This window comes from Andrographis paniculata, unplaced genomic scaffold (genome assembly GCF_009805555.1).
Source record: "Andrographis paniculata isolate CXL003 unplaced genomic scaffold, ASM980555v1 Contig11END, whole genome shotgun sequence".
Classification (NCBI taxonomy): domain Eukaryota; kingdom Viridiplantae; phylum Streptophyta; class Magnoliopsida; order Lamiales; family Acanthaceae; genus Andrographis; species Andrographis paniculata.
In genome coordinates this window covers 1,171,277-1,243,365 of record NW_026137391.1, presented here as the reverse complement: position 1 = coordinate 1,243,365, position 72,089 = coordinate 1,171,277, and the positions used below count along the sequence as shown (strand labels likewise).

Below are 72,089 nucleotides of genomic sequence, written 5' to 3'. Positions count from 1 at the left end.
AAATTTTTTCGTTAAAACGGTCCTCCGGTGCTGAACTCGCCATGCTGGCACGCCGTTGCTGACGCGGCTGACATGTCATCGCCACGTAGATGTCACGTCAGCGACATGTGGATTTCTTTTTACAAAATATCTTGGTAAATTATTTTTTTAGTCCTATATATGACCTCATTTTATTATTTTTGGTACTTTAAATAGATTTTGTTTGAAAATAGTCCTGCAAGTAAACTTTTTTCGCTAAAATGGTCCTTCGACGTGACATCTACGTAGCGATGAAATGTCAGCCACGTCAGCAACAGCGGGCCAACGTGGCGAGTCCAGCACCGGAGGACCATTTTAACGAAAAATTTTTACTTACAGAACTATTGTCAAACATAATCCACTTAAAATACTAAAATAATAAAAGAGTTAGATACAACATAACAATACAGTTTAGCCCCGCTCTCTCTCTCTCTCTCTCTCTCTCTCTCTCTCTCTCTCTCTCTCTCTCTCTATATATATATATATATATATATGTATGTACATATTTGTGCCACCTACAAGTTGGGCTGTCTTGGATCATGGTTTAGAGTGTAATAAATTAAACAAGGCAGATTCCACAACTGTTAAGGCATGTGCACATATCATATCATCAAAATTATCCCTTCTCACATCTCCAAACCATATCATATCATATCATAATACTAATTATTATTATTATTATTATTATTATTATTATTATTATTATTATTATTATTATTATTATTATTATCATTATTTATTAATTAATTAATTAATTAAAGGGTGTGCTTAAACTCTAAATTAAAACCAAATTAATTAATTATACACTCCTTTCATCCTACATCAATCTATATATTTTGTCATTTTTTTCTACATGCTAATACTAAAATATTAATTAATTTTTATATAAATTACAAATATATTATCAACATTTAATATAAAACTTAAATACAAGTGAAATTTTTATATTTCAATATATATCAAAATTTTCTTACACACTTAAACTTGTCAATAAAATATAATTTTTATTTAATATTTTTTTTAAAAAAAAAAAAACATAAATGTATACATTGATGTTGAATAGAGAATATATTTTGTAATGTAGGATATCCAAAATACAATATACAAATTCCCGTATTTAATAAGTATAGATTTCATTGCATTACAAAAAATATTTCATTATATTAATATTTACACTATATTTATCAAATACTCCATCGGCCCTAGATAATTTGGCCATATTATTATAGATACGAGAATTTAAATAGATATAATTAGTAAGTAATTAACACATATATCAGTAAAAATAATTAAAAATTAAGATAAGTATATAGTTTAATTAAAATTAAAAAAATTAGAAATTATACATTTTAAAATGTGATTAAAGTAATACGATTATATTTTCAAAAACAAAATAATAAATTATGTAACAGACATTAAAATAGAAAATAGACACAAATTATAAAGGAGGGAATAAATATAAAATATTAAAATACTAGTATTATTTATAAAAGAAATAAAAATAAAAATAAAGTAAGAAAGAAAATCACATGGAGAGACAAAGAAATGAAAGCCCATGTCCGAAGAGGCCCCAAAATTTAATGTATGATAAAAATCTGACAATCCCATTTTTACACGGATTAGGCATCTTCTTCCACATGCTTCAGATCCCATTTCTTTTTACACTTTTTTACTTTTTTTTTTTTTTATTTAATAAATTATTAATAGCATTATAATTATTATTTTTTTTAAAAAAATTGACTATCACCAAGACGTAAGGAATCAATTAATCCTATCTGTCCTGAGGATTCCATAATTAATTCTGGAGATGATTTAATTTAATTTAATTTATAATTTATGAATGCTGAAAAAGGTTGTTTCTTGCAATGAAACAGTGCACCAATAATTATGGACCTGTAATTTAATGGCGCCTCTGGTCGTCTTCTTCTTGACACCAAAGTTGTTGCTTTCTTTGACTCTGTCTCAGATTTTTGTGAGCTTCCGACATTGACAGACATGGGCAAAACTAGCAGATGGATAAGAAATTTCTTGACAGGGACGACGAAGAAGGATAGTAATAAGGACAAGGACAGGTCCGAGAAAGATCACTTTAAGGACGTCAGAGTCGCCGTCCAAACCCTAAATTCCGCCGCCGACGCCCGGCCGGCGACTCCGGTGGCGCTGCCGCAGCCGACCACGCCTAAGGAGAAGCGCCGGTGGAGCTTCCGCCGCTCCTCCGCGACGGCGGGGAATAATTCCGACGATCAGCACTTCACGGAAGGGGAGTCTAAGAAGCACGCAATGGCGGTGGCTGCTGCCACCGCCGCCGCCGCCGATGCGGCGGCGGCGGCAGCTAAGGCGGCTGCCGCTGTTGCTCAGCTCACGGCGGCGGCTGAGGCCGCCGCCGCCGTCAAAATTCAGTCCGTTTTCCGGGCGTATTTGGTATGAAAATTGGGGAATGAAATTAGGGTTCTGATTTTGATTTCATGTCAATTTGGGGGTAAAATTAGGGTTTCTGGTTTTGATTTCATGTCAAATTGGGGATGAAATTAGGGTTTCTGATTTTGATTTTCAGGCGAGGAAGGCATTGAATGCGTTGAAAGGATTGGTGAAATTACAGGCGTTGGTAAGAGGTCATCTTGTACGGAAACAGGCGACGGCGACGCTGCGGTGTATGCAGGCGCTCGTGACCGTCCAAGCCCGGGCACGTGCGCAGCGCCTCCGCCTCACGGCGGAGGAACCAAAACCCGCCGCCGACCACCGCCACTTCCACCACCGGAAATCTCTCCAAGAAAATCCCCACCACGAATTCACTCCCCCAACCCGCCGCCGGCCGGATTCCGACAGAGCCCTCGAAGACAACATAAAAATCGTCGAAATGGACGTCGCCGGCGCCGCCGCGTACAGCTACAAGCCTGCGACAAAAGCCCGAAACAGCAGCTATTCAAACACCGACCACCACCGGATCTCCGCCCAGCCGTCGCCGGCGGCGTCAGCGATCACCGACATGAGCCCGCGGGCCTGCAGCAACCACTTCGAAGAGTATTCCTCGTTCGGGACAGCTCAGAGCAGCCCGCAGTGCTACTCGGGGCTATCCAAACCCGACCCGACACGGACCCAGTATCCGTACCCGAGATCCGAGTACGGGGGCGGGGAATCGCTGTCCCTATACAACGAGTATCCGTTCTACCCGAATTACATGGCGAATACGGAGTCGTCGCGGGCCAAAGTCCGTTCCCACAGCGCCCCCAAGCAGCGGCCGGCGGAGGCGCCGCCGCCGCCGCCGTCGGCGTTCGAGCGGCAGGCGAGCCGCCGGCGGGCGTCGCTGGAAGGGAGGAACGTTCCGCGGGCGGTGAGGATGCAGAGGTCGGCGTCGAATGTGGGGCCGGGGGGTCAAAATAATAATAATAATAATAATAATAATAGTAATTATAATTATAATTATTATAATTATAGTAATTATAATAATAATAATAATTATCCTTGGTCGGTAAAGCTGGATAGATCGGCGATGTCGCTAAAGGACAGCGAGTGTGGATCGACAAGCACGGTTCTTACAAACGCCAATTACTGCAGATCTCTTGTGGGATTTGAGGTAAGGATATGCATACGCCTATTATTTTATTTTATTTATTTTTATTTTTCGAAACTATTTCTAAAAATATTTATTCAGTAAATACATACAATTCAAATAATAATAATAATAATAATAATAATAATAATAATAATAGAGAAGCTATATATAATAATAAAATTATGAATTCAAATACACAAGATACCATTTTCTAAGAATTTCACATAACTAAAAATAATAATTTGAGTGTATTTTAAAAATATATTTTAAAATGACACAATTTTCTAAAATATTAATGGAAAAATAATATATATCTACCGATAAAAGTTCTATACGTTGTCTATAATTATGTAATAATTTTTTTAATTATTTTTTAAATTTATGTATAATTTATTTATAGGAAAGAATTTTGTCTATTTACAATTTTAATATTCATATTTTAACAAATAACAATAAATTCACTATTATTTCTTCTCTTTATCACTTTTATATTAATTTTTAATAAAATTTCTATAGTGCCTCTATTTTATTTTTTATCTATTAATTTTTATATTAAAATGTCATATTTTTTAATTTTTAATACCAAAATGGCATAATTAATTTGAATGGAATGAATTTTCTTTTTTTTTTAATTATAAATACTTAACAAACTGACCGTTAAAATAATAATTTATCTAGATGTCAAATTATATACTTTTTTTTTTCTTTTTTAAATTCACTCTATTATTATATTTAGCATAGTCAATAAATTAATATTTAATCACTAATTTTATAACATTCCATTTTTACTTTTAAAAATTACTACCTAAATTTCCAAAAATGTTTTTAATTATATTTTTAATCTCATTTTCTATATAATTATTTTATTATAATAGTACTGAATCGAAAAGGAATATATCCAATATAATATAATATAATATTAAATGTGTGCTTGGTTAATATATATTTTATAGAAAAATATATATATTTCAGAATAAATCATAAATTTTTAGAGTAAAAAAAAAAAAAATCCGAAATCGAACATAACATAAATTTGTTTATGGTTTTTAAATACAGGTGAATGGAAGCAGGTACTGACTGAATGTGGGTGAAGGACGAATAATTTGAGTCCCTTTTACATTAAGCCAATCCTATTCATTTGTAATAATCCATCTGTCTATTTTTCTTGTTTTTATTACATGATTTAAATCTCGATGTTGTGTGACAATGTCTTTTGTTAATCTTGGTTTGATGTTTGTGATTTGTTTTGTCGAACTCCTGTAAGAATGTTGTTAACTGTAATATTTGTTCATATCTCTATTTCAAGAAACCTTTTCTTTTTTCTCTAAATCGATCTTCACTTCGTCTCTTCAATTACACGTCCTAATCTGAACTCCTGTAAGAATGTTGTTAACTGTAATATTTGTTCATATCTCTATTTCAAGAAACCTTTTCTTTTTTCTCTAAATCGATCTTCACTTCGTCTCTTCAATTACACGTCCTAATCTAGTTGTCATTACAGCCGCAAAGCGATCATTACATTATCGAACAATCTTCTATATTGTCTTTCCAAGCTTCTTCGACGTTAGTGCTTCTTACACGACCCTAAACCCTAAAAACACACAGAAAACTAAGGATCGAAAGTCCTCTCTTATATTTCATCGAATAAATAAGAATTAATATATTTATACAATATATAGAAATAATAATATATGACCATATACCAAAATATTGTCGGGAGTTTAGATGCTGATCAATACATATAATAGTCCATACAAAACAAACAACAATTGATGCATTAGAACATACCACAAATGAATAGTATGAACTGATAAAACATAATAATAGTCCATACAATAACTGTAGATTATGTGCTGACCGACAACAATGCTAATTAGAACGGATAAACATATATCATATCGATGACCAACATAAATTTATATACTTTGTTATAAGATAACATGAATATAGTTATAATCCTACCCCGTCTGGCTCTAAAGTTCTCATGTACTTTTTTGTAGTCCAAATTAAAAAAAAATTACAAAAATCCTTCCATCAGTCTTATAATACCGATAGAAGAACATTTATACAAAAAATTATATAAATATAGACCCTCGTACAATATATATGAAATGACAACACATGGTAATAATCTACACATTACATACCGAGTAATTCCAATCACACGCCGAGAAGTAATTGATCATATGCCGACTAGGATTACTCGGCCCTGTCGGCATTTCAAACGCTCAAAATTAGAATCATTCCAACATAGCTTTACCAATAGGCTCCAATGAATTAGATACTAATAGTCGAAACCAAAGAATCAGGAAATTGATACATTCCATACATAAATAGAAAATTTCAAAATCAATCAAACCACACAGCAAATCATAGCATAGTTTAAGGGCAGATCGAAATTGGTATTCCAATTATGCTTACCATCCAACAAAACAAATTTCAAGCGCGCTATGACGGCTAGTACAAGCATTTTTCCATTGGATTGAATCTTTACCTAGTCCGAGGAAAAAAGCACCTTAATTTGGACAAACTGTTGGACTTGCGAATCGATGTCCAATGTTGAGAACTAGGTCGGCGCCACCTCACAACAATGTCTGCTCCATGGCTTATATTAAGTCCTCTTCACAAAATCTTCATCTAGAGAATCGGATGTGGCTCGTGCATATAAATTACGCCTTTTTGAAGATACGAGGAATTATTTCATGCACGTCAATGTCTAGAGCGACAGGATCCCTGCAAGAAAAGCCAATAAGAAAGATTTTAGTCAACAGTAAATATTGCTAGTTTCTATAGGAAATACGGTAATAACATTTTCAAAGTCGTTTATCAAAATTTCGAAGATTTAGAAGTGTCTGAGCCCTTCAAAATTTGTTGATACACTTTAGTGAGGTATTATAAACCTATAATGCAACACATTACATTCCAAATAAAATACATATGTTTTCACATAATTTTGACACGATTCATCAACACTAACTTTTTCAAAAAAGGTCACATCAATAATTTTGGGCTGCCAAGTGTGCACTTTTTCTATTGTGGATGCATATGCATGTATGTGTATGCATGTGTGTGTGTACATATAAATAAATGTTATATGAATAAAGAGGGAGACCTGCACAAAGTTCGGCCCTTCTCGTTAGAACTGGGAATAAACCAAATTTTACGCAGAAGTGGTGATTCAAATTGGAAAAAGAAACCATCATTTTGTCCATGCTTCCATTTTCTTGATCCTTGGCCCTTCCACACCTGCATTTACATAGAAATAAATCCATTGCACAATTTTTCAGAAAGACGATTTTGAAGGGTTTAATGAAGTTAACGAAAGAGAAGATTCAGGGAAACTAGGCTCTTTTTCTTTAAGGTCTGATTTTGCCACGGCACTTTTCACCAAAATTTTCCCTCTAAAAAACGATCAAATCAAATATTTTCTTTTTCATGTAATATATTACATTAAAAAAAAAAAAATCAAAATTTCATTCAAAAGATTACAAAGAATACCTATTTATATCTCAGCAGGCATTATTTCAAGTTAATTTTTTTACTATCCAAGGAACACAAAAATTTGATCACATAACACTCCTACAAATTAAAAATTTAGTTCTAAATGGTCAGTGCATAGTACAAATTCTTCGAATAAGATTACTCTCCAAATTCTATTTAGTGTTTGCATTTTCTATTTATTCGCTTCACCCCATCCTAACAATCATAATTGATTTCAATAAGTGACTAAAGATCTGTTTTTATCTCGTCCAAGTCCCATTCCATACATCAACCATCAAAAGTTCTGGATCGGTTTGCGCAGCTAGATGACCTTCAATTTGTTCAAATCGCTCAGTTTATAGAATAAACATCCTCATAGAGACAGCAGATCTAATTGCGACAAAATTGCTAACATCAAGAAGCCAGAAATAGGTGAAACTTGGAAGAAATTTTGAGATAATGGAAGTAAGAATTACCTGAGGGTACGATATTATACTTTTGGGAGCGGCTAAACATGCAGCTTGAGAGAAAGACTCTTCGGCGTACTGCCTGAGGAAGGAGAAACAACTGCTGTGCGTATGCGGTGATTCAAATGCCTGACAAAATAGGTCAAATTATACCCCTATTCATCACAATGGAAAATAGTTTTGCGCAAAAGGTTTTGTACCTTATCTATATTAACAATTGGCAAAAGGTTTTGTACCTTATCTATATTAACAATTGGAGCGTATTTTTCTGTATCTGTGTTCTCTTTATCAAGCAAGTAATAAGCTCTAGGTTCGACAGTAGATTTTTCATGCCATGTTTTTACAGCATTCTCCATTGTTTCAACAAGGAAAGAGAAAATCTCCTTCCAACAATCTTCAGCTTCATAGGCCGCAGACTGCAGACAGAGAAATAAGATTATATTTTGAAATCTATGAGAGAATTTGAGCATTGAAAAAGAATCTTAAGACAGCACAGTTTAGAAGCCAAATTCTGAAGAAAATGGATATTCAAAGATAATCTCAATTGTCGGAAAAAAAAATAATAAAAAGATTAGAGAAAATAATCAAAAGCAGCAATAGCAGAAAAGGTTTGGTATACAACTAACGAAATATGCACTTACTAGTTCTGTTTTTGTGGAATCTAAATGTTTGGACATATCAACATTCGATCGCTTATCCTCCACTTCTTGAGCCCGTTTCTTGTCTTTCGCCAATTGTATGATCCGTTTTATTTTTTTGGACACCTCAGAACTCTGCGAATTATACTTCAATGCAACCTGGAAGGCATCTAATGCCTATGCAACAAATCAAAAAAACTAATGGTTAATTTCTACAATTTTTTTTTTCAAATCTAAAAAATCACTTACATCTTCATATCTTTCCATAGCCTCTAAAACACACCCTTTCCTAAAATATCCCTGCAAAATAAACCAGCAGTAGTTTGGTATGTAATCGAGCAAAGAATGAAGGTCAAGAAAAAGAAACAAAAATTTCATTAATCAATAAACCGGGTACCTTTTCCCAATCTGGTTTTAGACTGATTGTAGTCTCTGCATCAGCAAGTGCTTTGTTCAGTTTTACCAAATGCAGAAATGCTGCGGCACGATTGCTAGTAAAAGACGTACCAACAGTATTAACTATTAACAGTTCAGTATTTGAGATATACGTATAATGGATATTAAGAAAGAGGTACATACAAATAATGCGAAGAGAAAATGGACATATAGGAAAACAAAAAACCTTACAAACATGAAGGCGAGGATATCCAAACATTTTCAAAGACATTGTTCATATATTATCATCTACCAAAATCTTCATTTACTAAACACCTACTATTGTTGCACAAAAAGTCACTAGTATGCCATAAAGAATGTCAATTTGATACATAAAGTTCTTGTTAATTGATATCATACTTCTTTTCAAACAACTTCACAATGTGCTTTAACATTTTTGACTACCATTCTGAGCAAACTAAACCTCGAAATGTTAGAAAGTATTACGGCTACTCATTAAGGCATAAAGATAGTCTTTCCTCCACGATTGTATACAAAATTTCTAACCTTTTGAGACTACGAATGTGTGTGTTCAACCAAACGATTAGTTCCAGACAATAAATCAATGAAATTTTGTTCAAAGAAACATACACAACCCAATCATAAAAGCAAATAATTTGGTTTGTGTTATTGAATTAGTTTTCGTACTATTGATTCGACATTCTATCTCCACTAAAAACAATGTCTTCCTAAAGAAAAACACATTCAAGAAGCGCTTTCCATTCAAAATATATTATCCAACCTATTTTCAATTCAAAAAAGTTTCAAATCCAAATCATAAAAAACGCCCCCAAAACCAAAACCCTTAACCTAGTTCAACTTCAAAGATACTTATTACAAACTGTATGCATAGCTAAAATCTCTGTCGAAACAAAATAAACGACAAACTACAATGAGAAGAATTAAAAACATAAACTGAGTGCTTGCTATGGAGTTGTGAAGAGAAGATCGGGATCATCAAAATCCCAACCAGAACAACACTGAGCATTACCTGTAAAGAGCAGGATTAGAAGGATCTTTCTTAATGGCCTGAGTATACAAAGCTGCAGCTTTGAGATAATTCCCAGTTTTGAAAAACTCATTCCCCTGATCTTTCAGCGAAGCCTCCGCCGCCGCCTTCTCTCCGGTTTCCCCCATTTTTCGTCAAGTCTAACCTTAATACTCAGTATGAAACAACAACGCTGTTCTCCAATTTGATCTGAGTTTCTTGTTAGGGTTTCTGAGATTCTTCCCCAATCTTCGTCTTCCTCTGCTGGTTTAAGTTTAAATCCGCACGAAGAAGAAAAGGAATTATTTAATAATGGGCCTGAAGCTAAAATTGGGCCTTTGGTTTGGCCCAATAATTTATACTTAATAATGAGCCTGGACCTTATTATTGGGCCTGGATCTCAAATTGGGCTTTTTGACCGGTCCAATTCTGGCTATCTTAATGGAGACGACGAACTAGGGTTTTGGTTAAGCAAAAATATCTTAGAACGAGGAGCGTTTCTCAGAGTCGCCGTCTCTGCATCCTCCAAGCTCTACTGCTCCGCCGCCATGGCCGTCGGGTACTAACGTCCTCCCAAATCCGTATACTTTTCTATTATATGCATTTTTTTTATTATTTATTTCGGGTGCAAATTGAAGACCTAGATTATGTCGGATACTTAATATGGATGATTTTCGATTTGATGCAGGAAGAACAAGAGAATTTCCAAGGGGAAGAAGGGAGGAAAGAAGAAAGCGTGAGCTGTTTTTTTTGTGCAATTTTTCTTAAAATTAACCTTATTTTTCAAATGTTCGTAACTGCGCTACACTTTTTTTTTTTTTTTTTCACATTTCTGGATCTGGTTTTTGCAGGGTTGATCCATTTGCCAAGAAGGATTGGTATGATGTAAAAGCTCCTTCGATTTTCAACACTAGAAATGTCGGCAAGACGCTTGTTACTCGTACACAGGGTACAAAGGTAATTAATTTATTCAGTAACAGTAATAAAATGTGTTTATTTAATTTTTTCTTCAGTTTTATTAATCCTTCGTAGTATTTTAATATTATTTTTCTACTTTGAATCCTACAAATAATTTTCTTTTTAGCTACTGTTGGATATGCTTTCAGTTTTTCTTCATTTAATTGAACAGAAGGTATTTCTGAATGGATAGAAATTTGGTTGCATTTTTATGCCACTCTTGTTTTGGATTTAATTTTGTTTAATGGTAAATAAATTTTAAAGTGATTTTCTTAATATGAAAATGAAATAGTTTTGAGATGCATGAATATGGATGTGATGGTTTAAGGGTCAAAATTATTTTACTTTAGATGGCATTGCAAATTTTTTTTTTTTTTTTTTTTGTTTAGTATTTCAAATCAAAATCAAAACTATTGACCCTATACAGATTCTATTAAAAAGCTACTTTTTTTTTCTCACAAAATATCACATTGAAAAATTGTAGTTGATAGACAGTGCATTTTTTATTTTTTTGGATGTCTATGTAAAAAGAGTCCAAATATGTAATTGATATGGATTGTTTGCATTGTTTATTTCGAAACTACTCATGTTTAATTCCAACATTGTCTCTAAAGTAACAATTTTATTCACCAGATTGCTTCAGAAGGGCTCAAGCATCGTGTGTTTGAGGTTTCCCTTGCTGATCTTCAAGGTGATGAGGATCACGCCTTCAGAAAGATTCGATTGAGAGCCGAGGACATCCAGGGAAAAAATGTTCTGACAAACTTCTGGGTACGAAACTACAAGTATAGTTTTTATAATCTTTGGCGATTTTACTTGTTGGAAGTGAGTTTATAAATTTTATTTATTATAAAGGTAATATAGAGTAAATAAAAGTTGCAAGATATTTTAGACATCCCAAAGTAGAAATAGTAGCAAAAGATTTTTGGGCTCTGTTTAGATAGAAGTATTGAAAATTTTGGAGTTTTGAAAAATATTGGGAAATGGAAAAAATTGAATATTTGATATTGTGATGTTCTATGAAAAGAAAAAGGTATTTGATATGATTTTTATTTTTTTAAAATTACTGTTGATAATAGTGCCAAAAGTTTCAAATAGAACTAGTGGGATAGAGGGCGTAATATTTTTGGCGGCTTTGTACTACATTTGCTTGAGTGACGAACTATTCTCTTGAAATTTCAGGGTATGGATTTCACTACTGATAAATTGAGATCACTAGTAAAAAAATGGCAATCGTTGATCGAAGCTCATGTTGATGTCAAGACAACCGATGGCTATACTTTAAGGATGTTCTGTATTGCCTTCACTAAGAAGCGCGTCAACCAGCAGAAGAGGACATGTTATGCTCAGTCGAGCCAGATTCGTCAAGTAAATACTTTTCTTAAATGTCTTGTTTGGTTTTGTATGAGATACAAGTGAAATGCCATTACCATTTCAGTATAAAAACCCCTTGTTTTTAATCGAATTTATTCAATATTTTTCTCCCTATTAATAAGTGTTTTATTACGTTTGTTTAGATCCGGAGGAAGATGAGAGAGATCATGATTAACCAAGCACAATCTTGCGATCTCAAGGATTTGGTTCAGAAGTTTATCCCCGAATCAATTGGAAAAGATATTGAGAAGGCTACTTCGAGCATCTATCCTTTGCAGAATGTGTTTATTAGGAAGGTCAAGATCTTGAAAGCTCCGAAATTTGACCTCGGAAGATTGATGGAGGTAAGACCTACGATCTGTTACATTCTTTAATTTTTTGATAAATGTGGGGTGTGTTTGTTTTGTGTTTTGGTTTGAAAAAAAAAAATTTAATGTGAGGTACAGAGAATTGTGTAGATAATATAAAAATAATTAGTACGTGTAGTATATTAATTTTTTTAAGGAAATGTGTTGGAATTCTTTTTTAAAAGAAACAAACCCATAGCCGACATGTATAAATATTTTATCCACTCTATATGATATGATTAAAATAGTGTTATTTTAATGGATATTATAATCACAAGATAAAATAATTTAATTATTATTAGATGGATTATTATTATTATTATTATTGCCTTGATTTGTATACTATAATTAATGTTAATTTAGCTATTAGCGAATGGTCATTTATCGTAAACAATTACATTGGATAGTTTAACTTTAATGCTAACATGCCCTCTAAAGAAATGTTCGTTATGAGTGATTAAGACACTTTTTTGTTCTCGTTAGTCGGGATAAATTATAATCCTATTCAACAAAAGATTAAACCATCTAAAAGAAGTCATTATAAGTTTTTTTGTGCTAATTTTGTTAATGACTCGAGTTATAAGTGAAATATAATGCTCGTTTCTTTGTCCGGTAGGTTCATGGTGATTACAGTGAAGATGTCGGGGTGAAGTTGGACCGGCCGGTCGAAGAGCCCGTAGAGCCTACTGAAGTCATCGGCGCCTAGTTCAATTTCTCCATATGGTTCTTGACATTTTTGGGAAAAACTCAGCTGCAGGTATTTTTGTTGGAGTGTTTTAGCATTGAGATTTTGATATAATCAATGAATTTGTTACTGAGGCTACATTTTGTTGCAATCTGTGTTTCTTGGATTTTATTTTAAATTCTATGCTTGTTTCTAAATTATAATATTAAATACATTTCTAGTTAGATATGTAGGAATTTGATGGTGTTTTTTTTTTAAAAAAGTTAATTTTGATGAATGGTTTAAAATTTCTAAAAAGTAATCCTTCCGTCCCAGATAATTTGTCCCTATTTTTTATCCCACATAATTTGTTCTTTTCTTTTTTTGAAAATTAATTATACACTTTTATTTTAAAATTTAAAATTTAAATTTTTTAATTTTAATTAAACTATTTAGTTATCTTAATCTTAATCTATAATTATTTTTACTAAATAATAATTGTTTTTCCTAATACATTTCTTAATTATTTATTAATTATAAATTTTCGTGTCCACGGTAATACACTCATATTACATGGGACAGAGGCAGTATATAGTAAGAGTGTAATATGTCATGTAAGTGTGAATTTGTTTTATAAATATTATTAAAAAGTATAATATATATTACTCCTTCAGTCTTAAACACCTGCAATATTTTCAAATTTAGAAATTTCAAATTTAAAAATAATTAATAATATTTATGTACATATATTAATATATATTTTACTTTTTTAACTTTTGTATTAATTATACAATTTTCATGCCTAAACAGTAAACACATCTAAAAACGCAAAAGTGAATAAATTATATATATATATATATATATACACATTTAAAAAGAGAAAGCAGACCATTGCGTGCATATATATTTAAATATGACCATTTGGTCTTTTTTATTTCAATGAAAAAACTCTTTTGAATAAAATCTAAATCGTAAAAATTGAATAAAAATTATACAGTATATATATAAAGGATACTATGTCAAACATTTTTTTTTCTAAAATAATAATAAAATAAAATAAATGGATTTAAATCAAAATATTAAAAAAAAAAAAAAAATCGATCAAAGCGTCTTATTATTGCAGAAATTATACCGAAGTAAAAACAAACTATAAAGCCTTCTTACACAGTCACAGACATCTGCCATCAATAATAAAAATAAAAATAAAATCAGTAGCTCTACCCAATTCAATACAACCATTTCCCGGCTCGGACTCTGCCCGCTCCGGCTGCCCGTCCCCAGCCTAAAACAACGATTTACCTACTCGGACTCTGCCCGCACCGGCTGCCCTTCGCCGGCCTAAAACAACAATTTTACCGGCTCGGACTCTGCCCGCTCCGGCTGCCCGTCCCCGGCCTAAAACAACGATTTACCCGCTCGGACTCTGCCCGCTCCGGCTGCCCGTCGCCGCCGTCGACGGCCTAAAACAACCGCAAAACGGATCCTTCTTCTTCCTCCTCCGGCCGCCATCGTAAATAAAATCCCTCAGAACAATCGTCCGGTTCCGGAACAATCTATTCCGGAACCGATTCTTCTTCTCCTCCTCCGCCTTCACCATCACATACTGTATCTTCTGCACCTCCAGCTGCAGCCGCCCGATTCTCTCCGACGCTTTCCGCGCCTGCTCCGTCACTTTCCGCCGCCGTTTCCGCGCCGCTTCTTTCACCTGAACCGCCGCCTTCTCCTCCGGCGACGGACACTCCTCAATCGTCCTCGAAAGCTCGACGTTCAATTCGACGAGATACGCCACCGTCTCCTCCGCTTCTAGAAGCTGCTCCTCGACCGTCTCGAAATCAACGTTTTTCGCCTTTCGACTCTTTTTATTCGCCTCCGTCTTCTTCCTCAGGTCGTCGACCGTTATCCGAATATTCTCGAGCTTCTGCGCGTCCGAATTAAGCCTCTCGATGATCCTCCGAGCGTTTGTTTCGCGGTTTCGGGACGCCGTTCGTGTTAAAACCTCGAGCTTGTCGACGCCGAGTTCTTTCTCGACGTCAGAATCCGTCGACGGTGGGTCCGATTTCCGGTTGCCATTGTCGAATTGATCGTACACAATGTCCTTGTCCGTCATTTTGTACGAGCGTCGCAGCGATTCGCCGATTGTTAAATCCGGCGGCGTGGCTTGCCATAGCTCGAGCATTTTGTCGTCGACTCGGACGGAGCCTCGACGTCGCATCCCGTTTTGCGAGCCGTCGGAAGCTTGATCGAGCGGGATGTCTTTCGTTGTCGTCGTGTTACGAAGCTCGGTGGATTTCGTTTTGATTTTCTGCAGCTTTGGCGTCTCCGACGCGTCGTTCCCGTGCCCTTTTCGTCGATTATTCTCGGGTTTGTCTCTCCCTAAGCATCGCAACGGTTTTAATCGTTCGATCTCGCCGCCTCCCGATTCTTGCTTGCTGCTTGAATTCGCTCGTCGGTGCCCGACTGATCTGTTCATCTCTTGCATCGATTTCCCAACAGCTTTAATTCGCATCTGCAGCTTCTGCAAGCTAACGATCGATTCATCTTCAATCGCATCGACAACCTCGAACATCTGTAAAAATCGAACATTTACGTAAGAATTCGATACGATTTTGGCGAGAAATCGGAGAGTTTTACCTCAGTCTCGTCTTTCCGGGACGCTTTAATCTTCGTCTGATGCTCGATTAGTATTACATCGTCCCGTAACGCCGATACAATCGGAGCGTATGCATACAGCTGCGATTTCAATCTCCCGACTTCAGTCTCCATCGACAAAATCTTCTCGTTCTTCGCTTCGATCACCGTTGTCTTCGAATCACTTTCATTCCGAAGCCTCCAGCATAGCTCGGCGAGCTCCCGCACCGTATTTTCGAAGAAAACGTCGCAGACCGACGTGATCTGAAGCCCAAAATAAAATTCCGATGCTTCTTCCTCCCATAGCTTGAATTCACGGCTCTCGTGCACAACTTTTTCTTCCAATTCTTCGCGAAGCTGTCCGATTTCCGACTCCAAGTTTTCTTTCACATTCAGAAGCCTCTCGATTTCCTTCAACTGGATAGAACGGTCTTTGGACAGCTGCGAAACCTCATCTTTTAGATCGTTCACCGATTTGCATAACTTTAGGTTCAAATTATCCGAAGCTTCGAGCTTGATTTCGGCGACGAGAAGCTTTCCTTCGGCTTCGAGCAAACTCTCCTTCCCATTACGTATCTCATTCTTCATTACAACATTATATTCTCGAACACTTTCGATCTCCCGTTCCAATCGATCGGCATTGTCTTTAAGAAGTAAATTCTCGGCTTTTTGCACCTCCAGCTTCTCAGCGATGCAACGATTCATCTCATGTTGTCTGTTCAAATCGATCAGAAGTGAATTAATTTCGTCGAGCTTCTCGTCTCCGAAGCTTCGAAAAGCCTCCGATTGCACAGTCGTCGCTAGAAACTCCATGAGAGCGGCGTCGGTACATCGATTCGCCTGATCTTTATCGTCGCTTAAATCGGAAATTCTCTTCCGTAAGTTCGCGTTTTGCTGATTCGCTTCTGCTAACGCTTCCTCTAACAATTTGTACGATCTTTGCAAAGTTGCTTGCTTCGTCGCAAGCTCCAACATTTTTTCCTTCTCGTTTCTCGCCACGGCAAGTTTCTCGACGAGGTTTTTCAGCTCTTTTTCGAAGTATAAGTTCATCGATTCGATTTCGATTCCCTTCGACTCCAATTGCTCTAGTAAAGTTAGAAGAACCGAGTTCTCGACCAAGAGCAGCTGCTTATCATCATCGTGCTTCGAAATCGAACATTTCAGGTCATGAATACTCTCGAGAATCCGATGCACAAATCTCTGCTCGTCGTCGATCCTGTTATCAAAAACGCAATCTTGACCCGCTCCGATCGCCCTGAAAATCTGGTACATCGCCAGTCGCGTTCTTTCGATTTCGTCCAACAAGATCTCAGCTTCGACCTGCTGCTCGAGACTTTCGCTCTCCAGCTCGTTGATAAGCTTCTCCGCCAATTTCGACGCCTCGACGTGTTTCTGACATTCGATTATGAGAGACGAGTTCTTCTCCTCCATCTCCTCCATGATTTTCTGCAACACCGATAACTCAAACTGCGCTTTTATCGATCTATCGACTTCCTCGTCGTACTCTTTCTTCTTCCATTTACTCTCTTCTCTCAGAATGTGTAGCTGACTTTCGAGCCCAATTAATCGCGTACGACTGTCAAGCTCGGAGTTCGCTCGCTCTTTCTTCTCGACGCCTAACAAAACCTCGAGCTCTTTAACTTGATCGTGCACAGCTTCCTTCTCCTTCACAAGATCGGCGTACTTTTCTTCCAATCCCGAGTACTTTTTCTCAAGAACTTCGACTCTCCTCTCGACATTCTCCAATTTCATCGCTAAAACTCCTCGTTCGCTCAAAAGATACGATCTTTCATCCTTAAGCAAGTCGCAGATATCTTGTAATCCCTTCGCTTTCTCCTTTAAACCTTCGAGTTCGATTTTCACCGATGATAGGGAATTCTCGAGAACAGCATTTTTCTCCAACAGCTTGTGCATATTCTCCGTCATCGCCTGTAACTGCGACAGAAGACAAGCTTTCTCCGTAACGAGCGATCGACAAGATTCTTGTAATGAATTCACTGTTTCTCGCGAGCTCGTCAATTCCTTATTCATGTCGACCTTCTTGTCCAGATTTTTTTGCAGGCTCTCTACCTTCTTCGATAGAATTTCTTTCTCGTTGAAGCCCTGCTCGTACATTTCTCGCAGCGTCGAGTTATCTTCTTGCAGGTTCTTTATCGAAGTCCTCAAATGCTCGGGATTCAGACCCGTAGCTTCTATTTGATCGAGTATCGCTCGATGCCGCATATTCAACCCCTTGATTTCTTCTTTCAGACACAAGATTTCCTGCTGAAGGGAACCACTCAGATCGATGTGGCGCGCGACTTCCTTTTCAAGTCTCTCCTTAATGTCCCATAAGCTCACGATTTCATTTTCGCGCTGAATTTCTTCCTCCGTAACATTCTTTGGCGTTTCTTCCTCCAATTCCTTTAGCATTTCAAGAACTCGTTGGAGCTCCTGCGCAAGAACTCGTTGTTCTTCTTGCGATCGAGAGTGCAAACTCTGTACCGTCTGAAGCATCGCCTCGACTTGCTCGTGACGTAAGTGTTCGTCTTCTAAACTCGTCTGAAGGCTCTCCAACTCGTGCTGCTTCTCTGAGAGCTCTTTATCTTTCGCGGCAATCTTTCTCGCTAGATTATCAGCCTCGGCTCGTAGGGACTGATTTGACGTCTCCAAAAGATTGCACTTCTCTTCCGCGTTCTTCAGCTTCAAATTCCCGAGCAAAACATCGTTGTTAAGTCGCCTGACGTCCCTTTTCGCACTCGATAAATCTTCCTCGAGCTTCGATATTTTCTCCAAGCAGTATTTGTACTGGAGTTCCGATGCTTCTTTCTCCCTGTTACGATCTCCAAGAGACTTTTTAAGGTCGAAGATTTCCTTCTCGGAACTTTTCACTCGGCTCTTAAGCAGCGTCGCCTCATTTTCCATAGTCGAGATTAAAATCTCGAGAGCCGATATTTTCTCAAGACACTGATTGTAGTTATGAACCACCGCGTCCCTTTCGCCTTTTAGCCTTGAAAGCTCGTCCTTCACAATTTGAGCTTCGATTTCTGCTTTCGTCGCTCTAATGTTAAAGTCATCGGTGTCTTCTTCAAGTTCGGCTATCTTCTCCAAATACTCCTTCTCTTTAACTTCTCCTGCGATCTTCTCGGCCTCCAACTGTACGAGTGATTCCTTCAACATCTGGAGTTCTATTTCAGCTCGGCTCGATTTTTCACTGAGACTCTTCGATTCCCTCTGCATCTTCTCGAGTTCTTTCTCAAGTTTACACAGATCCGCCACACATTGTTGATACTGATGAAACGCGCCTTCCTTCTCGGCTTGCATCTCAGCTAACGCTTTTGTTAAACTTTGAACTTCGTCTTCGGCTTTTCCCGCTCTTTCAGCCTCGTCACGAATCTTGTCTTTAAAGTTCTGGTTTTCGTTCGACAAATGCAGCACTTCATTGTCTTCTTTCTCCTTCTCTGAATCTTCTTTCTGAGGTGTGATTTTATCCAACTCAGATTCGGAAATCCCCAGCAAATTGTCGTCTCCTTGGAACAATGAGCGCACGGGAAACTTCATTTCTGGCGTGTTCATTCGCAGGTCTTTGTCCGGTGTCCATACTTTCGAAGGCGAATCGTCGACGAGCTCGACCGGTATGTGGTCGGGAAACACTTTTGCTATTGTTCGATGAGCGTGATGGAGCTCTCCCATGGCATGATTATACCTTTCAGCCAATGCACGGTACGCCCGGTAGAACTCCTCGACCAGTTTCATTAGCTCCGGGCGTTTCTTGTAATACATTTCAGCCCTTCTTGCAAACGAATCTGCGTCTTCCTCGATCAGCTTGATCATCGATTTAACTTTCGCGTCCATATCTGATAAACCAACCGAATAAAATTATAAGAAGCGAGAAGACGAATTTGTAATCTGTAAAAAACAAGTATTTACCGGTAAGATTTTCTTGGAGCCATTTTGAGTTCTTCGGGCTGATATGGCTATCCCACCACCAAGAATACATGTTCCTCGTCTCAGAATTCGAAAGGGCCGCCATCTAAAAATCGAAAATGCAACCCCGGCGCGCTTTTTTTTTTTTTATCGTGGAAACCACAGAATCGACAAAATGGATTGCTGTTACCGGGGGTATGTCGAACCTGCAGCCAATTATTTGGTATCCATACTCAATGAAAATTGTTCGATAAAGAATCCAAACAAACGGCATTAAGCAATTCTTGACAGAAATGTCGAAACTATCATTTTGAAAGGAGAAGAAGAATGCATTGTGAGACGACTATTTGTTTGATCTTCTGTTTGTTTATTTCCTATGAATCAGTTTCTGCAATAAGCTCGACAATTGACAACGCTGCAATGATAACTACATTTCAACAAAAACACCATAAATCCATACCTCGGATAATCTTCCGGATCAAGGGATATAAACTTGCCTTCTTTATCAAGAACCAGACAGAAATGCAGAGTGTCAACTTCAATTAATGGCTTCTAAGCTAATATACTGACGAAAATCTGCGCCGAAGAAGTATAAATTTCATTATCCAGCTATGAATTGTGCATCGAAAAGGACATAATCGACGAAAGAAATCGAAACAAAAACAATCTCCTGATGCTATAAGATCATCCAGAAATTTATAATCTTCCAAACAACAGAAATGCCTTCAAACATTCTGAGAAAAATCAAAATCTAAAATCAAAAGATTCAGCTGAATCCATCATCATCTATGAGCAGGCAAACCAAACAAGAACATCAAACAGCACCAAATTAGCAATTTAATTATAAAAAAAAAAAAAAAAAAATCATATTCAGACATTCGTCTCAGGAATCAACTGTGGTTAAAATTTCAGAGCATCCATAGTCGCAAAAATCAGTAAATCATTGAGCAAAAAGTTTCTCAAAGAGATAGCAAATAATTAACTCAGAGACAAATCGTCGAACACCTTTCAGGCAAAATGAAATCTGGAGATAAAAAATCGAACCCTATCAGAACAATCAACACACATTTCATCCACGAAGCAAAAATCATCGAAGGTAACTCAAACCGACACTTTTTAACAGCTAAAAAATGAACCAAAATCATTCACAAATCAGAGATTAAAAAAAATAATATTAAAAATTGAAAGGCCGTATGAGATCAAAACTCACAAAGTAAAAAATCACAGTAAGTTAACCAGCAGGTGCTCGCCGTGGAACAAAACACACCAAGCAGCTAAAAAATCTTCAGCTTCACCCCATTTTTCCTTCTCTCGAGCTCTCTCCCTCTAGTTTCTCTCTCTAGCCATTGATAGGTCACTGAATTATGTATGTATGTAGTCAGGCTTGGTTGGTGATGGTATAGCAAGCTGTGAAAAGTACCCAAAGCTGCCACAGCTCTCTTTCTCTCTCCTCTTCTCTCTCTCTCTCTCTCTACAATCAGTCAGTCGCTATACAGATACATAGATCTATACATACAGAATACATACAGAATGCTTTTGTCGTTATACATATAGGCTAAATGTGAATTTGGATTTAAAAATTTGGAAATAAACGTTACACAATAATCATTGATTAGGGAGATTCTGACAACGGCCATTTTTTTTCGCACTGTGGAATTTGATGTTCTTCGCCATTGCTTTATTGGGTATCGAAACTCTTTACCACTCATTGCTAAAATAAAATAAAAATAAAAATCATTTCTTTGATTGATGAATAAATTTGCAATCTTGGGTCATAAAAATGATGGGTTAATGTAAATTGTATTATACTTAATGCAAAATCAGCAGATTATTGAAATTATTGGAATTTGCAATTGAAAATTCGATTTTACCCTTGAATAGTGTGGATGTTATTTGGTTGTAAATTAATTATTGAAATTCGATTTTATTATTTTAATAATGTTATATATACTCTCTCTCCGTCTCATTGGAATTGAACTATTTAATTAAAGACACCGTATTTAAAGTGAGGATATTTAATTAATTAATAATAATTAGTTATGATATTATTATATTATTTGTTTTGTTTAATTAATAATATTTATACTTTTAAAGACACCGTATTTAAAGTGAGGATATTTAATTAATTAATAATAATTAGTTATGATATTATTATATTATTTGTTTTGTTTAATTAATAATATTTATACTTTTAAAGTAAATTTAATATATATATATATGTATAACATTATTTAAATAGTTGATTCTTTAGGTACAACTGGAACATCAAATAGTACAAGTATGTGGAACAGCAAGTTTTATTATTATTATTATTATTATTAACTACTCAAATACTACAAATATACACAATTTAATTTACTTGAATTATTATTATTATTATTATTATTTTTTAAATAAGTGGCGATGTAATTAAAGTATTATAAAAGTGTGTATATATATATATTTGTCATTTTAAATAAAAATTTAATAAATTTGTTCCATATCTTAAAATCTTGATGAATAATATTCCTTTCGTCTCATATACCATGTCCATGTTGCCATTTCTGTCGGTCCTACGTACCATGTCACTTTCCTTTTTTGGAAAATGATTATACATTTTAATCTCATTTTAAACTTTTATATTTTATTTTTTTTTAAATTTTAATTAAACTAATTAATTATCTTAATTTTAATTTATAATTATTTATATTATATGATAATTATTTTTACTAATACATTTTTAATTATCTACTAATTACTCCCTTCCTAAAATACGATGTCTACAGTGTAGCAGACGGTACGTGGCGGAGGGAGTACAACAAAACATTAAAAACACAATGCATCATTTACCATATCTTTTTGAAGATTTTTTTTAAAAAAATAAATAAATAAATAAATTAGTATTTGATGTTATATTTTCTAAATAAATAAATATTTAATTTGTCAAAAGAACGTATAAAAAATTAAAAAAAAAAAAATATGTGAAGCTAAATAGCTTTGACATTTTTCTTTGACACTTTATATTTTAAATTTTGACATTATTTATTTTTTTAAAAAATATTGCATCAAATAATATTTTTTTCTCACAGAATCATCAAATACTCCCTCCGTCCCAGATACCATGTCCACGTTGTCGTTTCTGTCTGTCCCACGTACCATGTCACTTTTCTTTTTTGGAAAATGATTACACACTTTAATCTCATTTTAAACTTTTTAATTTTTAATTTTTTTAATTTTAATTAAACTAATTAGTTATTTTAATCTTAATTTATAATTATTTATATTATAGGATAATTATTTTTACTAATACATTCTTAATTATCTACTAATACTAATGACACCTCTTCTAAAATACCGTGTCTACAATGTAGCAGACACGGTATCTGGGACGGAGGGAGTATTAATTTTTTTGATTATTCTCACGTTTTCAAAACTAACGGATATATTTTTCCAATACGAGCACATGTTGTGATCTTCAAATGGGCGTGTGTGTAATTAATTGTGCAAGATTTTACAAAAGTCCAATTTCTTCTAGATCATTAAATATTGTAACGTGACATTTATTCAATATAGACACTACTAGCACTTATAGGAAAATTAAATTTTTGGGTTGGGTTTCTTAGGTGTCACATTAATTAATTGAAATTATTTAATTATATATATATATATATATGTATAGGGTGTACATTTTTCCAACTCATATAAATGGTTCCCAATTAATAGGTGAAAATAATTTAATTTAATGATTATGGATGATGTATGATAGTCGGAAAAGGATTTGCACCATAGATATTGGGACAGGTGACTATTGACTTGTCCCATTAATTTTAAATGTTACTATTATTTTATTTCCATTAAGCTTTTGGAACTGCTTTTATTTGTTTGGGTAAAAAAAAAAAAATTGTGACAAATTAATTGTTGTAACATATTAATTTTGGATACGATAATGTAGCAAATCATTCTAACATAGAGCATAGGCACACACACAAATTTAATAATCAACTGGCGGCAAAAATAAGCACGGTTCGAAACCACGAAAAAACTGTACTTGGACATTAAAAAATAGGCCTGAAAATTTTCGGATCGTATCTGACCCGGCTTGCTAATAAATCGGGTCTGGGCCGACCTGGATTAATATTTATATTTTAATAAATTTATATATATAGATATTAATTTTTGAAATAAAAACAAATTAAAACCTGACTTGATGGTAAAGTTCTTTCATTGCACGTATATTTTGTTCTAAATTAATTCAAATGTCCGGTTTCAAACAATATTATGTTTTTAAAATAATATTTCAAATAAAAAGTATATATTGAATGCAAAATACAATATTAAATGTTACAGAAATTTCAGAAAATCAAGATGAGACAACAAAGACAAAAGAACACAAGAATTTGGTAACTCAGTTCGATCACAATGATCTACGTCTGGGGCGCTGTCAAGTCAGAAATTTTACTATAAAGTACGCAGCACATGTTAAAAGTGAAAATACATAGATATTTATAGCCAAAGTCATTGACAATAATATCCAAATCATATCTCTAAAATGTAAAATATAATATCTAAATCATATCCCTAGATTTTAGGATATAATCAGGCTTCATATTCCAACATTAAAATTATTAAAAAATACAATATATCTTATTATATAATACATATTTTACACATTCATAAAAATATAACAGTTCAATATTACCAACAAACTTATTCATACCTAAATAAAAAATACTTCAAGCAGAAAACACAAAACAAATACACCCAAAATTTGATAGTATTGTGAAAACATATTTAAAAATGTGCTCATTGATGTGTTTTACTAGTATTTTTTTTTATTTTAGTTTTAATTTTCCTTTTGAATAATAACTTATGATGTTTAATTAAAATTTATTTATTTATTTATTTATAAAGAAAAAATTAATAATTTATTTCTTTTTTTTTTTTTCAAAAAATTTATTAGTTATAATTACTCATCTCAACCACCACCTACTACACATCCAAAAGGCAAAAGGAGGTAATAAATTAGAATTAAAATAAAAATTAATGAACTACTTTTTATTGCAATATAATGTTTATTTTTATGATTAAAGAAATTAAATAATTAAATTTGATAAAAATTGTGAGACTAATAAATGATGCACACCACTATGTGAGTAATACATGCAAGTTACTACACATCATGCCCTTCACATGCATCCTACAAATAAAGGTGACCACAAAGTATGGCCTTATAATATATATATATATATATATATATTAGATATATGAAAGATAAAAAGAAATTTATTCTCCCTCCGTCTCATAAGTAAATATCAATTTACTTTTTATACGTAATTTTAGAAATATTAGTATTATATTGTGATATATGTCTCATAAGTAAATATCAATTTACTTTGTATACGTAGTTTTAGAAATATTAGTATTATATTGGGATATAGTAGGAATAAAGTAGAAATGATTAAAATAACCTTATTAGTATGTGTAATATAAATGTAATGACATTTGTGTAATATATTGTAAGTTGTAAGGGTATTTGTAATGTTATGTAGATAGTACAGTTACTAAAAAAAAGAAATAGATACTTTGTTATACGACGGACTGAAATGAAAAAATGCATACTTTGTTATGGGACCGAGGGAGTATAATTTTTTGGTAGAATAGTAAACGATCCGAACTACGTGAACTTTTTCACGTGTTTTAGATTTATATTTAAATTTGATATTATCCATAGATTAGATTATTTAGATTTGAGTCTATCGAGTCTTATATATAAGCTTTTTATTTTGATGATCAATAAAAAAAATTTATTATTTTCTCTTAAAAATTCTAACATCATGTTTGAGCTCGGCTCCTTAAGAACTCAAATTTTGTTCGTATTTGTTCGTTAAGACATATGAGTTGAAATTTTTTTTTGAAAATCAGTTCGTTAAATAATTTTTTTTGTTCGTATTTGATTCGACTCGGCTCGTTAAATAATTATTTATTAATAAAGATAAATTATACAAATTTATAATTTTTTTAAATATAAAATTATTTTTATAATGATTGTTTGCAAACAACCTCGACTTCATTCGTGAGCACGAGTCATAAATATATTTGTGTTCAGCTATTAGCTTAAGCAAACTGAATGGAGCTGAACTCAACAACAATTCTTTTGTTTTACAACTCTATTTTTTAAAAATAAAATAAAATAGGAAACTAACAATCTATTTTATTTTTTATATTATACTTAAAAATTAATTTTACATTTAAAAAATTATACTCACTCCGTCCACTTACAAAGTTTACATTTACTTTTGGCGCGGTGTTTAAGAAAAAATAGTATTTTAATTATAGTGAGTAGTTAAAAGTAGTGTAATGATATTTTTGCCCTTACTTTTTTTGTTTAAAAGTAATGATGTGATGTAAAGTAAAGGTATTTGTGGAAAACAGTATGGTATTTAATGAAATGTTAACTTTGTAATTGGACGTCCCAAAATAGAAATATGTAAACATTGTAAGTTGACGAAAGAAATATTAAATTATTATTCAAATTCAAAATTTTACGGTTTAAAGTCCCAGATATTTTTAGACTATGATTATTTATTTATTGAACCAACATCTACACTATTTAAAATTCTACTACATTTAACAAAACACTTTTGTAAGGAAAAAAAAAAAAACTGTAGAGAAATTAAAATAATTAAGGAATATGACCATTTCATTAAGTAGAATAAGTGTAAAATGATCGTATATATTATTCAATAAAAATAGCATATTCTATCAAAAAAAAATCAAATTAATAAAAATTATTATTACTAATTAACAATATTGATTACAATTATTTTTAGTATATATATAATTTTTTTATTAGTATTTTAGAAATTGTTCACTATGTTCTTCCATATTATTTTTGAATTGCGATTTTCAAAATAATAATAATAATAATAAAAATAAAAAATTTTATATAAAAATCAAAAAATTATATATTCAATTTAAAATAATAGTATATTTATATTTTTGACATAATTTCTTATGCCACCAAAAATTATTTTATATAAAAATATAAGATGTACGACTCGAATTCCCATAGGAACCTAGACTCAACAGTCATGATGTTATACATATAGGGTATGTTTTTTTTTCCAAAAATTTTAAATTTTTATTATTTGGATTTTGCGTTTTTAAAGAAAAAAATACAATTTTTTTTTTCACAAAATATCTCATCATATATTATTTTAATATCAAATTTAAACCAAAATTTTGTCAAATACATAAAAAAAAAACACACCCATAATTTTTGTATGTATAGACATACTATGTGTGGACTGTGGAGATAGAAAATATGTGGGGTTTAGTATCCCACGGATTATTGAGAATTAAAAAAAATATATAAAAAATTGAGTAAAATAATTTTTATTATTTTATAAAATAAAATAGTATATATATTTAAAAAAAGAAAGAAATATGAGTAGAAAAAATTATTAAGAAGGTGAAAAATACTCCCTCCGTCCCAAACATCCTGCAATATTTTTTTTTTGGTATATCTCAAACACCTTGCAATATTTCCAAAATAGAAAATAATTAATTATACTTAATCTCTACCTAAACTTTATCCCCTCACATCATCCAAATAAAAAAATAAAATATATATTTCTCTCTCCATCACACTACCTAATTTCTAAATTATCCTACTTAATACTTCCCACCTAAAAATCCGTGCCAAAAGGAAAAGTTCCATCTTATTTGGGACGGAAGAAGTATATAATAACAAACCAACACACTTTCCTTCATCATTCAGTAGTATATAGTAAAATGCAATGATGGGTCTTTTTATTTATTTAATTTTATATGAGCAAAAGTGGAGAAGAGCAACACATATCTTCTAAAAGGCCATAATTGATTCACTATAAATAGGGCACCATGCATCATTACACTCATGCCAACACTTTAAAATATTCTAAATATTTTAAATACTATAATTAAAAAAGATAAGTAATAATAATATGTAATTTTAAACTTTAAATATGGTATTTTGAGTAACACTTAAAAAATAAAAAATAAAAAATAAAAAAAATAAAACCATTTGCCTATCATTAATATGTATATTTTATTGTTTTGTAATTGTCTATAACTAATAGTAAATCTATTTTATTTTATTTTGACGATGTGTGAATTCGCAAACGTTATATTTATTTTACACGGTATAAAATTATAATTTTACGGTCATAAATTTACAACATCAGAAGTAGTATTTCATTATAAATTGTATTGTGCAAAAACAAGATTAACAAATACAATTAAGGAACACCCTTTGAATCTTGTGAAGGGGAAAAAGAATGATAGTAAGTGTGAATAATAAGGGGTGGAGGTTGCAAGAATAATAATAATAATGAGTTTAAAGGGTGGTTATAATTAAATTAAGCGTAAAATATTTTTTTACTTCCCCGATCCATTTTATTATTTTAGAATTTTAAATGAACAATGTATGAAAATAGTTTCGTAAGAAAAATTTTTCGTTAAAATGGTCCTCCAGTGCCAGACTCGCTACGCTGATCCGCCATTGCTGGCGTGGCGCTGATGCGGCTGACATGTCATCGCCACGTAGATGTCACGGCAACGACACATAGAATTTTTTTTTTTATTTTACAAAATATCTTGGTAAACTATTTTTTAGTCTCGTATATAAGTGGACTCTGTTTCAAAATAATCCTGCAAGTAAATTTTTTTTGCTAAAATGGTCCTCCGACGTGACATCTACGTGGCGATGACATGTCAGCCGCATCAGCGCCACGTCAGCAATGGCTGTCAGTGTGGCAAGTCCGGCACCGGATGACCATTTTAGCAAAAAAAATTTCTTACGGAATCATTTTCAAACATAGTTCATTTAAAATTCTAAAATGATAAAGGGGTCAGATACGGAACTAAAAAACAATTTACCCTTAAATTCATTAAATAAATTATTTGATAAAATCTTAGGTTTGGAAGTCGAGTACGAAGTTTTTGCATAGTAAAATTTTGAATTAGAATAATTATTTGATATAATATAAATATGTGCAAATATAATATTTTGAATATAAAATTTATTTTTAATTTAATATAAAATTAAATAATTAATTTAATATATTTTTTTTTAAAAAAAAATAATAATAATAATAAATAATAAATTTTTTGATTTAAAACTCACAAAATAAACCCAGTATTAAAATCACAAGCCAGGTGCAAATTAAAATAGGGATATGTGATTAATTAATATTATAGGTTGCTTTAAGTTTGCACAATGCAAATGTGACCAAATCTTTGAGTGAATAATAAACAAAAACCCTTTCAAATCAGAGGGCGGTGCCCAACTATTGCTTCAAAAAAACACACACGTGTTTTGATTTGTTTTATTTTATTTTTATTTTTATTTTTTTTAAAAAAATAAAATTAATTAGTAATAAAAGTAATTTGTTGGAATTGTATTTTTGAGTAAATTTGAGATATATCTTTACTAATTTATATATATATAATTAAATAACAGATATTAAGGGGGTGTTTGACAAATAGCTTTTTGAATAGCTTTTAGCTTATTGGACAGTTTTTAGCTGTTTGACCGGTTAAAAAGCTAATTTAAGTGTTTGGTAAATTAGCTTTTTGGAATAATTTTTTGGACCCAAAAAGCTAATTTCTGAAAAACTAACTTAGTCAGCGTTTTGAAATAGCTTTTTCTATAAAAATTTTTTTATTCTTTATATGCCCTTAAAAATTTATTATGTATTTTACACATTTTGATTATTTATTAATTATATTATAATATTTTATTATATTATAATTTTACTTTTATAAATTTAAAATAATTAATTTTTATATATAAATTATTTTAATTGTAAAATATATAAATTTATTAAAATCAATATAAAATAAAAAATATAAATATTAATAATTTATTTTTATATTAAAATTACATTATATAAATTTTATGTTAAAAATAAATTAAATAAATTAAATTTATTGAAAATTATAAATATAATGAACTAATTGATAACTAACATAATAAATATATACATGAAAAATTTATTATTTTATATTTTACATCATTTTCAATAGAAAAAACTATTTATATATTTTAATAAAAATATATTATTTTTAAAATATAACTATAATAAAAATAAATATTTTTATAACAATTTTACAATTTTCAATAACTAGTAACAAAAAAATTCAAACATTCTAAAATCAAAACACATAATTGAATATATTAGAAAAAAAAAATAAAATAGAAATGTCCTTGATTGTCATTTTACTTATAAACATCTAATATCAAACAGTTGTTTTACCAAACATTTTAATACAAACAGCTAATCGAATCAGCTAGTCAAACCAGCTAATTGAATCAACTAACAGCTAACTGCTATAGTAAATTGCCAAACACGCCCTTAATCTACAATTTATTTATGATATATTATCAAAGATGAATCCGAGTGCGTAAAAAATGGCAGTATGTTCTTTTTTTGATTTTTTTTGAAAAAAAATACACATTTTTTTTTAAAAAAATTAATATATTACACAACTCTCATCATTTTTATATTATATACATAATTCTTTATATTTCATATAGAAAAATAGCCCTTCAAACTATTTCACTAAACCAGATTTGATTTTAAACACAAATCCGACACGAACCATAACTATATAAAATATTGTACTACACAAATCTCAGTCTAATATATATAATTTTGTCATTCTCACATCAATTTATATATTTACATTAATATCAAAATATTATTATAAATATACCATTATACATAAATTGTAAATAATAAATTTATCAAAACTTCTTATACACTTTTATCTTAAATAAAATATTAAATATTATTTGTTAATTGCTACAAAAAATAAATAAATAAAGACATAGTTTTGAATAGAATTGAGTGAGTAAATTATTACTATCTTATAGAGATTTTGTTCACAAATAGATTAATACATCACTTTTATTAATATTATGATGAATTATGCAATAAATATACAGTTTGCGCAATATTTTTTTTGAAATATAAATTTAAATACTTATTTATTATATTATGTTAAAATTTATTTTCATATTAAAAATATTATATCAATATATATTTATATCACAAACCTTACCACTAAACACTTACGAAAATAGTAAACATTAGTATTTAATATAATACTTTGTAAAAAAATAAATAAATATTTATTGTGATATATATAAATACTATGTATAAATTGAGAGAGAGGGAGAGTATTTAATATGTTTGAGGGTGTGTGAAAGAAAAAAAAAAAATGTATTTCTTGCCACCATAGTCATTTTTAAGAAAAATCTAATTTATAAGTTGAAAATCCATAATAGCATAAAATGTGTGACTTAAATTTCACTAATCATCTCACATTTGTATACTTTTGAAGTTTTAATTTTTTAATTTTTTTTAAAAAAAACTTAAATAGTAATTTAAATATAATATTTTATAAAAATATATTTCCTCCGTCCACAAACTAATGTCCTACTTTTCTATTTGGGACATTCAACAACTATTGTCATATTTCATTTTTTAAACACAAATTTTACATTTTTATCCTTCATTCATTTATTACTTTTAATCTCTACCATACAATTAAGGGCAAATTTGTCAATTTATAACAAAAAAAATAATTACCTAAAAAACCGTGCAAATATATTTTAGGACAATAGAAATTGGACGGAGAGAATATTATTTTATAAAAGAACTTAAGCTAAACTCTAAAAGAAAAGAAGTTTTAATTTTTATTATTTTTAAAAAAAAAAACGTAAATAGTAATTTAAATATAATATTTTATAAAAGAACTTAAGCTAAACTCTAAAAGAAAAGAACCATTAATATGATATATGTTTGTTTATGGTAACATCAAATCTAAGTGTGAAAAGGAAAGGAATAAATGGATGTATATTTGTCATAAGGTTCTTTGTCCTAAAGCAAAATATTAGTACTTTATACAACCTTGATGTTTGCATTTCAGCTGTTTCTTGCTACATTAATACTATTAGCTTTATTTATTTATTTATTTAATTATAAATATTATTTATTATTGTTGTTGTCGTCGTCGTTGTTGTTATTTAATAATTTATTTTAGTTGGGTATCACCGATCTACAGTAAAATGTCATTCTTTCTCTCTCACTTCAATGATAGAGAAAGGAGTAGGGGTGAACATTCGGATTCTCGATTCGAATTTTGCCAAATCTGAACCGATCCGAAAATCCAAAATTTTTGAAAAAAATCAATCTGAATCGAACCTAAATAATCGAAATTCGAAATCCGAAAATCCAAAATTCGAACTAAAGAATCCGAACCAAACCGAAAGATCCGAAATTCTAAATATTTTTAATTTGTAAATTTCTTTTATATTTTATTATTATTATTTTATAATATTAAAGATATATATATATAATATATTAAAGTAAATATATTAAAATATAATTAATAATTTTGAGTTTTTTTATATTAAAATATAATTTTTTCTAATAAAATATTAAATATATATAGTAAAAAAATATATTAAAATATTATATTTCAGATTTCGGATTGGTTCGGATTTTAAGTATTTCGATCCGATCCGAAAATTCAAAATTTGTCAGATATTCAATCCAAATCAATCCGAAAATCCGAACCAAATTTTAAATTTCGATTTGGTTTGAAAGACCTTCTAATCTTAGGGATTGATTAATACTCGAAAATGGTCGAAGTAGTTGAATAGGAGGATCAGCACTTACCAATGAAGCCCTATTGATTAGTATTACACAGAAGAAATCCCAATTTGAGATAGAATCGATTTTTTGTTCTTGGCCTGTGAAGATGTGTTGTTAGGTGCTCCATTTTCTATTCGAATAATGATTTCAAAATGGGCAGTTTGGACCCGAATACGCCGGACCTTTGGGAATTCTTCAATATGCGACTCGTTTCGATTATGAGCTGAGATCCTGGCTTTCGTACTTTGTTGGGTCTCCGAGATCCAAAATTCACTATTTCATATATCGAAAAATTGACTCTTTATCAATCCTACACAAACATATCAAGATAAATGAAAAGTTATCCGATTTTTGGATTTCGAATATTTTGTTCACCCCAAGAAAGAAGTATTTGTTTGTATTATTTTACATGAATTTTTTTTATAATACTAAAATTTTTATTTTAGATTGAAAAATAATAAAAACACTATCCAAAAAAACAAAACACAAGAAACTATATATTGGTGAAACACCAATTTTGTATGTCATTGTGAATATGATTTTTGAGGATGTATATTATAAGGAAGTTAGGTATCCACCTTTCATTTTATTTATTTATTTTTTTTCTTAAATGTCTTTATCACTTTATTTATTTATTTTTTTTAGAGAGAGAGATAGAGTGAGAGAGAGAGAGAATTAAAGAAGATGACATTAAAATATATGTTGTACAATGACTTTAAGATGAGATCTAATTATCTAATTTGGACAATTGTCAAAAGTTAGATGATTAGAGTGTTTATAAAGTAATCGAGTTTAGTCAATTAATTGCTTTATTTACCTTACATTTTGCACAAATACAAACTTCATTTAATTTATATTTATCACCAAATTTAAGTTAGTTGTAACATACATGTATTTTTGTATATATAGGGGTAAGATACATTCTTCAAAGTATAATGAGTTGTTACTTGTATTATGTATTTATTTTGCTACGTGTGTTTTTTTAGAGTTGGCAAAAACTGACCCGACACTATACAACCTGATACGACCCGACACGAAATAATTGGGTTTGGTTCAAGATTTCAACTCGATTATGTATACGGGTTGACATGTACCCGACACGATAATAAATAGGTCGGGTTAGGGCTGAGACTCTCAACTCGAACCCGATACGACAACCCAATTATTATATATTAATATTGATTAATATATTTATTATATATGTAAAATAATAATAATTTATTAATTTTCTCATACATTAATTTAAACTAAGTTCAATTTTAAATAATTCAACCTAATTTACGCTCAAACCAATAAAAACTAACATAACACGACAATACAACAAAAAATTTGACTTAATTATGTATACGGGTCAACGCGAGTCAACCTGAACCTGACACGATAATAAACGGGTCAACACGAACCCGACAAGATAATAAACGAATTGGGTTAGGATTGAGTAATTTAACCCGTTTAAAGTATTCAATCCGACACGAACCCGACTCAAATCGACCGATTGCAGGCTCTAGTGTTTTTAGGTAATTTATTTAAAAGTAATATAGTGGTTGATTACACAATATTTTAAATGAAAATAAATATTTGATATAGTAATATTTTTTCAAAAGACAAATGAACCCAAAATTATTGTATGGTTTAAGTGTGTGCTAACCAAAATAATAACAAAAATTTTGTGTTCACCCAACACTATTTTGTTGCCACAGTTTTTTATGAATATTAGTAAAAAATATAATATACACATACATAAATATATATTATATTTTTCATAAAAAATCAATAAATTAATAAAAATTCAAATTATAACACTAAGTTAACAAAATAAATTTTTTATAGATATTTTGGTTAATAGACTAATATTAATTTATGCAATTAACAAATGCTGAAAATAAAAGTACATACTAATATAATTTTGTTTGAGTTAAATGTAATATCACCTAACCCTAAACCCTAATATGATCTCATCTAAGAGCTTTTAACAATTTATTTGGTTTGAGTTTATTAAAATATTTTGAATTTATATACAATAGTTTGATGTAATAATTTTTTAAAAATAAGTATATATATATTTTTCAAAAAATGAACATAAATTAATTAGAAATAATAAAAATTGTAAGCAAACACAACAAACTCACACATCATACAAAAAAAAATTGTATTTACATGTTTGATTTGTTTAATTTATATTTTTCAAATATATTTTCATATTAATCATTAAAAAATTTCATATACAATACATGTTTTCTAATTAATATATTAAATAAAAAATTAAAATTTTCAAAATAATTTTAAAATATAGGAGTAATAAACACAACCATTATTATTGAAATAAAACAAAACAAAATAAATAAAATAAAATCTATTATATATCAAACTTTAGTTGACTAGATATCTTATTTATTTTCATTCAAACTTAATCATTAAATTATTGGTTAAAATATGTCATATTTTGTTTCTTGTCCTAATTACTTGATGGGCATTTCCAATATCCCTCAAAAACTTTATCGTAGCTGACAAGTTTTAACATTTTTGTCAATTGAGTTTACGTATAAAGTAATTGTATATGTAATAATATATTTGTAATTTAAGTAAAAATTTAAAAGTATTTTAATACTAATGTACGATTACTAAATAGAAAAGAAATACTTTAAAATAAAGAGGACGAAAATAATAAAAAAATACTTTGAATTTGAATGAAATAATAAAAAATACTTTTTCTAGTCCACAATTTCTCGTGGTTACGAAACTCAATGTAAATTTCCCTTTTATTTTAAAAATTGCATGGTGCCCCTAATACTTTAAAAATTATTGCATGAAACCCTTTTTATGGTCTCGAAACTCAGCGTAAATCCCCATTTTATTTTAAAAATTGCATAGCGTCTCCTTATACTTTAAAAAACGTTGCATGAAACCCCATTATGCAAAAAATATAGACAGAAAATTATCTTTCTCATGCAATTTTTAAAATATAAACAGATTCTGCGTTGAATTTCGAAACCACCTAGAAATTATGAGCAATTTTACCAATTTAAAATTTTAATATATATTCATAATCTACTTTTGATATAAAAGTTTAGACCTAAAACAAATCCATTAATAGTTATTGAAATATTTTAGATATTTAGATTTTAAATTAAAATTTGAGTCAACCAACATGCTTTCCTTTTTCATTTTTTTTATTAGATAAGTCGGTCATTTATTTGATCTAACATGGTATCAGAGTTTTAGATCTTGAATTTGAGTTTTACTATTCCTCATTTTTCGTTGTTCATGACCAAGTTTCGTTTAATAGAATTTATCCCCTTGCGTTAATTGACTTTCGTTTATAAATAAATAAATGATATCTATCTCTATTAGTTTAATTAAAATTTTAGGTTAGACGGTTATTTACGTCTTCTATCAACAATAATAAAATCGTCTCAATTGTCATCCCTACGACATTACATTATAAGCTTGTAGCTTTTCTTCCTACATATAGTTTGCTTTGTTTCTTTTATCTTGTTTTGGTTCATGCAACAAGTATGCTTCATATAGGCACCCATTCTTGGCCGGTCCAAGGACCACCAGCTCCGGCTTATCTTCAATGCTGCAGATTGGGTTGGGACCCCAGGTCCTGGGTGTCCAATAAATAGGTCCAGTATGTGCTTGACTAGTCTTGGTACTTGCAGCCCCATGTGGAGTGTTTTTGTCTGAACTTTCAAGACACTGTCCTAAAAGTGCCAAAAATTGCCAGCAAAATCATTCATGGTTATTTATATATTTATTTATTTATTATATATATATATATATATATCACTATTTTATTTTATCATTGATTTATTGTTTTTTCAATACTATTTTAGTCCTTTACATAAAATTATCATTTTGTTTGCACAAAAGGTAAAAAACACTTTTAGCACTATTTATTTATATTATTATTTTAAAAATCTCATATTAAATACTTATTTACTCTTAGTATATCAAATACTTAGTTTTTATTATCTGATTAAATTTTTTAAACTCCAAATTTTCAATAGGGTTTCATTTACACATATTTTTTGAGATTTTGATAATATTTAATAGTAATTTTTTTTAAAAATTAATTAAATATTTTTTCCCCATAAAACAAACTATCAAATACTATTATTTTTTTTAAAATATTTAAAAAATTATAATAATTTATAATTATGTGATATGATGGAGAGAGAAATATATATTTTATTTTTTTATTTGGATGATGTGAGGGGATAAAATGTGGAGTAGATATTAGATATAATTAATTATTTTCTATTTTGAAAATATTGTAGAATATTTGAAAATATAAAAAAAAATATTGAACAAGAATATGCTTATATTTTCAGTTTGGATTAAAACCTGAATCCAAATAGGAAGACTTAAAGGAAATAGTTGGGCCATCCAAAATATTGTTTTCAAAAAATACTATATTAACTATTTATTTCATTTCATAAAAATATCAAATCCAAACTCAAAAAGCATTTGAAATTTTACTACAATAAAATGCAAGAAATTCACTACATACAAGTAACAATTACAGACACCATAGAATCTGAGTTTTATTACTAACGAAACTAAGACAAAAACAAACATATAATATGTTACACGAAACTACCTACAAACGGACATTCATTCATCAATTAAAACAGATTCTTTCGGAGCTCTGTTTCCGACTCTGACGATCTGCGTCGTCGGCCCGCGGGCCCGCCGATCGAGTCACAGATTCGGGCTGAGCGAGGGGAACGACGGTATTGAATGGAGAATGAGCTTCCGGCCTGACATTCCCGACGCATGCGGAGGCGAAACTCTCTTCCGATTAGGCGACGATAACTTTACGCCTCCGATCGGAGGCGACCGTCCTTGGAGAATCTCCGGCATCTCGTCCCCTTTGTTATTTCCCGATTTAGAATCGAACTTTTCCGGAAGTCGAAAGTATCCCGATTTGACTTGGCGGGAGGACCCGACGCTCGACGGGAAAGATCTTACCGGCTTTTTGTTTGAAGAGAGATGAACACATTGCCTGGTGAATAAATGATGACGAAATTGTAAGTACCCGAAATCGAGCGACGTTGATGGGAATGTATCGTATATATCATCGCGTACCTTCCAGGTTGTTGAGGCGTCGCAATGGGTGCGGAATCGAGGTTTTGATCGACGTCGTTGTCGGCCATCGAATTCTCGTTCGTCTCCGGCTCGTCTTCCTCAGCCTCGCCTTCCATGTCTGATAATCGAAGAAATCGCAAATTCGGTTTCTCGAGTTTTAGAGGATACGATCGAATCGATTAAAACGCAAACGCAAACTTACCTTCTTTACGCCCAAACGTGTTCTTACACCCGTCGCATCTGCATTTATCCGAGCATCCGACACCACCCTTTGAAGAGATCGAAGTTTCGCCTCAGACAACCGAAGTAAAGACAAGATCGTACGAGGATTCGAGGGAAACGAAACGAAACAAACCTGGTAGCATTCGCAGTATTTCTTCAGACAACCCGACTTCTTGCAGTTGCATCCTCGTTTATGTCGAGCTGATGCCGGCGTCTTGTTAGGATCATCCTACGATTACACAGAACACGTTAATTTAATGCGCGACGCCGTAAATGAATAAAACGAGTCGAGGGTAATCTTCTAACCTTGGTTTCGGCAACAACCTCGGATGTCCTAATCACTTTCGGCGCGAAAGCAAGAGGATTCCTCGTCTCGATCTGTTTGCGCGTTGCAAGAACCGTATCTTCATGGATGGGTTTGTTGAAGCAATCGATACACGCGCACGGCTCGACGCAATAAACCCCGGCAGCGAAGCATTCACAATAACTGAAACTCTCAACAAATTTACAATCGAATCACGACAGAAAACAACGATCGAATTTTCGAACTCGAAAACGAGCCTTACAGTTTTAAGCATTTCGATTTCTTGCAGTTGCAACGTTTGCAGGCCTCACCGTCCCCCGACGAGTCCGTCCTGCGGCTGAAAAAACGCAACCAAACCGTAAGTCGAACAAATTCGAGATCTTCGTACGACGATCTTGTAAGCATACCTTTTCTTCTTCGGGCTAGTTTGGTTTATATCTTCGTTCGGATCGTTCGAATCGAATGGCACAATAGCATTTTCAGGACAATCGATTTCCACGTCTGATGCGGCGACGGGTACAACAACGTTGTTTATCGGTTCCTGAACAGCGACCGAAGGATGGAAATTAACGGACAAGCCATGTCCGATCAACAGCCTTCCGGAAGCGGCGGAGGAATCGTTGTTAACGATTCTGTAGTCCTTCGGAGTCGTCGCGAGAGCATTCAAATGCAACCCGATGCCAGGTAATATACGACGTGACGAATCGTTTCCCGCCCTTATCGAAAGATGCTGCTGCTCGTCGACGGAGGATGTACTTCCGTCAGATCGGAGTAAATTCGACGACCCGGATCCAAAATGCTCGTCGAAATGCCGTTTTTGGCCTCCCGACATCTCGAAAACCAGACACCGTCTTCTCATCCCACGGCAGATTCCCGAAAGATGCTGCAAAATACCGAAAATTTTAATCTATTGTACATTGCAATCAAAACTACCGAACAAATCAAGTCGAAGATCTAAAATTTACGGACCTCGTGATCGTTCTCTTCGCCATGATCGATCAGCAACGGATTTGCAATTAGGTCACAGGCATCGGCAATTTGTGTCGTCTCGATTCCTTCTTCGGGATGAGTTGACCCATCTTCAAGTTCGCATCTTTCTCCAAGCTGTTCGCCCGAATCGAGCAGCGTGTGCATATTCTCCATGTCGTTATTCATACTCGCGTAGAAACTCTCTCCGGGATCGACTGATTTCTCGTAAGAATTGACGTCACCCGGCGATTCGAAAACGATGAGATCGGAGGCATTCGAAAGCAAATCCTCCCATTCACTTGCTGTTTCTTTATTTTGATCAACCAGATTTATCGCGTCCGCGTTCTTATCAACCTGATGTTCACCCGATTTCTTAGTACCTTCAGCATTTTCCTTGTTCGTATCAACGCCGCCGCCCTCTTCACCGCAAGAAAACTCGGGTTTCGATGGATCCAACAGACGATGCCTGCAAAAGAATATGCAATTAATGCTCACGCCAGTAGTAATTTAGACGAACAAAGCGACCGGTTAGCAACAAGTCAATGCATTAATTACCTTTGATAAAATCGAGATTCTTTGAGCGAAACATGATGGGGCGACGCAAAAACAGACGGGAGGGATGCGAAACTAAGAGGGTTTATTGTTTGTGTAATGTGGATCGATTTCACCGGCTTGATTGGTGAGAGGTTGTTGAGAAAGTTAAAAACAGGGGATTCCTGCAACAAGAGACAATAATAATCTCGAAAACTTGTATTTTGAAGAAAATCAATAAAGGAAAAGAAAATGCTGGTCGAAGCCAAAAATGTCGAGACATAAACACAAAATTTTCATAGAAAATAGTGTCTATCCACAAACACTTCCTCTTGGCTAAAAAATGGATCTAAGAAGCCATTGAATCTAAAATTTCCATATGAACATTTCACAGATTCACAATTAAAGGCAAACTAAAGAAAAACCTTCAAGAACATGTATCACTCATCAAATTCATCCAATCCATTTTCCCCTTGTTTACTAACCAAGAACTACGTTACAAAGATTAATGGAAGATATAATTCCTTCTAGAACTGACTAATAAAGAAAATACCAAAAGAAGAACACAAATTCTCAAAATCCCTAAATCCCCAAATCCAGACCTAAAATGCAGAAACCCTAGAAATCCAAATTCAGCGAAATTGAACAATAATTCAAACATATTATGCCAAAATAACCAAAGGAAAACCTCGAATTTGGCAATAGATGCAGCGATCTGGTTGTTCCTGCTTCTCTCTGGAGTTTCCATGACTTCTTCTCCTTCTTCCTTCCCAAAACCCTCAACTCCTTCCCCCATTTCTTACTCCTAAACCTAATCTTCAAATCCTTCTTCGTTTGCTCCCCACCACACCCCAGAGAGGCCAAAGCAGAAAGAGTCAAATAAGGGAGATTGGGATTCAAGAAGAAGCGGGAAATGCAGTATAGAACGCAGCGACGAAGATTAAAGAATTGAAAAAAAATATCATTGTTTATTGATTTTTGGTTCTTTTCTTTATTCTTTTTCTGCCAAAAGAGAACGACTCCCGTCCCCACCACACCCCTAAAGCCTCAAACTACACCCCAATGTTTCTTCAGACACAAACAAGGTAAAGAAAATGGTCCATGGAGGGAAATTAAAGATGGAACTGAGAAAAAAATGAAAAAGAACAATCGCCTGGAAGAATGAAGAAAAACAGTTGGAAAATCCGCTGATAATTTCTTTAAATTGCAGGTTTTGCACAATAGTCCTTTGGGTTTGCACAAATTTCTGATTTTACCCCCCAATTGAATTTTCTAGGGCTTGCAAATAATTTGGGAATTGGAAAAAAGATTGATCAAAAGTGATATGTAATTATTGTGTAATCCATTATGTTGTGCAGTTAATGGCAACTAATAATGATTTTATGAAGCAGAAGAAAAAGATAATAATAGTAATTAATATTTGGATCCGGATCCGGGTCGGCCCGGAGGAGGCTCCGGTTTACGTTTTGGCGCGCAAGTGAATTTAAATGGGTGGACCCTACCCGGCACATGGCCGTCGATTTCTTGCCTAATCCTACGGTGAGAAGTGGTCCCCTACTACTACTCTCCATATCAATTATTTCTTGATATTATATATATATATATTATTTAAATATACTTATCGTGAAATACACGTTATTTTTTCACTTAATTTAATTTTAATGATGAAGCTAATTTATTGAAATTTTTTGAATTGATTTTGGGATTATTCTCAAAAAGTAAAATGAAATAATTCAACACCATCAAATTAAATACTCTTAACAATCTATCTATTATTTTTATTTTTATTTTTAAGTAATTGTATTATCAATTTAATAACACAAATATTCTTTTAATTTATAATATATTACATAAATATCAAGTTGGTTTAATTTTTTTACCTTTATATCTGCTACATTCCAATATAATATTAATATTTCTAAAACTTTACATAAATAAATAGATAAATATGGGAGAGAAGGAGTATTTTTTTTATTTAATATATTATAATTTTTTATTTAAAGTAATATATCAAATATATAATTATATTATAAATATCAAATAATAACAATAATAATAATAAGTGGAGCTATCTCAATTTATGCCTATGGTTATAAGTCAACATCGAAGTCTCCATCATGACCTCATCATTGTAATTATTTATTCCTCAATTTATTTTTAATTAATTCAATTGTCATTGAGCTGTTGTCACGCATGCATTAGGTTTTCAATCTACGGTCTGCATATATCCAAGAGTTTAGGAAATTTTATAAATTTGATTGTTTAAAAAGTGAATTACTAGTCCCTCCCTTCCATAAATATAGTATTAATTGGGTTTGACACGAAATTTAAGAAATATTGATATTCCTTCCGTCTCATAAATATAGTTTTAATTCGGTTTGACACGTGATTTAAGGAATATTGATATTATACTGATAGTTGGTAAAAAAATATGGATAAAAGACTTTTTTGCCTTTGTGAGTGTATTAGTGTAATTGTGCAATAAAAATAAAAAAGTATGTATAATTTTATGTTGATATGATTATTTATGGAAATAAGACTATTGTTTTGGGACGAACAAAAATTGTAAACAAGACTATTGTATTGGGATGAAGGGAATATTTGATTGAATCCTCTTTTTTAAAAAGAATTACTATTGATAAATAATACTTCGTCCAACAAAATTATATATATTTATTTGTCAACGGAAAAAAATAATAATGCTCCCCCCATCTTAGAGTAACATTTGCTTTTTGCACGTAGATTTTTTAATATTAATATTATATTGGGTTGTAGTAAGAAAGACGAAAATACTCTTATTAGTATTGTGTAATATAAAAGTAATGTCATTTGTGTAATATATTGTAAATTATAAGGACATTTATTATGTTAGATATATGGTATAATTACTAAATTAGAAAATGATACTCTTATTTTGGAACGAGCGAAAATGGAAAATAACACCCTTCTTATGGGACGAAGGGAATAATTCTTTTATTTATAGCAAAAAAAATAAAATTATATGTATGTCTTGATTTATACCTTTCCATGTTATATTTCTTTACAAATATGTCTCAATCATTTACATACTTAATTTATCAAAAAAATAAATAAATAAAATTCTCTTCTTATTAACTCATTCATACATTTAATTTCTAAAATACTTATATTTTATGTCGTAATCAACTAATATAGCATTACATTTATTAAAGTCCCTCTCCAACTCGCGCGGACATATTTCTCAATGTATGACTCGAACCAAATTAATGTATGTCGGGTTGATTAGTACCATATATTATCAATTCATACTATATATTTATATTATACTCACTTTGTCCTGGCTAAAGGTATATATTTACTTTTTATATGAAATTTAAGTAATAAGAATATATTAATTGTAGTGGATAATTGAAAGCAATGTAAAATTATTTTTATTTCTATGTAAAAATAATGTTATAATCGTAAGTATATAAGAAAATTATGGGTATTTGTATTAAATAGTAGAATCTACAATTGCTAAATATATATATACTTCATTCGTCTCATAACTATGTATCCATTTGTCTTTTGTACGGGGTTTTAGAACTGTTAGTATTATATTTGGATGTAGTAGGAATAAAGTAGAAATGAGTAAAATAACCTTATTAGTATTGTGTGATATAAATGTAATGACATTTGTATAATATATTGTAAGTTGTAAGGGTATTTGTAATATTAGGTAGATAGTACAATTATTAAAAAAAAAATAGATACTTTGTTATAGGACGGACTAAAATGGAAAAATGAATACTTTGTTACGGGACAGAGGGAATATATGTTGTTACGAGAGTTGAGACGAATGAAAATAACAAAATATTCATACACCTTTACGCGGAACGGAAGGACTATTAACATACATATTAATTGTAATATTTATTGAGGAAACTATTACTATAGATTATCAGGTTCATGTACTTCTGTTATTTTAACATATACATATTTTTTTGCTGAGATCGACAGTAATATATATTGTGTGGACTATTATCATTTCTTGATTAATACTAATTGAGACATTGCTAAGTTAACTCTAATTAGCTCCCGAACCCTTGTAATATATATTCATATATGTGTATATGGTCGCGGGTCAACATATCATATAAAGGTAATCAGCATATATTATATATTATCATAGTATATTTATGATATAACATATGTTATATTATAATCCAACATATGGTATTTTATAATATCAATAAATATTATGTTATGCAAAAATATATAACTATATTGATTTAGTTGGATCAGCACCGGATCCGCACTCATATATATATATATATATATATATGATACGACATATGGAGTGAGTATGTAAGAAAAAACAACATTTGACATTTTTCTCCAGCCCTTTTAACCTTGTCGTATTCTTACCTCCTAAATACCACGCACCCATATGTTTGTGTATGTGTGTGTATTTGTGCACTTTTTTGTTCTTAGTGGCGACTTTGGATAAAGTACATGTGTTTGTCACGTGACACTTCTCTTTTCTTCGTTTATTTTTATTACTATTATAATTATTGTAAATAATTAATATATATATATATATATAAATTATTGCAATTTATATTATGTGATTGTAGAAGATTAGAATTATATATATGGGTCGTGCATGTGTTATTATAGTGTCCCAGCATGCTTTGTCTACTATCTGACACGCTTCCTTCCTTCATCTATTATATATATTTATATATAGTTTTGACATTATTTAATATTTTTCTTGTCTCGTTCAATTTAATGTAGATACGAGAATTTAAATAAAGTATAATTAGTAAATAATTAAATAATATATTAATAAAAATAATTATTGTACAATAAAATTAATTAAATTAAGATAGCTAAATAATATAATTAAGATTAAAAAATATAAATTATAAACTTTAAAAAATAATTAAAGTGTATAATCATACTTCTTAAAAAATAATAATAATAATAAAGTAGAACATACAAAATAGAAATAGTGGACAAAAAAATGAATGGAAGGAGTATTTAATATTTTATCATTTGATATATAATATTATAAATATTTTTTTTTTATAAAATAATACTTCATTCGTCCCAAACACCCTGCAGCATTTTCTTTTTGGTATATTCCAAATATTCTGCAACATTTATAAAATAGAAAATAATTAATTATACTTAATTTCTACCCCACACTTTATCCTCTCACATCATCCAAATAAAAAAAATAAAATATATATTTCTCACTCCATCACATCACCTCATTTCTAAATTATCCTGCTTAATACTACCCACCTAAAAACCCGTGCCAAAAGTAAATGTTGCACCTTATTTGGGACGGAGGGAGTACCATATTTGATATTTATTTATATTATTTAAAATCTTCAAATTCTTAAATATTTTCTTCCTAAATTTTTTGCTATTATTTCTAATTTAAAATATCTCAAAAAAAAATATTTGAAAATTTGTTTGGTTTGAATATTAATTTAAATAATATTTTAATATTTTATTTACTAAGAAAAAATAAATAATGTATATTGATTGAAATATACATTGAAAAAATAAAGTTGTTTGGAGTGCAAATAAAAAAATCATAATATTTTTATTCATTTATATATATATATATATATATCAGCCATTGTTTATATAGAGTATATTGACTAAAATGTCTTTAAAAATACATTTAATAGAATATGAAAAAAAAAAAACCATCTACGTCTAATAAATATTAGGTGAAAATATAAATATATTTTAATTTATTTGTACAACTTTCGCCCGATCAAAATAATTTTCACTTACAAGCTGTGTTATTTAAACTTATTACGTCTACCGCAAATATAATAATTTATTTTTCGCAAATGTAATAATTTACTTTTTGCACCCTAAGTATAAAATGACATTTTTACCTTTATATTCATTTACTTCTATATTTTTTTTTATCTTTTTTTGTAATTAATATTGTATGGAGTGTAAGAATATTTTTTATTAAAGTAAAATGTACAAATTATTAAAAAAAAAGTGAAACAAATAGGTTGAAAATAGACATATTAAAATAATAAAATAAATATATTAAAAGAGGACTTCGGAGTATATAGTTTTCATTTTTAGAGTCTAATGATATTTTAAACCTAATGATATATAACTTCTTTTTTTTTTTTTTGTATTTTCAAGAATAAAATATAAAAAATCATCACACACACAAATATTAATTAATAAAATACTATTATTTTTTTAAAGTATTAAATATATATATATATTTATTTTTCACTGGTTCTTGAATAGGGAGTAGCTATTTACCAATATGTATATACAAATATTGACACAAATACAATGTAAGCACACTATGATAAATTAAAATGTACTTTTATTTTCTATTTAATTAAAAAAAAATTAATTTTTTTATGAAATTTGTTTAGATACTCTGAATATATCTAAACATAAAAGTATATGATTTTTCAAATTTTAATAATAATAATAATATATCAATAAATATTGTGATCTATTTAAAAGTGCATGACAAAAATACTACTATTGTTAATTAAAGCGTGGATTCTGACTGTGTTTTTTTTCTTCTTAAGATTGATTTAATTTGCACTAATGATAGTGTTAAAAAAAATAAAATAAAATAAAAAGTAATAATAGAAAAATAAAATAAAATAAAAAAGAAATGCTCACTCTTCGATGGAGATCAGAATCCAAAATAATTTTATTAAATAAATAAATAAAAAGCCAAACCAAGTTGACCAAATCTAAATGATCATTGGTGCATAAATTTGAATATAAGTACAGTTGCAATAGACAAGGAAAGAATAATTAAAAAGGTTTGATTTTTATTTATTTATTTATAACAATTTATTTATTTATTTTGGGTAGTGGTGTGGTATGAAGTCCAAGAAATAAGTGGCCAGCTTTGTCACATATTTTATTATTATTAATTAATTATTTATTTATTTATTTATTATTATTATTATTATTATTATTATTATTATTATTATTATTATTATTAATTATTTAAGTTATGGGGTTTGTCCAAACATATGAAACCATAGTATTCACCTAATGTTGTCCCATTGCTTCTCTTTTATTTCTTGTCCTAATTGTAATACAAAAATCAACCCCAAAGTCTAATTAAATAAACTTATATATATAAGTCTAATTAAATTATTCATTTTTAAAGTTTTGATACTATGTTTAAGTAAAAAGACTCTATCTATGTGTATATTTTTGAATTTTTTTATAAGATTCATCAACATTTTATTTTTTAAAATACTGAATTTTATTCTTCTTTTTTACTTTAATATCTTTCAAAACTCAAACTCAAAAAACCATATAAACAGAGTTTAACTTTAAAAAAATCATATTAATTACATTTTTTTTACGAAATATATAAGATATACAAATTATTATTATTTTTTTAAAAAAAAAATGTTTAAAAATTTAAAAAAAATCCTATCTACATTTGGACTCTAATATTCCTACAATTAATTGTTATTAGTACTATTCTTTTTTACTCAGTTTGTTAAATTTATTCAATTACTAATTTTGTCAAAAATTAATAAATCAATATTTAATTATTATTTTTTTATTCAACACTTAATTACAATAAATACAGCTATTTATTACATTATCGCTATTCACTTGCTTTAATTTGTAATAAATTTTTAAAAATACCTTCAATTATATTTCTACTTTTATCACTTCTTCAATAAAATATTTATTTTTCTTAATTTTCGTATCGAACCTAATAAAACTAATTTTAATGGACAAATAAGTATTTTATTTGGTAAGAAGCAGAAATACTTTAAACTTCGTGATTTGATAAACATTAGAAGTCAACACAAGCAAAATTTAAACTCATTCAAAAAATTTAGTGTTTCGATTTTCGGTTCAAAATTTTGTTAAATCTAAACTAATTTGAAATTTTGATTTTCATAGACAACTATTTGAATTCAATTGAAATGTCCAAAATTTAAAAGTTTTTTTAAAAAAAAAATTATTTAAAAAATTAGTATACTAATTATTTATTAAAAAGAAAACAAGTAAATAAGGATCCATTTTCTTCTTTGGCTGCAACTTCTTGAAATTCCGAAATAACCTAGGTTGGAATTGTAAAATTAATTGTTATAAAAAATAAAAATATTAAAAAGTGCAGTAAGAGAATGTAGTGTCTTAATGCGAAATTGAATAAGGTAGAAATTGATATAAAAGGGCAAAGGAGGGGCCGTACAGGGATTCAACTACACATTCATAACAATTTATCATTTTTATTTTTTTTTAAAATTTCTTGCAATTTCTTTTCATTTTTGTTTTTGTAGAATAATGTAGTTTGATTATCAACCAATTACAAATCGTTTGCACCGTTGCTTCTTTGATTAATTTACATTATCCTTTAAAAAGTTATCGTATAAAGCTGGGAATTCGTGTCGAGTTGTCCGAGAATCTATCAATTTTTTCGATGAGAAATTTTAGGTTGAAAATTTTCAGACCAATATAATTGGCACACCCAGTGGAAAGCAGCATCGTATGCGATTGAATTCGGGGAGTGATTCATATGGAGAATCAAGAAAAATAAATGGCGACGAGTTGTCAGACGCCTTCGAAGGGTTGTCCATCCAAAATGATTTATGTCAAAAAGGTGTCGTTTCGCATGAAGAGGGCAGCATTTCTTCCCAACGGATGGTGATTGTCTTCATTCTTGAGAAAATATCATCGGCGATGCCGGCAGCATTTTCGAGACTTCGCATGTGATATGGCACGCCAAGTGGCCGACATTCTCCAGTTGACCACAGACAATGAAATGGTTGACATTCATTAAGAAGGAAGCCGGCAATTTTTAGAGACTACCGGATATCAAACTTCCCCAATTACCTAGCCCCAAGTAATGTCGGCTTTAATGCAAAGTGGAAATCCTATTTATTCAACCCATCACAACTCCAAATTATATAATTTTTTCGATTGGTCCACCATCTACATGTTTAGAAGCACAACCATTACAATTTGGATTGGTTCAAGCCCTCAAAAGGGATGTTTCGACAAGTCAACGGTTAGTCCAAATCATTGTGGCAACCCCGATGGATTTGGGGGGCAAAATGGTGTATCCAACGCTATACAACAACATACCGGCGATTAGTTATGAAATGGAGGTGACTAAGGTGAATAATGTGTTTCTCGCCCAAGAGGCTGCTTCTTCACATCAATCTTCTGGGGGCACGATAATTTGACATTTTAGGTAGTAACTATTTTCAATCGCCATCAAAGATTGTCTCGCCAACATACGATCTTAACACCGTTGGTAGGATACTCTCGGGGCAACAAGTCAGTTCAACAATCCTTCAAAACAAGACCATTAGCGATCCACCGAATGGTTTGAAAATTGTTCGCCTTATAACTACAGGCACGACCTGACCTTCATAGACCAGAGAACAACTCGGTTCATTGGTGTTCCAGGCCAAGCATGGCCTGAAATTTTATGGGTCTATATTTTAGGCCAAAACACAATATTTTCGTATTGTGTTCAAATCAAATTTTTCGAACCGTGCTTATTTTTGTCAGCTATAGGGGATACTATAATCGGGGTGGCTAGTCATATAGACGTTCAAAGGGAGTAATATAGCGAAGAACATATGATAAATACAATTTATAGTATTGACCGAAGTAAGAGCAACTTCCCCCATAACCTATCAGAACAAGAGGCAGACGTAAGAGACGCACAAACAATATCTAGAATGTGATGATATTTGCACTCAACACGACCATTTTGTTAAGAAATGTATGAACAAGAACATTGAATCATTGTATCTTGAGCATAAAGAAAGTTTAACAAGATAAAATTTTTATTCCAAATGTCATTATTAGTATGAAAGGTCTGTATGGAATATGAAAATTAAGTTCTAATAATTTGGACATATTGAGTGTATTTGAAGTAATTTTGAGCGATATTTCAAAAAAAATATCAATGTGAAACGTGAGTAATCATATATTAATATAGCATAATAACGACACCCACTCATAAAGGGAACATGAGAAGGGTCCGAAATATCGTAATGAACCAAAGAAAATAGTTTACTTGCGATCGACACATCTTTTTAAAAGGATAAAACTCGTTGTTTTTCCAAACGATAGTGTGAGCAATCATATGACTTTAACTTTGATATCAGTTGGCCAAAACTTGTCATTTTGATTTACTAATCGATAATCTTGATTTTTATCCATAAATCTTTTTATTTTTACTTATTAATTTTGAATTTTTGAGACGTAGGAACCCGCAATAACTATTTTTCAAGTGCACTGTAGATAAATCTCCGGCCGAATATAACAGCTTGCAACCTAGACTCGAAAAAGCCTATCATATTGGATGAACCATGTGTGGCCGGCAAAACCTATAGGCGTCGTGATCTGACTAATTAAATCCAAAGTCGTTTGCTTCGGTGTTAATCAAGTACTCCAATCGTCTCCATTAACGTAATTTAATTATTTGAAGTATCAAATGGAAAATCAAAATTTTATTTTGTGATGTTTAAATTATTTTTTTTGTAAACGACCGCTTGAATTTAAAATTTTACTTCCCTAGTGTTTAAATTTTGCATTATTTGTGTTTTTTAATTGTGGTTTTCCAATTAAATTGTTCTGAGATATAAACTGTGTTTAACTTAAAAGTTTGTTTTATTATTTTATGTTTAAAATTTATTTTCTTGTAAGGTTAAAATGGCTAATCCCTGCAATTAATCCTGATCGTAGAATAAAAAAATTAATTCTACAAATTATATATTGATTTAACTTCTTTTTTTTTCAATAATTAAAATGCTTAATTGTTTATAGAATACATAAGTTTAATTTGCCTATAAGCCCAATCAACCAATCATACCAATGAATTGGGCTGAGAAATAAAATACCCAACAAGCAACCAAAGTCCAGCCCAGTAAGGCTTTACACCAACACCAGAAGCCACACAATACAAAACAGACTCGAATTTGCTATATTATGTAGGCCTAGAGAAATTTATCGAACATAACGAAATACTGACTTATCGTCCGTATCATGTCGAAAATATCAAAAATTTCGATACACCGATAATTTCGGTACGGTATGGATATAGTACGGTATCAATATGAACTTTTCGGTATTTTGTATGATACTGTACCGATATTATTTTTATTAAATAATTTAATTATTAATATAAATAATAGTAATTATTAATTTTTTTTAAATCATAACAAAAAAATATGTAGATTATTGAAATTTTATTGATTTTTTCATAACATTTTTGTGGTGGAGAATGATGATATTTATTAATTTTTTAATTATTTTAAAATTTAAATTATACTTTTCAATATAATCGGTATCATACCGAAATCAAAATTTTCGGTATAAGCTGTATATACCGGTATCGTACCGAAATTAAAATTTTCGATACAATACCTGTATGTATTTTTGTCATACAAAAAATTTGGTACGGTATCAGTATTGATCGATATTTTCGATACGGTACGATATACCATCCCTAGGTAGGCCTCTCAACGGCTGGAACCCGATCTTCTACTATAGTTTCCGAATTAGGACATAATCTTTCGGAATTTAAATTTTATTGATCGGATTTGATCCTATCAAATTTGATTAATTTCGGATCTTGGTTCAAGTCGATGCATATAATTTATCAATATTTGAAAATATACAGCAATTAAACAAGTGTTTTTAATTTAAATATAAAAAACTATTTAATTAATCATACTAGTCAAATATACGCATACAAATATATATTGTATTATTTTTATTATAATTTAAATTTTTATATATAATAGAAATAAGATAAATTTTTTATTTTTTTTGTCTAACAACTTGATTTTTTTTTCTTTATTTGTTTTGTACATTTTTATTACTCAGTGTCTTACAATTTTCTTCTTTACAATTTATTTGGAGATCCATAAGAATAATTCTGGTTTATTATTTAAATATCTTTGATTATCAATCTTTATATAAATATATACCTATTAATAATATTTAAAATCTTGAATCGATTTAAGGTTGGATATTTGTTTTAATATATTTTTATGCAACTATTTAACCCAAATCGAACCTATTTAATTGGGGTCGGATAAATCCAACTGTTCAGCTATCGGATCGAATACGAGTCGAGTACTGTGCGTTGTAGTCAAATCCAGGTCTGAGTATAGAGTCTACAAATAGATTCTATTCAGACATATCTGAACCAAACCCAATTAATATATGAATTATGTATACGAAAAAAATAATTTTAAATAATATAATTATATTACAAAAAATATTTGTTTTAGTTTAATTAATTTATTTTTATTTATAATATTTTTGAACAAATACAAAAAACAAAATATATGTCAAGTATCAAATTATAATTAAAATTTAAGAATGGTAAAAAATTTTGGGATCTCAGGAATCTATTTGATGTCATCGAATAAGTTCTGGTAGAAAATAATAAGAATAAAATAAAACAAAAAATCATTAAATGTAATATTTTAAACATTAAATATAGGATAAAATTATTTTATAAATATAAAATTCGTATTAAAAATAGATATTTATTTTGAAATTTTGAGGAAAAAAAATAAGAAAAACAAATTCCAATAAAACATGGTCTATAATTTCATCTAATCGAAATATAAGTATATATAAATATATATTTTGTCAATCCTATAATTAATTTAAACACAAATTTTTATATGTATACATATATAGACTATAACTTATATACACGAAAGTGCGAATAGACCATTTTACCCTTGCCACGTTTATCCATCGGACGGCGGCAGCGCCACCATCCTCGGCCACGACGGCGTCGTTTGGGCAAAAAGCGTCATTTCCCAATGTCTGTAGTATTTTTTTTGTTTACTACTTTTTGTAAATCCGCCCCTGATCCAATTTGTAGGGTATTAAGTTCAACCGAAAATTTTATCCAATCTGTACTCTCGGGTAGCGATTGCGAATTTTCACGTCGTAAAAAAAATAAATGCAAATATAAACAATGAAACCATGTCTAAAAATTTTTATAACTTCTAATCTTTTTTTTTACAATTCTATACATAAGGTAACTATTTAGATAGATGCATAAATTCGTGGTGGGCTACTGTACAAAATTGTTGTCGATATAGTGAATCCAAATTTTTACGATAAATAAAAATATATTAGCAAAAATAATTATTATATAATAAAATAATTATAAATTAAAATTAAAATAATTAAATAAATTAATTAAAATTTTAAAAAAATATAAATTAAAAAATTAAAATAGGAATTAAAATATGTAATTATATTTTTTTAAAAAAGAATAATAATAAACAATAAATTATGTGAGACGAAAGAGAGTAATAAAATTTTGAAATTGTTGTTTGAATTTTAAGTTTGGATTTTGAATGATAAAAATTTTAAAATTAAACAGTTATATGATATAATCTAAAAAATATTGATTTGAATTTTTTTAGTATAAATTAATTTTTTAAAAGTCTCACTTAATTTTTATTTTTTATTTTTAATAAGTACTCAAATATATTTTCCTATACTCTATTAAGTACTCTAACAATTTGTCACTTATATTACACAATAGTAACAAGTCGTATTTTTGTCCTTTTTTTTTTATATTATAATCTAATATAATATTAATATTAAAAAAATTACGTCTAAAAAGTAGATAACACATTTTTAATGAGACTAAGACAATATTTAAGTTGTTTTTATAAATAATTTTACATTAATTACGTATAAATATATATATATTATATTTTTATATTGAATATATTTTATTATGATACTCCCTCCGCCCCATAACAAAAATATCCATTTTTTCATTTTAGTCCGTCTCATAACAAAGTATCAATTTCTTTTTTTTTTTAATAACTGTACTATTTACCTAACATTACAAATAGGGCTGACAAAAAGATCAGGTCGAGTCGGGTTCGGGTTCGGGTCAGCTTAAACGAGTTAAAAAACCTTTGACCTGAACCTGACCCATTTAATTAAATGAGTTGATATTTGCAACCTTAACCTGACCTTTTATTAATCGGGTCAACCTGAATCTAACTCGTATAACCCGTTTAATCTACAAATTATAAATTTTAATTTAAAAATAAAATTTATACTAACAAAATTTTTAAATGCATAATATATATACATATTAAAGCAAAAAAATTATTTATTCATATCATGAAACCGATATTTAAGAATTGAATTAACAAACAGTACGTAATAGTACACAACACAATCCTTTATTTTTATTGTTTGTTTTTATAAAATTGGTCATAAATATTGAATTGTATTGATAAAATTTAATTTAAAATAATATTATTAAACATGTTAGACTAGTTATTTTCAGGTCGAAAATGTAGACCTTAACCTGACTCATTTAATTAAATGGGTTAAACGGGTTTGACCCAATTATTAATTGGGTCGAAAATCTCAATCCAAACCCAACTATTTCAGGTCATGTTCGGGTCGGGTTATCAGGTCGGGTTAATTTTTGTCAGCCCTAATTACAAATACCCTTACAATTTACAATATATTATACAAATGTCATTACCTTTATATCACACGTACTAATAAAGTTATTTTAATCATTTCTACTTTATTCCTGCTACATTCAAATATAATACTAATATATGTGCAAAAAGCAAATAAATATTTAATTATGGGAAGAAGAGAGTATGATTTAATTGTTTTTAAATATATTTTAAATATATTCTTAAGTAAATATATATCATATTATAATTCAAACTTATAAACAAATAACATCTCATTAATTTGGTAACAGTAACATTCAAACTTTCAACTTACAATAAAAAGCAGTCTTAATTATTGCTAATACAAATAATTAAATACTAAAAAAGAGTAGTTGAATGAGTCCTCAGCCATTCATTTCTCAGTTGACTATTTGTTATAGTTTAATAATAATAATAATAATAATAATAATAATAATAAAAACAATAACTCATAATATATTTTTCTAACGTAACAAAATTAATTATAAAATACACATATTTCATCTTGAAAGCAATTAAAAATTTGAAAGTCATTTATTTATATTAATATAATAATCTCACACATATATAAATCAAATTAACTATGCATCCATTTAAAATAAATTTTAAGAAAATCATATTTTATTTTAATATTTTTAAATAATAATAAAAAATAAATATTACTCCCTTTGTCCCCCCTTCTCATGTCCACATTTCAATTTTTTCGTCCGTTCCACTTATTTTGTCACTTTTCTTTTTTGGAAAAGAATTATACACTTTAATTTTATTTTAAAAACATTTTTTTAAATTTTAATTATATTAATCAGTTATCTTAATAGTAATCTATAGTTATTTTTATTATACGATAATTATTTTCACTAATACATTTTTAAATATTTACTAATTATACTCCTCCTAAATTCTCGTATTTACAGTAAAACGACAAAATATCCAGGACAAAGAGAGTATTATTTTGAATATAAAATAAACTATAGATATAAAAGATGTAATTGTTTGTGGTATATCGTAATTTTATATTATAAAATTAAATTAAAATAGTCATTGATATAATATAAATAAATAGTAATATAATATTTTAAATATAAAGTGTGGAATACTCAAAAAAATCAATCAATTTGAAAATACTAGTTTAACAAAGTCTACATCTCTTATAAAACACAATAAATATTTATCAATATTTAAAATTCTATTTCTTTAATAAAATTAATTTATAATAATTATAAATAAATAAACTGAGTAATGAAATGTTTAATTAAGTCGGATCGGAGAGAGTATAAATAAGAAAATTAAATAATTAATTAATTTTGATCATATCATATGACATAATAAATAAATTGATTTTAAACAAAAGGAATATTACATGTAAATAAAATAAAAATAAAAATAGTTTTTGTGATTTCTTTGAAAATTATAAATTATAAATATGAGAGAAAAATAAAAGTACAAAAATAGAAAGGATTTGTTTACATTGAATTTGTAGATTGAACATTCTTTTTTTATAAATTTTATTACAGAAATACAAATATATATATATTATTACATATATAATATATACTATATATTATTCACTTATAAAAATTAATATTTTATTAAAAAAATTTATTATTAATATAACTTTTTATACTTAATAAATATATACCTCTATTTATATATATACAATTATAGTTAGATAGAAAAATAATTGAATATAATGTTTCTTCCGTTTTATCACAAATAATTCATTTTTCTTTAGTATATTACATAAAAAATGATATTTTCTATTTTAAAATAAATTTATTCATTTTAAATATACTTAACAAAGTATAAATCAATTTAATTAAATTTATAACATCACTGTCATATAACCTACTCAAAATCTCATTTATTTATATTTAAAACACTTTATTTTTCATAAAATTAGTTTTAAATTCATTATAGATAAATACATATATATTTTTATTTATTTGTATTATATAAAATTATAAAATAATATTTATATTGTATATATTTTTATTGAATTATAATGATAAAAATATTTAAAATACCAATAACATTACTAATATATTAAAATAATTATTATAACATATTATCAATAACTTATTAATCTATAATACTTTAGCTAAAATAGCTTATTCTAACTAATGGGGTCATTCCACCCATGATGAAGGAAGTATTATAATAATTATATAATTTTGTTGATATACAAATATTAAAATTTTAATAAATAATTTCAGAAAATTATAACAATATATATACAAAATAGAGTTTAATAATTTTGTGAGAACACTATAAATCATTAAGAAAAAAGAAACAAAGAATAATAACATTAATACGTAGTTTGTCGTTACAATTTAAAGTATTTTTTTTTATTACTATTTTCGTCTATTCTATTAAAAAAAAATTTATTATTATTTTAGTAAAAGTAATTATACATTAGTATCAAAATACTTTTAATTTTTATCTAAATTATAAATATAATATTATATATAAAAGTAATTTATATGTAATATAAATAAAAACAAAATGTCAAAAATTTTTTAGACATTTATATTAATAAGTTATTACTCCCTATCATGTCCACGTTGTCGTTTCTATCCGTTTCATATTTTATGTCACTATATTTTTTTGAAAAATGATTATACACTTTAATCACATTTTAAACTTTTTATTTTATTTATTTTTTAATTTTAATTAAACTAATTAGTTATTTTAATCTTAATTTATAATTATTTATATTAGAAGATAATTATTTTCACTAATATATTTTTAATTATCTACTAATTATATCCCTCTTAAAATACTGGTCTACAATATAGCAGATACATAATATATGGGGTATATGAGATGGAGAGAGTATTATTTTTTTATTTTATCAAAAAAATTTCAAAGAGCTCAGTTTGAGTGAAATTGGGAGAATAATTTTTTCTTTCATATATTTTTTTCAAAAATATTATTATACTACACATATTTATTATTTTATATTTTATATACAATACATTAAAAAAAAAAAAAAAATCTTTACAAATTATTTTCACAAAAATAAACGCACACTTCAATTATTTTTTTAAAAAAATGAGTAGGTAAGGGCATTTTGGTACATACGATAATAATAAATGTAGTACTTATATAAATATATATTTATTTATTTATTACAGGTAATTTCGTTGGAAGGACATGCACGGAACAGTACATATTTTTGTTCTTTGGTACTATCTTTCTTCTTCCTATGCTCTCTCTCTCTCTCTCTCTCTCTCTGGAATGCTGCAAATGAAAAAACCTCTCTCTCTCTCCTCTTTCTCTCTCTAAACCTCCCTTTCCCTTTCCCCATAATTCTTTCTTCCCTCCTCCTCCTCCACAAGATTCATCTGCTAATTTTTCTTTTTTCTTACAGCGAATTTGACTGGGGTTTCCTTCCTTCCTTCTTCTTTCTTCCCTCTCCGAACTTCCCAAAAGGTACTTCACTATCCTCTCTCTTCTTACACCTATTTGGTCAATTTTTGCGTCTGTCTCTCTCTCTGTCTCTTTCTTGTTTTTCCCAATTCTCCAATTTTAGGGTTTTTTTTTTTCTTTTGATCGGATAATTTTAGGGTTCTTGATAAATAGGATTTTTGCCCTTTGCAATTGGGATTTGCAATTTGAGGGTTTTATTCTTTTTGTTTTATTTTTATTTTTATTTTTTCTGGAGAAGAATTGCCGTCGTTTTCCTAGAGGGCTTACTTTTCCATTACAGATTGAAGAACGGTAATGATTGATAATATTGTTTAGCCAGAATTGTTCGTGACGTGAATGAAAAAACCTTTGAGAATTCTTAAGAAAAGTCAAATCCATTGAATCTCGGCTCCTGTTCTTTTTTAATCTCGAATTATTGCCCCTTTTTTATTGATTAAATTCCTGTCTGAATCGAAAATCTTGAGGTTTTCTTGCAGTTGATTCGATCATCTTCGATTAGCAGAATACATTTATTTGGGCAAAAAATGGATGCGCAGACAAGAGACGACAGTATACTTCAAAACTCCCAAAATCAGGCCAAGGAATTCGAGGATTCCAAATTGAAGGGGACAGGAAGTATCTCCGATGATGTCAGAACGGCGGCTCCGGCGCTGGCGCCGGCGGGGAAGAGCCCCGGGAGCATTAGCAATAGAGACATGATCTTTAGAGCTGATAAAATTGACCTCAAAAGCTTAGATGTGCAGCTGGAGAAGCATTTGAGTCGAGTTTGGTCGAAAAACGTCGTCGAGGCGCCTAATCCGAAGGAAGTGTGGGAGATTGATCCTTCCAATTTGGAGATTCGATACCTCGTCGCTCGGGGAACTTACGGGACGATATATCGTGCCAATTATAATAGCCAGGATGTGGCAGGTTGTGATCCTTTGTTGTTTGTTTGGCGTAATTTCGGTTTCTCGGTGGCTTAATTTCGATGTTAAGTGATGATTGTGTGGCATTTTTGGTTTGAAAGTAATCTTAGTAGTTTTTATTCAATTGAATTGATAATTCGGATCAAATTTTATGAACTAATTTGAATTCGATGCTAGCTATTTTGTAGAATTTTTTAATTTGAAAGCATTGATCTTAATAGTTTTTATTAGTTTGAATTGATAGATCGGGTCAAATTTTGTGAACTAATTTGGATTCGATGCTAACTATGATTTTGTGGAATTTTTTAATTTGAATGCATTGATCTTGAATAGTTTTGATTTGTTTGAATTGATAAATTGGATCGAATATTTGGAACAAATTTGAATTCAATGCCAGTGATGATTGTGTGGCTGTATGGCATTTTTGGATACGAATTTGAATTGGAAGCTAGTGAGGATTACGCGGCAGTTTTGGATTCGAAAGTACAGATCTAGTTTTTATATGTTATAAATTGATAGATCGGATCAAATTTTAGGAACGAGTTTGAATTCGATGGCTGGTTGTGTGACATTTTTAGATTTGTAAGTATGGATCTTGAATAGTTTTTATTAGTTTGAATTGATAAATCGAAAGAATTTGAATTTGAATGCTTATTTTTGTCTATGATGTTTGTTTCTTTTGTTCGGGCATTAATTATCACTTTTTTGTTGTGTAGTGAAAGTGTTGGATTGGGGAGAGGACAATGTGGCGACGGCTGCCGAAACCGCCGCGCTTCGGGCATCGTTCAAACAAGAAGTTGCTGTTTGGCACAAACTCGATCATCCGAATGTCACTAAAGTAAATATTTTGAGGTTATCTTCGATGCATTTTTTTTTCAACGAACTAAGCGTTTCATTATTGTTTGATTTCGATTGAAAGTTCATCGGTGCGTCAATGGGGACTTCACAACTCAAAGTTCCGTCCAATAATTCGTCCGGGGGAGACACAAATTTCCCGTCGCGTGCTTGTTGTGTGGTGGTGGAATTTCTTCCCGGAGGAACGTTGAAGAACTTGTTGTACAAGAACAGGAAAAAGAAGCTCGCCTACAAAGTCGTGATCCAGCTCGCCTTAGATTTATCGAGAGGGTGAATAGAATTTTCTGTAGATATATGTATATATTTTACTAGGCTGCTTTTAATTTTTTTTTTTTAAACGAGCCAATGTTCTTTATCTTGAAAATTTGCAGGCTGAGCTATCTCCATTCGAAGAAAATCGTGCATCGCGATGTCAAAGCTGAGAACATGTTGTTAGACTCTCACAGGACATTGAAAATCGCCGACTTTGGCGTTGCTCGTGTCGAAGCACAAAATCCGAAGGATATGACTGGCGAGACTGGAACACTCGGATATATGGCGCCGGAGGTGTTCCTTTTTTTTTTCTCTTTCTCAAACTCGTCACTTGTTTAGGACTATCGACATAACATCTTATTTTTATTTTTTTTGTCGATGCAGGTATTGGATGGAAAACCGTATAATCGAAAATGCGATGTCTACAGCTTTGGAATATGTTTGTGGGAAATTTATTGCTGCGATCTTCCTTATCCCGACCTCAGTTTTGCCGAAGTCTCGTCTGCTGTTGTTCGACAGGTAATAAAAAGCTATTCTCCAAGCTAAATTTCGCATACTTCTAGTTCGTCAACAACTAGAAAACTTACATATCATATCAATGTTTTACAGAATTTACGGCCAGAAATTCCCCGTTGCTGTCCAAGTGCGGTTTCGAACATCATGAAGAAGTGTTGGGACGCAAATCCGGATAAAAGGCCCGACATGGACGAAGTTGTCCAAATGTTAGAAGGGATCGATACGAGCAAAGGAGGAGGTATGATTCCCGAAGATCAGGCCGGAGGCTGTTTTTGCTTTCCGCCTATGCGCGGGCCGTGAGAATTTATAGTCTTTTCGCTATAAATATTTCGTCAAGGTGTTTCGATGCGTCGAATATTGAAAAACACTTGTGGGGTGAAGGGGAAGGGGGTGTTGTTGGTTCTTCATCATTTTATGATTGCCAAATAATTGTATGGTTATTTCTTGATGAACAATTTTTTTGTAGATGTGAACCTATCCATTGTTTTGAAGAAGATATTACATGCAACAAGAAATATATAGTGTCAGTAAACCATATGTACTATGCAATCCTAGTGAATTTCTTATTTCTATAGAAATATGTTACTACTATTTTTTTTCACAAATTTTCTATAGAAATATATTATTAAATCTCAAAATATAATATAATTATCTATAGAAATACACTAATATTTCACAAAATACACCTATGATGTATGTTTTCTTGCATATAAAAGTTTGGCTTTTGTAACTTTCAATGAAAACACACTATTATATCTCACAAAATATAGAATCAAACACACCAAAAAAAAAAACCTTAAAAAATGAACGTACTCTATGATTATTATTTTCTTGCATCAAACATAGGAATGCATACAACACAAGCATAATAGCATCTAAAAATGTGGCTTCACTCGCAGTTTTAGGGTTTAGGGTTTACCCGTCGAGCTAGCTTTCGGGAAAATGGGATCAACAAAGGCATGGATGGTAGTTTGGATCATCGACGTCTTTACCTCGCGACGGAGCTTTGGGAAAAGGGGTTCGAAGAAGGCACAGTAGTTTGGATCTTCGGGGTTTTTACCTCGCATTTGAGCTTTGGGAAAATGGGGTCGATGCAGGCATGGTACTTCGGATCGGCAGTCCAGAGTTTGAGTAAATGATGAGGCGATGCGCAGAGGCGGTGAACCCCTTCGATGTGCCAGATGCTCGCCTCGGCTTTAACTGGATGGATGATCATGTCTAGAGGAAAATGCTCGTTGTCTGCTCCAAAGCGCTCTTGGTCCAATCCTTTCAAGTGAATATTGGTGAGGTAGTGCAGAGGTTGCTTGTATAGCTGCTTAATCGAGCTGCCCAAACCGGACCATGAGGTGAAGGGAATCACGGCGCCGCGGTTTGTAGGGATCGGGATCAGTTTCATGTATTCTTGGTAGCTTGTGGCTCGTCGGAACAGTATTGCTGCATTTCAGGGCAATGAGAGAAAATAGTTTATAGCATCGTTTGACGATGTCAGAAGACGACAAGAAAATAAAAGGACAGGGCGCGTGATTCGTAATGTAAAGACGAATGAATGATGTAGGTAAACTTTTGTTTAGGGATATGGTTACCTTCGGTTGATAGTTCGGGCAATGGTTCATCATTTTTGGAGGAATCCGATTCTTCATCCGATGAAATCTCTACTTTCAATGGCTTGGGCTTCTCCATGGAGCATGAAGGGCCTTCTATAAAACATAATGAAGTGTAAACATCATCAAGCTAGGCCAATTTACGGCACAAGTTAAAATTCTTCAAAAAATCATGAGGGACTAGTGTGAAATCATAAGGCAGTGTTCGATAACAATTACGCACACAATAACAGCTAAATTTAAGCATTTTCTTATCTGTAATATCCTTAAACTGTAAAATCTACACTCAATATTACGAACTCTACAAACAAATCATGGAAACTTAAGGCAATTTAGCTTATTTCTCTTTGAGGTAAAGTTACAAACCTGAGCACACTTCACCAATACAGATTATGAGGGGAAATGGGCCTATTAAATTAATAGAAAACAGATTAAACGAAGGGCTAAGATAGAACAGAGTATCATAAAAGAAAGGGAGCTATACCTCATAACTTATGTAACATTCTTTTGAAACAGATTTATTATGGTGGGAATGATGCAGAGAAAGAGAAATTGTGATTTGACTGAGAAAGCATGAGAAAAAAATGTTAAGGAATCTAGGGTGGGTGAAATTGAGAAGATACAAATACGTTTATGTTGAAGAGTATTCTCCCGTAGATTACTTAACAATATTGCGGATAGGTGTGTGGTAAAATGAGTAGGAGCATTTTCTTTTACGTCAAGCACACTAACCGGATGAAGTTTCTATTCAAAAAACAGATGCAGCTAACTCAAAAATAAACGAGGAAAAGCATATAAGGCCAATCTTATAATATACATTGCAACACCGACTATTATATAATTTCGGCACTGCTGACTCGGATGCATTAGGTCTCCCCCACTGCTTGTGTTAAAAATAAACAAACACGCTGGTACCGAAACTTATAATCAAATAGTAAACAAATAGAATAAATAAACAATAAATGAAAATTATTATATGATTTACCATGAGTTGTAACTTGCACAGTGAGGTATATTGTGTTAGTAAGGTAATATCAAAAAAGTAAATAGCAATGTCTAAGCAGAATATTCAAAAAAACAAAAACTAATGTGATGAGGCAATAAGACATTGCATTGCTCCATTTCTTCCCCCTACCTTCTATAATGCTTTGTATAACTAAAGAATAAGTAAATTAATAAGTTCTAAGAATAGCATATTTAATTACAGACATTAATAAATACACAAACAAATTCATATATAAATAAACATCAAATAATCATGTTTGCAGTCACTATATAGAAATGCATGCCTTGATCATACTCATTTATTTGATAAAAATGTACATTATTCTCTGTTTATACTTGCTTAATTATTTAGTAAACAGCCAACACCAATTTCAACTAAACTAACAAGCACTTCACACGACATTTGTTCCTTGATGCCCATAATTCTACTAATGTCAAGAAAATAGACAACAAAATGTACATTTTTTCCTCAGCTCATCAAACTATGCACTTAAGCTGCCACAAAAACACTGAAAACACAATATAGATATACATATAATCTCAAAATAATTGAGAGTTAGATGTTTCTTTATACTTGACAGGAAACTTGTCCAATAGGTTTACCTAAAGACATTTTCCACTTTCTTCATTCTTATCCTTTCTTGGCATGTCAAGCCATTCTCTTCCTCCATATTCTTATATTCTGAAACTTGATACATAAACATTTTTGTATGTGTCTACCCCATAAGCTTGAGAGCATCAAATTGAAAATAACACTACTTGAATGTTTGACTCTAATCCAAAGCCGTAATCACACATTTTTTATTATTATTTTTTTAACATTAAGCACTATAACATATCAAACTTAACATTGTTTTTCTTAAAAGAGAAGCCTATGCCTCTTTATCTCATCCAAAGCTAACAAGGCACAGTTCAATAAGGTCTCATTCACAGTATCTCTTATGCAATTTGAACTTGGACAAATCACTATATAGAAAATGAATATACAGTTCAATTCATAAACAGCAACTTCAGATTAAGCACAAACACCTAAAGAAAGCCAAATTTTGGGGAAACATATGCAACGTGATCTTTGTTACTCCTGAAAAAAACTTCTCATAAACAAGAAAGAGTTTGAACAGAACAAATCAGTAAACCAAGGTAAAAACAATAATAACACTAAAACGCTTATGCAGTCAATTAATCCAGAATTCACAAACGAATTGCATTACCATACAACCATAGTTGACCTAGATCCAAATAAAATAACTAAAATCAACAAGGACGACACAGAATTTCAAAGAATACATGCATTTTGCATATCACCAAATTCCACAACCACCGAAAATCAAGAAACAAACCACGCATAGCAAAAATGATCTTCCAAAATAAAAATAAAAATCAACACAGGCGAAATCGAACCGGCTCAATGTACAATATACCCAAATTCTCCTATAGCAGAAAAAATATTTAAATGTACTGCAATGCGGCGAAAAATGAGGTGGTTGCTCCCCAAAATATACGAAATAGGTAATGATTCGGTCACTTGCCTGGCGCCAGAGAGAAGAAAAGCTTCCGAAGAAATCTCTGCTCTTGCAGTGAAAGAGACGACCTGTAAAACCCTAACCACCGTTTAGACTAGACGGAAGTTTCAGGGGCTGTGATTGTCTGTTCATTTTTTGGGATTTTTTAAGGTTCACTTTTTTCTTTTTTTTTTTTTTCTTAAAAAAAAAAACAAATTAAATAAATATATAAATTCCGTTCACTCAATAAGTTTTTATAAAATAAAATAATTTTTTTATATTTAATATAAAAATTATGACAAAAATATAAAATATAATGTTATATTAAATTGAATTATTTAGTATTTTAATTTTTGTATAAAATATCTTGTATCTTTTATTATTGTTTATTAAAAATTGCAATTGAAAAATAAATGTGTTCGTTTGTAGAATTTCAACAAAATTCTACTATTCATCCAATTTTTTTCCCCCAAAAACATCAAATCAAATACCTATTTTTTATTTTTTATATTATACTAAAAATTAATTTTACATTCAAAACATCACATCAACACCTATTTATATCACATCATACAACTATTCAAATTCAAAATTTTTACTATTCAAATCCCAACTCAAAATCCAAACCCCCAAACAAACACACCTATAGGAGAATAGAGCTATATATATTTGATAATATATGCTTATATTTCATCAAATAATAATTTCAACTCAAAATCTAAGAGTGTGTTTAATTTGTAAGATAATTTGAAAAAAAAAAAAAAATTTGTATTAATATGAAAAATTATACTCCCTCCGTCCTATTGAAAGATTACTATTTTTTATTTTCGTATGTCCCAAGACAAGGTTACCATTTCTTATTTTAGTAATTGTATTACCTACTTAACATAATAAATATCCTTTCAACTTATAAAATATTACACAAATGTCATTACTTTTATATTATACCATACTAATAGGAGTATTTTTGTCTTTTTACTACAATTCAATATAATACTAATATTTAAAAATCTACTTGCAGAAAGTAAATGTCACCCTTCCAACAGGACGGAGAGAGTATAAAAAATATAAAAATAAAAAATATATGTGATATGTTAATATTTTTTAAAAAAGTAAATATATATTTTTTAAAAAACACAGTCCAACTCCTCGAACCAACACAAGCCTTAAGTATGTTGAAAATTTTGGATTGTATTTTTTTTTCATATTTAAGAATTTTTTTTTAAATATTGAGTATTATAAGATATTATTATATTTAAAATCTTTATGAGAAAATAAATACAGTATATTTTTATTTATCAATATACTTAATTGAAATTACAAAAAGTTAAAATCAAACACACCTTTAAATTTTTGGTCCCAATATATTTGTAAGAGAAATATAATTTTAATGAAGGCAATAAAATATAATACTATGAAACAACATAAATATTATTAAAAATATATATATACTTTATATATTATAATATATACTCTCTCCGTCTAAAAACTATAGTCTGAATTGTGTTTGACATAAAATTTAAGGAATATTGATATTATATTAGCAGTGGATAAAAAGTACTGGTAAAAAAAAATTGTCTTATGAGTGTATTAGTGTAAAAAGTAGTGACAATTGTGTAATAATAATGAAAAAATAATGATAGTTTTATAATGATATAATTATTTATGAAAATAAGACTATTGTTTTGAGATAGACCGAAATGGTAAATAAAATTAATGTATTGGTTATTTACGTGCCACCCTTTAGTGAGAGTGGTTATTTGGGCCAACAATGGCCCAGATGAGGTGGGTGGTTTGAGTGGACATTGTTTTCTACTGTGTAAAAAAGCAATCCAAACAACCAATGTACACAGTTTTGTTTTTTTTTTTATATATATATAAAATCGCATATTAAATATTTATTAGAATATTTTATTTTTATTTTAAGAAATTCAAAAGAAATAAATCCTAAGGGTATATTTGATATAAAGAAAAAAATACTTTAGTGTGTTTAGTTGGTGAGTTTTTTAAATTTTATTCTTTGATTTTTTTTAATTTAAAAACTAATTTTAATTTGAACGTGATATTTTGTTTTAAAAAAATATATATTTTTATAAAAAATCATAAAAATTTAATAGTAAAAAAAATTGTCAAAATCGCACTTTTTCGGTTCTTATTTTTATTTCTCTCTACCAAATGCACATTAAAGGTTTTTAGTATTTTTTTTTCCTGGTATTTATTTATTTTTGACACAAAGGCTAATAAATATTACATTTTAATAATAATTAGAAATAGTTTTTAAATTTAAGACTATTTTTTTACTGTGTATTAATTTATAATAATATTGATATAAATAAGTATAAATTTATAAATATTTGATACATGGGAAGTCATACTTACTAAAAATTAAAATGAATAATTTATATCTATCGAGAATTAAAAAAAAAAAAATCAAACGAAAAAAAGAAAAAAAAAAGAAAAAAGACATTAATTGAATATAAATTAATTATTTAATTTAATTACATTAATATTTTATTGATTAATATAAGTATGTAACATAAAAAAATGAATTCAAAATTATTTGGATTAGGCCCGTTTACTATTTACAAGTGTAAGCCCAAATTTAGAAAAGTATTATACTTTCAGTCCATAAAAAATAATATTTATTTATTTTTTATTTTTTTTACGAAGTTTAATAAATATTACTATATTTTAATGATAATTTATGATAGTTTTAATATGTAGAAATTATATTATATACTTTATGTTTAGACAATGAAAAAATATATACTTATCAAGTGGACGGAAATAGTATATTTTTATCGAGAATTATATAAGCTAAAATAATGCTAATTTCAGTTTGAAATTCAAACCAAACTCACTTTTATTATATTTTTTATATTATGTATGGAAATATATTAGTAATATAAAATTAATATTTTCATAAAATTATTGATTTTTTTTTTTTAATATATAGAGTATATATCATATATATTACATGAATATGTATATATTGTATCTTTTCATTCTTTTGATAATATAATCAATAAGTGTATATATATATATAACAAATTTATTTAGATAAAAATTTATTTATATTAACTAATACTTCCTCCGTCCCATAACTATATTATGAATAGTGTATTTGACACGAGATTTAAGAAATATTGACATATATCGGTAGTAGGTAAAAAGTACACGTAAAGGACTTTTTTGCCTTTGTGATTGATTATTGTTTTTGTTTTATATATTTATTTTAATAAATTTTTAAATAAAAAAGATTTTTCAATATAGTATTTATATTAAATATAAGAATATATAATATTCTAAAAGAATTATCATTATCAAACAAGACATAAATATCACACGATTTAGGAATAATTTAGGGTAATTTAATTAAATTGATTTATATTTGAATTTGAATCGAAATTCTAAATAAGATTATTTGAATATGAAATACTTTAAATCCATTAGTTGATATTTACATGTGTGACCAATTTGATCAAAATTTTACATTCGCTCAGTAAAATAAGATAAAAATAAATATATGGATATGTTTGGTTGTGATTTGAAAATAAAATTCAAACTATTTATTTTGTATGATTTTTAATAAAATTATAATATTTTTCTCATTAAATATTATATCAATTTACTATTTAAATAAAAAATTAAATCAATATCGTATTTCAAATTAATTTTAAAATCACAAACTAATAAATTAAGATCAATCCACATAATTTAGCATAGAATGATGGCATTATTATTATTATTATTATTATTATTATTATTATGTATATACTTGCTTCCTATAAGTAAGAATAATACATTTACCTAATGATACTTTTACTATTATTTTTTAGTATAAAAGTAATGATTTGATGTAAATTAAAAGTATTTAATAAAATAGTTACTTTATAAGTGAATGTTCCAAAATAAAAATATATATATTTTCTAGTTTGATGGAGGGAGCATTAAATAGTAAACAAATATTAAAAAATATTATGCTTGATATAGCAAATAACTAAACATATAAATATAATAATTGATTAATTGTCATTTAATCAAACAAAAAATTATACTCCCTTTTACTTCAAAATGGACCATTTGAGCTATTTACTGTATGTAAGAGAGTTTGATATTTTTTGTTTTTGATTTTACGAAGTAATTGTATATTTAATATTATATTTATAATTTATGTAAAAATTAAGAATATTTTTGTATTAATATATAATTATTTTTATTAAAATAGAAAAAAAATACAGGCCCGTGCATAGCACGGGGAACGAGTTAATTAAATTATTATTTGAAATTAATTTTGAGTATTTTTATTTTTCAAATAATAATATTAAGGTAATTACTTAAAGTTTAACTGAATTTATTAATTGTATTTGTATGTTATGTAATTGTTTTGGAAATAATAAATTTTGAAATGGAAATAATGCTTTAAATAAAAAAAATATTTTTTTAATAAAATATGTCATAAATTGAAATTTAATAGACTCTTAAACTGGCGAATCTGATTTAATTTTGAATAATAAATATGTCATAAATGTATGAATTTTATTTTATTATATATATATATATTATTTAATGGAGAAATGATGGATCACCCACCCCCACCCCACCCACCCCACCCCAAGCATCAGTATAGTGTAGGAATCTGAGTCACACCCATCATCATATTAGACAACCATTAATTTATATCATCATAAACTTCGTCCAATGAAAGAGTCTAATTTTGTTTTGTATATTTATTAAATATTTTATTTTTTAAAAATTAATTAAATATCTATTTTTTATTTACTATATTATATTAAAAAAACATTATTTATAATATTATATTAAATATATATATTTATATAAATAAAATATTATTTTATTTTTTACCTTTCTCAAACCTCAAACTCAAAATTAACCCTTACAAAAACACATCTTTAGGAATCTTAGGGTGTTTGTCACTGGATTTTAGATTTTGGATTTGGATTTTTGAATAGTAAAAAATTAAATTTAAATAGTTTTTTAATGTGATATAAATAGAGATTGATGTAATATTTTGAATGTAAAATAAATTTGTAGGAGTATAATATAAAAAAATAATAAATTATTTAATGTGATTTTTTGGAAAAAAAAAAAATAATAAATAGTAAGTAAAACCCACAAAAAAACACAACCTAAATGTTTTGTATCTTTTCTTATGATTTTTTTTTTTAATTCTTTCAATAAAAAAATAAAATCACATTTTTAATAAAAACTTTCAATATAACATAATATTTGCTAACAATAAAGACATTGATACACTTTCTTAATTATTCAGTAAAATAGACTAATAATATTATTAAAATAATATTTCATCGTTATTAATATTTTATTTCAAACACGGTTTTAATTAGATATAAATAATTACAATTCCAGAGTTTTAGTATTTTCTTGTATATTTATATATATATATATATATTAATAAATAATATGAAATCAAATTATTATACAGATATAAAAGGCTCTTCTCCACTCTGCATTGCAATATTGGTTTATGGGACCAAACACCAACTTAGCGCCGTCAGCTTCATATTATATATACACACAAAATTATGATGACAGAATAATTCACATATATAAATAATTTGAGTACATTATTATAGATACGAGAATTTAAATAAAAATATAATTAGTAAGTTACTAAGAAGTACATTAATAAAAATAATTATAAATTAAGATTAAAATAATTAAATAATTTAATTAAAATTAAAAAAATTATAATATTTAAAATGTGATTAAAATGTATAATTATACTTCTGAAAAAAGTTTTCAAAATAATATGAGACGGACAAAAATAAAAATTAAGGACAAATTATGTGGAATTGACAGTGTACAATTACCATAAATAAGAAGTAACACAAAATGATTAAAAGATTATCAAAATTACATCATTTAAAAAGTTAATAAAAGCTAAGGGAACATAAATAGTAGAGCATGTTTTTATTACAAGAAGATTTATTACACAAAAAATTCAGTGACCAATGCCCATTCCTAAACTCACCCATTCCTATTGGGAAAATTTGATGTATGTTTTGTATTTCAATAATATTTTATGGTATATTTGTGAGATAAATATTCTATTTAAAATATTATTTTTATTATTTTTGTCCGTTTCATTAAAAAAATTACTATCATTTTCTATTATAGTAAAAATGATTCCTCGCTAATATCAAAGTTTTTTATATACAATTAATTTATACATAAAGTAAGTCTTGCAATGAATGTCCGGTGTATAGGATTGTACTCGTGACTGTAAGGTTATGAGTTCAAACGGACTTGGTTTGTTGGCTATTAAGTCGAGTAGCGGCTGCAAATTTTCAAATCAAAAATATATATAATACAAATGTAAAAAATGTCAAAATTATCTTATTCTATTCATCAATAAAATATTATTGTTTTTTAATCTATTACATACTTCAAATGGCTTCATTGAATTGAGATGAAAAGAGTATATATATACTACATCTCCGTCTGACTCTAATGGTTTCATTTACTTTTTGCGTGTTGATATTTTAATATTAATTATAATATTAAAACGTAGTACAAATCAAGAAAAAATTGTAAAAACACTTCAATTAATGTCTTATAATATTAATAAAATGACATTTGTACAAAAAAAATTATACAAATATAAAAATATTTTTAATGTTAAGTACAATGACGCAAAAGGTAAATATGATCCTCAGAGACAGACAGAGGGAGTATATTTTTTTTCTTTTACAAAATATCTCATTATACAATATTTTAATACCAAACTAAAACCAATTTTTTTCCAAACTCATCTGAAAAGATGAAATATTTTGTAAGAAAAAAAAAATATTTTTTTGGAGAAATAGAGAGTTCAAATAGTAAAAATCGGGAGTTTGGGGTAAAAGAAACATACCCTATGTTGTTCGTGTGAATGACCTCGACTTTTCTTTGTCGTTCAACAACTCAATAAGCGAATCATCGAGAATTAAATTAACGATCGATTCGCCCTACCAATCATACAGTTGGTATGTCTCATCGAGTTTTCATTTATTTCACGCGTACATATTGTCTGAATCTTGTTTTAGTTAAAGCATATATGCATTGTATTTCTTGTTATAAGATTATTATTTTTCATGAATATTTAGATTCTGAATAAAATAGCATAGACACATCCAAGATTGGATCTTTTTTGTCCACAATTAATTATATATATTTAAAATCCAACATTTCACAGAGACAAGAAATCCACAAACTTGTAAGAAAAGTAACAAATAATTTTTTGTTTTAATAAAACATTTTTTTAGAAAAAAAAAAAAGTAAAATTTATGAGGAATTGTGAGAGTTGATCAGTTGTGTCTGTTTGAAGAATTTTATAATTAATAGGAGAATATTGATGTAAAAAAATATAAATATGAAAGTATTTGTAATAAATAACATGGTTCTTACAAATTTAAAAAATAAATAAATTTTTTGTATTTAAACTTTAAATAATAAAAAATGGCAAAATATATACTTACCAAATGGATGAAATCAATAATATTTAATTTTTCAACAAAGTTCCAACTATATTTATCAACATGCAACCAAACAGTCCTTAGTTTTTTTAAAGCATTTATACTCATTTTATTGAATTTTTTTCAAACCAAACACATATTGTATCCTAACGTAACGTAGATACTCTCTTCGTCCTATAAATATAGTTTTAATTGGATTGGATACGAGATTTAAGGAATATTGTATTATATTGATAGTTAGTAAAAAGTATGAATAAAAGACTTTTTTATCTTTGTAAGTGTATTAGTGTAAAAAGCAGTGACAATTGTGTAATAAAAATAAAAAAGTAGGGGTAATTTTATGGTGATATGATTATTTATGAAAACAAGACTATTGTTTTAAAACAAACAAAAATAATAAACAAAACTATTGTATTGAAACGAATGGAGTATTAAAAAAGCAATATCTATCTCAGAAAAAAATAAAATCAAACTCCAATCATACTTCGAAAGAGACCCATTTGTATGGAGTTTTTTTTACCAGACTTTTATTAGTTCATAATTTTTTTAATAAAAAAAAATATCAAATTAAATACTTACTATTTTTCTATATCATATCCCCTCTGTTCCAACTAATTTGCTAATCTTAACGGGGCACATAGTTTTTTATATTGTGTAATCAGTAAATAATTATGATATAATAAAAATAATTATAAATTAATATTAAAACGACTAAATAGTTTACTTAGAGTAAAAAATTACTTCATTCGTCCCTTAACAATCTATCCATTTTTTTATTTTCGTCCGTCCCATAACA

General features: G+C 29.4%; 7 protein-coding genes across 15 annotated transcripts; 3 read left to right on the top strand and 4 right to left on the bottom strand.

Moving 5' to 3' along the window:
- Positions 1–1,876: 1,876 nt before the first annotated feature.
- LOC127247686 (protein IQ-DOMAIN 19-like) lies at positions 1,877–4,862 on the top strand. Its single transcript, XM_051269656.1, has 3 exons — positions 1,877–2,439; positions 2,573–3,592; positions 4,628–4,862. The coding sequence occupies exons 1-3, from the start codon at positions 2,014–2,016 to the stop codon at positions 4,646–4,648; spliced, it is 1,467 nt and encodes a 488-aa protein (XP_051125613.1). The 5' UTR covers positions 1,877–2,013; the 3' UTR covers positions 4,649–4,862.
- A 1,011-nt stretch (positions 4,863–5,873) lies between these two features.
- Positions 5,874–9,842, bottom strand: LOC127251170 (uncharacterized). Of its 2 annotated transcripts, none has more exons than XM_051274774.1 (8): positions 9,583–9,842; positions 8,554–8,647; positions 8,406–8,456; positions 8,160–8,333; positions 7,719–7,934; positions 7,528–7,647; positions 6,684–6,817; positions 5,874–6,304 (listed from the first exon to the last, which is right to left on the bottom strand). In XM_051274774.1, exons 1-8 carry the CDS (start codon positions 9,726–9,728, stop codon positions 6,241–6,243), a joined length of 999 nt encoding a protein of 332 aa, XP_051130731.1. In that variant the 5' UTR covers positions 9,729–9,842; the 3' UTR covers positions 5,874–6,240. The 2 variants fall into 2 exon arrangements, with proteins under 2 accessions (XP_051130731.1, XP_051130732.1); XM_051274775.1 differs by having other exon boundaries at positions 7,755–7,934.
- Positions 9,843–10,037: 195 nt separating this feature from the next.
- LOC127247466 (40S ribosomal protein S3a-like) lies at positions 10,038–13,178 on the top strand. Its single transcript, XM_051269303.1, has 7 exons — positions 10,038–10,138; positions 10,268–10,315; positions 10,431–10,536; positions 11,170–11,307; positions 11,719–11,904; positions 12,054–12,254; positions 12,874–13,178. Exons 1-7 carry the CDS (start codon positions 10,128–10,130, stop codon positions 12,961–12,963), a joined length of 780 nt encoding a protein of 259 aa, XP_051125260.1. The 5' UTR covers positions 10,038–10,127; the 3' UTR covers positions 12,964–13,178.
- Positions 13,179–14,020: 842 nt separating this feature from the next.
- LOC127248859 (protein NETWORKED 1A-like) lies at positions 14,021–20,955 on the bottom strand. Of its 2 annotated transcripts, XM_051271409.1 has the most exons (6): positions 20,666–20,955; positions 19,916–20,031; positions 19,459–19,661; positions 15,553–19,385; positions 14,334–15,487; positions 14,021–14,220 (listed from the first exon to the last, which is right to left on the bottom strand). In XM_051271409.1, exons 3-6 carry the CDS (start codon positions 19,559–19,561, stop codon positions 14,217–14,219), a joined length of 5,094 nt encoding a protein of 1,697 aa, XP_051127366.1. In that variant the 5' UTR covers positions 19,562–19,661; positions 19,916–20,031; positions 20,666–20,955; the 3' UTR covers positions 14,021–14,216. The 2 variants fall into 2 exon arrangements, with proteins under 2 accessions (XP_051127366.1, XP_051127362.1); XM_051271405.1 differs by having other exon boundaries at positions 14,021–15,487; positions 20,666–20,954.
- A 15,648-nt stretch (positions 20,956–36,603) lies between these two features.
- LOC127247505 (CRC domain-containing protein TSO1-like) lies at positions 36,604–40,400 on the bottom strand. The gene is made up of 10 exons (XM_051269365.1): positions 39,944–40,400; positions 39,280–39,440; positions 38,725–39,190; positions 38,163–38,638; positions 38,018–38,092; positions 37,758–37,938; positions 37,585–37,680; positions 37,432–37,498; positions 37,230–37,347; positions 36,604–37,146 (listed from the first exon to the last, which is right to left on the bottom strand). The coding sequence occupies exons 1-10, from the start codon at positions 40,049–40,051 to the stop codon at positions 36,843–36,845; spliced, it is 2,052 nt and encodes a 683-aa protein (XP_051125322.1). The 5' UTR covers positions 40,052–40,400; the 3' UTR covers positions 36,604–36,842.
- Positions 40,401–56,943: 16,543 nt separating this feature from the next.
- LOC127250335 (serine/threonine-protein kinase STY13-like) lies at positions 56,944–60,277 on the top strand. 4 transcript variants are annotated; one of them, XM_051273577.1, is made up of 7 exons: positions 56,944–57,161; positions 57,661–58,067; positions 58,780–58,901; positions 58,983–59,188; positions 59,290–59,464; positions 59,555–59,689; positions 59,780–60,277. In XM_051273577.1, exons 2-7 carry the CDS (start codon positions 57,683–57,685, stop codon positions 59,984–59,986), a joined length of 1,230 nt encoding a protein of 409 aa, XP_051129534.1. In that variant the 5' UTR covers positions 56,944–57,161; positions 57,661–57,682; the 3' UTR covers positions 59,987–60,277. The 4 variants fall into 4 exon arrangements, with proteins under 4 accessions (XP_051129534.1, XP_051129519.1, XP_051129543.1 ...); XM_051273562.1 differs by having other exon boundaries at positions 56,945–57,161; positions 57,635–58,067; XM_051273586.1 differs by lacking the exon at positions 56,944–57,161 and adding an exon at positions 57,283–57,449.
- A 205-nt stretch (positions 60,278–60,482) lies between these two features.
- On the bottom strand, positions 60,483–63,953 carry LOC127247542 (protein RDM1). 4 transcript variants are annotated; one of them, XM_051269430.1, is made up of 4 exons: positions 62,896–62,920; positions 61,654–61,695; positions 61,270–61,383; positions 60,483–61,120 (listed from the first exon to the last, which is right to left on the bottom strand). In XM_051269430.1, the coding sequence occupies exons 1-4, from the start codon at positions 62,903–62,905 to the stop codon at positions 60,675–60,677; spliced, it is 612 nt and encodes a 203-aa protein (XP_051125387.1). In that variant the 5' UTR covers positions 62,906–62,920; the 3' UTR covers positions 60,483–60,674. The 4 variants fall into 4 exon arrangements, with proteins under 4 accessions (XP_051125387.1, XP_051125402.1, XP_051125411.1 ...); XM_051269445.1 differs by lacking the exons at positions 61,654–61,695; positions 62,896–62,920 and adding an exon at positions 63,822–63,953; XM_051269454.1 differs by lacking the exons at positions 61,654–61,695; positions 62,896–62,920 and adding an exon at positions 63,714–63,755.
- Between the last annotated feature and the right edge of the window lie 8,136 nt (positions 63,954–72,089).

Excerpts from the sequence above, each read along its gene's own strand:
- LOC127247686 (XM_051269656.1), top strand. The coding sequence starts at position 2,014 with ATGGGCAAAACTAGCAGATGGATAAGAAATTTCTTGACAGGGACGACG. Across the intron at positions 2,440-2,572 it reads CCGTTTTCCGGGCGTATTTG|GCGAGGAAGGCATTGAATGC; the intron begins GTATGAAAATTG and ends TTTGATTTTCAG. Across the intron at positions 3,593-4,627 it reads GATCTCTTGTGGGATTTGAG|GTGAATGGAAGCAGGTACTG; the intron begins GTAAGGATATGC and ends TTTTAAATACAG.
- LOC127251170 (XM_051274774.1), bottom strand. The coding sequence starts at position 9,728 with ATGGGGGAAACCGGAGAGAAGGCGGCGGCGGAGGCTTCGCTGAAAGAT. Across the intron at positions 8,457-8,553 it reads TAAAACCAGATTGGGAAAAG|GGATATTTTAGGAAAGGGTG; the intron begins GTACCCGGTTTA and ends TTTATTTTGCAG. Across the intron at positions 7,648-7,718 it reads CAATTGTTAATATAGATAAG|GCATTTGAATCACCGCATAC; the intron begins GTACAAAACCTT and ends CTATTTTGTCAG.
- LOC127247466 (XM_051269303.1), top strand. Across the intron at positions 10,316-10,430 it reads AAGGGAGGAAAGAAGAAAGC|GGTTGATCCATTTGCCAAGA; the intron begins GTGAGCTGTTTT and ends TGGTTTTTGCAG. Across the intron at positions 11,905-12,053 it reads AGTCGAGCCAGATTCGTCAA|ATCCGGAGGAAGATGAGAGA; the intron begins GTAAATACTTTT and ends ACGTTTGTTTAG.
- LOC127248859 (XM_051271409.1), bottom strand. The coding sequence starts at position 19,561 with ATGGCGGCCCTTTCGAATTCTGAGACGAGGAACATGTATTCTTGGTGG. Across the intron at positions 19,386-19,458 it reads GCTCCAAGAAAATCTTACCG|ATATGGACGCGAAAGTTAAA; the intron begins GTAAATACTTGT and ends TTGGTTTATCAG. Across the intron at positions 15,488-15,552 it reads CCCGGAAAGACGAGACTGAG|ATGTTCGAGGTTGTCGATGC; the intron begins GTAAAACTCTCC and ends CGATTTTTACAG.
- LOC127247505 (XM_051269365.1), bottom strand. The coding sequence starts at position 40,051 with ATGGGGGAAGGAGTTGAGGGTTTTGGGAAGGAAGAAGGAGAAGAAGTC. Across the intron at positions 38,639-38,724 it reads GCGAAGAGAACGATCACGAG|CATCTTTCGGGAATCTGCCG; the intron begins GTCCGTAAATTT and ends GGTATTTTGCAG. Across the intron at positions 38,093-38,162 it reads ACTAGCCCGAAGAAGAAAAG|CCGCAGGACGGACTCGTCGG; the intron begins GTATGCTTACAA and ends GCGTTTTTTCAG.
- LOC127250335 (XM_051273577.1), top strand. The coding sequence starts at position 57,683 with ATGGATGCGCAGACAAGAGACGACAGTATACTTCAAAACTCCCAAAAT. Across the intron at positions 58,068-58,779 it reads TAATAGCCAGGATGTGGCAG|TGAAAGTGTTGGATTGGGGA; the intron begins GTTGTGATCCTT and ends TTTGTTGTGTAG. Across the intron at positions 59,465-59,554 it reads TCGGATATATGGCGCCGGAG|GTATTGGATGGAAAACCGTA; the intron begins GTGTTCCTTTTT and ends TTGTCGATGCAG.
- LOC127247542 (XM_051269430.1), bottom strand. Across the intron at positions 61,384-61,653 it reads TATTGGTGAAGTGTGCTCAG|AAGGCCCTTCATGCTCCATG; the intron begins GTTTGTAACTTT and ends TATGTTTTATAG. Across the intron at positions 61,121-61,269 it reads GCCCGAACTATCAACCGAAG|CAATACTGTTCCGACGAGCC; the intron begins GTAACCATATCC and ends CCTGAAATGCAG.